This window comes from Muntiacus reevesi, chromosome 14 (genome assembly GCF_963930625.1).
Source record: "Muntiacus reevesi chromosome 14, mMunRee1.1, whole genome shotgun sequence".
Classification (NCBI taxonomy): domain Eukaryota; kingdom Metazoa; phylum Chordata; class Mammalia; order Artiodactyla; family Cervidae; genus Muntiacus; species Muntiacus reevesi.
This window is the reverse complement of record NC_089262.1, coordinates 28,616,983-28,684,305: the sequence shown is the minus strand read 5'-3', so window position 1 is coordinate 28,684,305 and position 67,323 is coordinate 28,616,983. Positions and strand designations below refer to the sequence as shown.

General features: G+C 41.1%; 1 protein-coding gene and 1 pseudogene across 1 annotated transcript; one reads left to right on the top strand and one right to left on the bottom strand.

Moving 5' to 3' along the window:
- The first annotated feature begins 27,140 nt into the window (after positions 1 to 27,140).
- On the top strand, positions 27,141 to 27,708 carry LOC136146594 (stathmin pseudogene; annotated as a pseudogene).
- A 20,662-nt stretch (positions 27,709 to 48,370) lies between these two features.
- SUB1 (SUB1 regulator of transcription) lies at positions 48,371 to 63,501 on the bottom strand. Its single transcript, XM_065905204.1, has 5 exons — positions 63,413 to 63,501; positions 60,735 to 60,807; positions 57,945 to 58,067; positions 50,344 to 50,452; positions 48,371 to 48,703 (listed from the first exon to the last, which is right to left on the bottom strand). Exons 2-5 carry the CDS (start codon positions 60,804 to 60,806, stop codon positions 48,624 to 48,626), a joined length of 384 nt encoding a protein of 127 aa, XP_065761276.1. The 5' UTR covers position 60,807; positions 63,413 to 63,501; the 3' UTR covers positions 48,371 to 48,623.
- Between the last annotated feature and the right edge of the window lie 3,822 nt (positions 63,502 to 67,323).

Genomic DNA, 67,323 nt, shown 5'->3' with positions numbered 1-67,323 from the left:
CTGATAACCTCTTTTAAGTAGGGGAAAGCTCTAATTTCCAAGCTTTTATGTATGTAAATATATTAATATATATTTGTCAAATTGTATGAAAAAGCATACAAATTGAGTTCACGAGCAGAGGTTAGTATTCAGATCACCCTTCTAATTATGATTTGCTAATAATTAGCTATTCTCCTAAGTAAATACACATGTGGGAAATTTTACTATCTAGTGACTGTGAAACATGGTGTTTAATGTTGAAATATTTCTCATCCAGTAAGACTAAATGACATTCCGTTCTATTTAAAAAGATCAACTCAACATAACCAAATTTTGCATGCACTGACATTCTAAAAGTTACTTCAAATTATATGGCTGAGTTACACTAAGAACTACAGCATCTTTTCAAAAAGGACAGAGCACTGATAGTTATGAAGAAATGCTTTTATAGTGAGATAGGAGTGCCCCAAGAATATTGACATTTTGCATTATATTTCTAAAATAATCCCAAAAAACTATATATTAGCATGTTGTGGATTATTTGGTTGACCACCTGTGTTATAATAATGAGAAAGCTTTTGATTTTCACTGGTAAAATCAGACTCTTTAATTTATGATTATGCCTTATTTACAAGTGGATTGGAAACATGAATACTACTGAGAATATTTCAGTGAAGAGTAACTCTCAGATCGTCCATGTAGGAAAAGGCAATCTTGTGTGCACTGGTTCTAAAGGACAGCATGATTCTGATGACAGATTAACAGAACTATCAGTATTCAAAATGCTAGGTTTGTGAAGAAAGTCTACACAGAAACCCCCTCTTAATATTTAGTTTCATTGCACAGAATACAGTTATCATTAACTTCCACAATCAGGTATTTAAAAGGTTTACCTTTAATAGGAGTATGTTCAGGGTAAAATGTTCTGTTGACATTTTATATCTCTGTATGAAAACTTCCTTGATGAAGTTGGTCATACTGAAAAAATGTAGGATTGGTCATGTTTATTTGCACAGTTCAAAATGAATGAAGAGGTAGGTAGTAACTAAAAAAATTTCCAGAGATTTCTATATTATCTATCACTTTTACAGTAGCTTATTTTTTTTCCACTTACTTTTATTAGTTGGGGGCTAATTACTTTACAATATTGTAGTGGTTTTTGCCATACATTGACATGAATCAGTCATGGATTTACATGTGTTCCCCATCCTGACCCCCCCCTCCCACCTCCCTCCCCATCCCATCCCTCTGGGTCTTCTCAGTGCACCAGCCCTGAGCACTTGTCTCATGCATCCAACCTGGGCTGGTGATCTGTTTCACTCTTGATAGTATACTTGTTTCAATGCTGTTCTCTCAGAACATCCCACCCTCGCCTTCTTCCACAGAGTCACAAAGTCTGTTCTATACATCTGTGTCTCTTTTTCTGTTTTGCATATAGGGTTATCGTTACCATCTTTTTAAATTCCATATATATGCGTTAGTATACGTATTGGTCTTTATCTTTCTGGCTTACTTCACTCTGTATAATGGGCTCCAGTTTCATCCATCTCATTAGAACTGATTCAAATGAATTCTTTTTAATGGCTGAGTAATATTCCATGGTGTATATGTACCACAGCTTCCTTATCCATTCATCTGCTGATGGGCATCTAGGTTGCTTCCATGTCCTGGCTATTATAAACAGTGCTGCGATGAACATTGGGGTGCACGTGTCTCTTTCAGATCTGGTTTCCTCAGTGTGTATGCCCAGAAGTGGTATTGCTGGGTCGTATGGCAGTTCGATTTCCAGTTTTTTAAGGAATCTCCACACTGTTCTCCATAGTGGCTGTACTAGTTTGCATTCCCACCAACAGTGTAAGAGGGTTCCCTTTTCTCCACACCCTCACCAGCATTTATTTTCTGAAGGCTGTCTTTTCACCTTGTTTATAGTTTCCTTTGTTGTGAAAAAACTTTTAAGTTTAATTAGGTCCCATTTGTTTATTTTTGCTTTTATTTCCAATATTCTGGGAGGTGGGTCATAGAGGATCTTGCTGTGATTTATGTCGGAGAGTGATTTGCCTATGTTCTCCTCTAGGAGTTTTATAGTTTCTGGCCTTACATTACAATAGCTTATGAGTAAAAATTACAGTAACTTATAAGAGAAAATTAGATAATTTTTGAAATATCAGAAAATCTCTGGATGATCCCCGAGTTAGCTGTGAGTTACAAGTGGAGGAAACATCCTACTGAAAGTGTCAAGCTTGTCAGGGTCTTCATTTCCTATCTGGATACAAATCTGCTTACAAGCATCATGTGATGAAGTACAATGGGTGGGCTTTGAAACCTGCTAGGTCTGGGACTGAACATAGACATTGACATTTATGAACTGTGTGGTGTAAGGCATGTTCTTAACCACTCAACTTGTTTCTTTATCCGGGTAAAAAGAGTGATAAGATTTACCTGTAGGAGTTAGATGACTAGGTTTCCTTTCTGGCTCTCTTATTGGTCTGCAATCTGACATATCATATGAATTCATCAACCCTATTTATCTTCAAGTGAAAATGAAGGTTTTAGTGGTTCTCAACAGAACGTTATTTCCTCCCATCCCGGGGTCATCTGGAAACATGTGGGGTGGTTTTTTTGTTGTTTAGTCATTCTGTTGTGTCTGACTCTTTTATGACCCCATGGGAGCCTGCTAAGCTCCTCTGTCCATGTGATTTCCAAGGCAAAAATACTGGAGTGGGATGCCATTTCCTTCTCCAGGGAATCTTCCCAAACCAGGAATCAAATCTGCATTTCCTGAATTGGCAGGCGGAGTCTTTACCACTGAGCCACCAAGGAAGCCCTGTGGGGTGGTTTTGGTTGTCACAAGAACTAAGGGCATCAAAAATGCTAAATGTCCCTGGAAATAGTTCCTAAAGCAACTCACTGTGCAAGGTAGAGGAACCTCACATTTAATGAGCACGGTTACAGGTTGTTGTTTAGTCGCTCAGTCGTGTCTGACTCTTTTGTGACCTCATGGACAGTAGCCTGCCAAGCTCCTCTGTCCATGGGATTTTCCAAGCAACATTACTGAAGGGGGTTGCCATGCCCTCCTCCAGGGGATCTTCCCAACCCAGGGACCGAACCTGTGTCTCTTATGTAAGTCTCCTGCATTGGAAGTCGGGTTATTTACCACTAGCACTACCTGGGACGTGCCAAACCTCTGTGACGTATCTTATTTTTCTTAATATATAGATGATGAAATCTACCCATAGCTCCAAGGATATTTTTCTTCCAGTCTAGGTGATGTGAATTATGTATGTGTCTGCTTGTTTGTGTGTGTCTCCAAAATCACAGAAAAGGAGTACAACATATAAAGATGAGAATCAAACACCACCTGTTCTGAATCCCTCCCCATCTGCCTTCAGGGCACAGAGCCCCTCACACCCCACCACCACACAAGGTTTCTGAAGCTTCCACCTGTCAGCATCCAGGCCAGACTTATCCAAGGCCTGGAGAAAGAAGGACATTCTTCCCCCTCCTCTTAATGCTCCCACCTCCTTCCCCAGGACTAACCTCTTCTCAAGACAACTGGTGGTCAGACTGCCCATTCCTTTCAGGGGAGACTCCATCCTCTACCGCTGGGACTGGATGTTGTTCCTTAGCCCCCAGAGACATCAGGACACATTCTAGATCAGTACATTTGCCAAGTGGGCTATTCTCTCTTCAACAACACCATGTGGGGTCCTTTGCTCCCAGCAAAGTTCCTTGACCTCGACACAGTATCTCGTGTCTCTTGCTGCACAAGGAAAGGGAAGGTGTGGCCTGTGTCTGCGCCCAGGCTCTTCAGGGTCTCCACTCAGGTATGGTAGTAAGAACACACATCACTCCAATATCTGGAATATTATGTCCTGGGTCCAGACCTAGAAAGCCCTCCCCTCCCTGGAGGGAAGAAAGTGGGGAGGCAGCCTGGTCCAGTAACAGCCCTTGTGTGTGTGCTTCCAAGATGACTTACCCCACAGCCCTCCATCCCAGAGGAGGGTCTTTGCTCCACTTTTTATCACTAACAGCTATTCTGACTGGCTCTCCCCAGTGCACAGGGACAACTTAATACATTATCAGAAGACTGAAAATGACAGTTTTTCTAGTTTCAGCTCAAGTGTTGGAACACTGTAGGCTAGGATATCAAGCAGGATCACTTGTTCTAATCTAACAAATACACGCTGACTGCCCATCATGTACCCAGGTACAATGCCAAGGCTTAAAAGACAAAAATAGTTACTTAAGGAAAGCTTCAGACTCAGGAATAAACAAGTATGGAAATTAGTCAGGAGTTCCTGGTAAACAAATTCTGGCAACAAACCTTGACTGCTCTCCATCTCTTTGGCGAGCCTGAGAGTTTTGATTCCAGTAAACCCAGGTCATTCCTGACGGGCATATTTAGATAAGGATGAGCAGGGGTGGAAGTGGGATTGTTGAGAACAATAAACAAAGGTAAATCACGGGGCATTTCTGCAGGGAGGACTCCAGGAAGATACAGGAAGCTGAGAGAAGCCTACTTCCTTGGGATTTTGCTCTGGCATCATACAGAAGGAAGGAACTAAGACATAAGTAAGAGGGCTTGACAGCCAGGGCTAAGCAGAGGCAGGAGGTGCCCAGGAAGACCAACAACGTAGCACGTCTTCAAATCAATGCTACTTTTTCAAATGGCTCTGTGATTATTGGGTGAGGTTAGGGCTAGGGGCTTTTCATTATTCAAGAGTACATGTAACTCCTCCTCCTCCTCCTCCTCCTCCTCCCCCTCCTTCTCTGCTTCCCTTCCCTTTCCTCCCAAGACTTTTAGGAGAGGCAGAACAAGGAGGCTTGTGCACCAGGAGAGAAAAGAGCTTCAGTGGCCCGGAGCAGGTGTCAGAGTTCAGCAAGAAGAACGCAGCACAAACAGTCTGGGAGGAGCCAGAGCTCTTGCTCAGAGAGCGGAGGGAGGAGGTGCCAGGTGGGGCACTGAGGCAAGGGTGAGAAGGATGTCCATGTAGGAAGGCAGCCCAGCAAAGGATGTCCACACGCGGAGAGCCTCTGGCAAAAGGATGGTAGCTTGTATGCATACAGTAAGGTTGATCAAAGGAGCAAATAAAGTAAAGATAATGGAGCCTGGTTGTTTTGCAGAAGAGAGATGCAAATATGGAAAGGAATAAATGAACTCAATGGATGGATTGGAACTGGTGATATGGATGTGAAGTCACAGTTTTCAATAAATAGGTAGATATATCAATAGATGGGGCTTCCATGGTAGTTCAGCTGGTAAAGAATCCATCTGCAAAGCAGGAGACCCCAGTTTGATTCCTGGGCCAGAAATATCCCCTGTAGAAGGGATAGGCTACCCACTCCTGTATTCTTGGGTTTCCCTGGCGGCTCAGATGGTTAAGAATCTGCCTGTATTGTGGGAGACCTGGGTTCCATCCCTGGGTTGGGAAGATCCCCTGGAGGAGGACATGGCAACCCACTCCTGTATTCTTGCCTGGAGAATCTCCATGGACAGGGGAGCCTGGTGGGCTACAATCCATTAGGTCCCAAAGACTAGGACATGACTGAATGACTAAGCACAGCACTGCATAAAAATAAATGCAGAGAGAAGTGTATATACATATATATATATATATATATGAATAGCATTAAGAAGTGTTTGTGTGTATAGAGAGAGAGACAGACAGACAGAAAACCTATCCGTTAAAAGGGCCTGGAGCAAAAAACACCCCAATATAAACGAGCACACCTAGGATTCTTGGATTCTAAACACCAGCCTCCACTGAAAGAAACCAAGACTCTTTGAGGAAACGGCAGCTCCAGGCTGGAGCAGGGAAAGTGGATGATAAGCCTGGATCATCTTATGCTAGAAAACGCAAGAAGTGTTCAAAGAAATGAGGGGACGCCCAAAGGACACAAAATTCAGCTTGAATGGGGGCAAAACAGGGACAATGTATCAGGATAAATTATGGTAGTAATAGTTTATTACCCAAACATATATGCCAGTGTTCATATTGATAAAACTACCAGCAAATTATAAATTAGCAGGTACAGGTATTTACATAGTTTCAGACTCTCTCCCCACAAAATACTTATTAATTACAAAGGGGAAAAGAGAAGTCTCGGTGGTAAAGATTATCTCTGCTGCACTTGCAACTTTTCTGAGTGATTGTCCAAAATTATGTGTATGTGTGTATATGTGCGTGTGTGCGTGTGTGTGTGTGTGTGTGTGTGTGTAGGCTTCCCAGATGGCGCTAGTGGTAAAGAACCAGCTTGCCAATGCAGGAGACATAAGAGACACCGGTTTGACCCCTGGGTCAAGAAGATTCCCTGGAGGAGGGGATGGTAACCCACTCAGTATTCTTGCCTGGAGAACCCCTTGGACACAGGAGCCTGGTGGGCTACAGTCCATAGGTTTTTCACAGAGTTGGACACAACTGAAGCAACTTAGCATGCATACATATGTGTGTGTGTGTTATATTGATATATGAGGTATGTGTGTATTATATTTCTAAAGTACATGTAGAAACACTAAACCAACTCTATTTGAAACAGAGACAATGGTCTGAACAAATTCAACAAAGACTTGCCCGGGTTTTATTTCCTTTTGGAATTTTCTAACCCTAGCTGATTATTGGGAGGTGTATTAAATAAAAGAAATTCATCATGCATTCCATCCACAGGAAGTTCCGAGTGCCATGCTTTACGAGTTTCAGAATTCCTGTTGCCTAGGACTACTGATGTTCCACTGCCTGGATGAGCTTGCACAGGGACATTGCAAGAATATTTAGGAGACATAGCTTGGCGCTATTTTACTTCTACTCAAAGGTGCCGTCTGTGTGCAGAACCAGTTTACCATTGTATCACTACATTGTCATGCTGCGTGAACCCCGTATGGATCACTGGCCCAAGTACATGTCTGCCCCACCACCCCTCCCCAGTCCCTGCTGGGGACATCATGGTTGGAACCTCTCTGGGTGAGTGGGAGAAATGACTCAACAGTCCTGACTCTAAGACTATTTGAGTGGACCTGCAGAAACAGATGCCCAAAAAATGCCTCTTATTGTACATGCTATCTCAGCAAACCCAAACACATTTGCATACTTACCGTTGCAAATGAAGAGGAAAAAGACACTTACAAAATTCTATCAAGCAAGGGGTTGCACATTTAAATTGTTTACAGCATATTTACTATTTTAAGATGTGTATAAAACACTATAGATAATCCCTCTTAGAGCTGCCATGTATGGTTGGGTAGGTTGCATACTGCACAAGGGCATGTGGCCAATTGCAGTCATGTCTACCCAGAGAAAAAGATGCATTTCAAATTTTTCACAGAGGAACATTATCTTTACTGCTCTAGAGAGCAACAACAAAATGTATAAGAACGGTCGTATGTTCACTTCTGACTACACTCTCTCAACTCTCAAAATCTTGTTCTTCAACTCTAAATTCTCCTTTCCTACAAAGTGCCAAGAATCTCACCCTTGTAATTTGGGAGAATTGGAGAAACAGTACAACATGATACTTTCAGAGTAAAGACTGTACATAGTATCAGATGACTAGAGAACAGGCAGGAAGACTGGATTAAATTTCTAAATAATAGTTGCTTTTATATTTGCTGGTAGCATTTTGTTTGTATTTTTTTTAATATCATATTTTTTTGGCTGTGCCACTCAGCTTGCAAGGATCTTAGTTCTGGTAGCATTTTGTAGAAGACGGAAATGTAGAACTGGTAAGGTTGGATTCTCATCTTAGTATCTGGATAAAGTCATATTCAAATTTGAATATTATCAGGGTGAAGAAATTCTGAATTCAATATAAAAATTTTATCTAGCATATGTCTACATCCAATTCCATGGAGAAAATTATTATCTGTTACATAAGTCCCTGGGGGAAAAATTCTGGAACATTGATCCTGCTAAAGCAAGTCCTTGCAGTAATTACCATACTAGCAAGGGCTTCAGTAAGAATTACTATAGATAGAGAAATTCCCTTTACCCACCTTTTCACGTAGAATTTTGTACAAAAGGAAAACAAGAGAATACATTCTCACTAACCACACTGTTTAGAAAGACAAATAGGCAAATTACTAAATATGTAATAACTGAAGAGTTGACATTTGATTACTCAGATCAATATTTAAACAGGGTAAAGTGTTGAAAAACTGAATCATTCATTGGTTCAATATGTAGTCTGACTCCATGATGAAACTAGTTCAAATTTCTTTTTAACATTTTTTTATAGAAAAAGAAAACTGATTCATTAGAAAAGACCCTGATACTGGGAAAGATTGAAGGAAAGAGGAGAAGAGAATGACAGAGGAGAGATGGTTAGATGGCATCACCAACTCGATGGACATGAATCTGAGCAAGCTCCCTGAGTTGGTGATGGACAGGGAAGCCTGGCATGCTGCAGGCCATGGGGTCGCAAAGAGTCAGACACAACTGAGCAACTGAATTAAACTGGTAGGAAAAAAAAAAGTTGCTTTCAAAAATAACCCAAATAACTATAATATGTCTTATTCTTAAAATTTTAATTACTGCTCTATTATTAAATATTTAAAAATATACAGAGGAGCAAAGAGAATAATAAACCCACAGTCCCAACCACTTAGCTATAACAAATATATTCATTTTGCCATTTTCACTTGGAACCCAGTTCCATTTAGAAGCTGGGGTGCTTCCATACCAAACATAATTTTGCACTTGTACCTCCTATGACCGGAAACAATATAATTCTATAACTTGGGGTTTTTTCACTTTACATCATATTTTAAACATTTTCCCATATCAATATGCATACTTCTAAGCCATTCATACTGATCACTATAGGGTATAGCAATAATTTATATGCCCATTCTGCTGCTGAAGGAAAATTTAGTTATTTTCAGTTTTTCACTGTTACAAACAAGACTTTGGTAAATATTCTCATGCATTTTTCCTGGAGCACAGCCATGAGAGTTTTTCCAGAGAGATTTATCCATCCCATTTGCTTTTCCATAAAGGTTGCTTAAGTATAGCAATTTATATGGCTGTAGCTAGAGACCAGAGGTTGCTGAGAAATTCTCCCCTTCATGCAGGAAAGCGCAATGGTCAGGGAAGGTCGGGGTGCTTAGGGCCTCTCCCACATGCAATGGCTCTTATAGAAGCGCCCCTCACTTGGGAAACAGCACGGCCCTTCTAGCCCCATCCTCCCAAACAAGGAGACCTCATGCCTCCAGGGTGTGCAGCTCTTATCCTGCAAGCACCCAGAAAGGTGCTTCTAAAATCTGGAACAGACCAATGGAAGCACCATGACAATGACAAGTGTACGTGACAAACAGCCAAAGCTGTCTGGAGGTTTACAGGGGACTATGACAGCTGTGGCACTCTCACTAACGCCCCTCCCCAAAGAGGTCCATTTCTAATCCTCAAACACCGTCAATGTGTTTTCTCACGCAGCAGAACAGATTTTGCAGGCATGACTAAGTGAAGAATGTTGAGAAGAGGCGATTATCATGGATTATAAAGGGCTGGGATCCAAGGTAATCACAAAGGTCCTTGTAAGATGGAGGCAGGAGATTCAGAGTTAGACACTGGAAGATGCTGGGCTGCTGGCTTTGAAGATGTAGGAAGGGGCCACAAATCAAAGAATGCAGGCAGCCTCTAGATGCTGAAAAGGACAAAGAAGGGGAGCCTCCCTGAGAACCCAAAGAAGGAACACAGCCCTGCCCAAACCTGGATTTCAGTCCAGTGACTTTAGCCTGTTCTCACTCTGACCTCCAGAACCATGAGATAATAAATTCATGTTTTTTTGTCCCCCCAGGTCTTCTGAGTTTGTGGTAACTGATCAAAGCAGCAGTATGAAACGATCAATTGACAAATGTGGAACAAAGATCACAAACAGGAAGACCCCACTCCCTACTGATCCTGACAGCAAAGCGGCTGACACAAAGACTGCCCTGGAGACTGCCAGGCAGAACCGGAGCCACCGTCACCAAGGGTCCCGTGTGTGTGGGCTCTCTGGTATTTGACAACCCATTCCTGCAAGTGGTCCGTGGTGACCTTTAGATGAGTGGGCATAGACGGCCGAAGCAAATCAGAGTGCGGTTTGTGCTGACTCTCCCTTATAAGAACTGGAGGAAAGTCTCTTTGGTATCGCTTGGCTCCCTGAGTCAGTCCAGATTTTGAAATCTGAGGCATTGTTCTCTGCCTCCTTGTCTACATTTGAGGACTGACCTCAGCCGCCTGGGGTCCAGCCCAAGTGGGCATGTCCAAACCTGGCTTTGGGCAGCCTGTACCTGCTCACCAAGATTAGACCTCTGCATGCTGACTCCTGGCCTATTTTCTCTGGCATGGCTGTGTTTCATGACAAAGCTGGATCTTGCTGCCTCATTCCCTGGACTTCTGGCCTGGTTTCGTCTGTCCTCCAGCTTGGCCTGACCCCCGAGACCCGGACCTTGACCTGAAAGTCTCACCTTATTCTAACTCCATGGCTTTCATATGTAGCACTCTTCCCAGCTAGTTTCTTCTATCTGCCCCGATCAAAGGAGGATATTTCTCTTCTGAAACCCGAAGAGGAGCTGCAACACGCTAACAACCTACTCCGGTGCCTGGAAATACGTGGGCCACTCTACATATATCTCCCCTGTGATCTTAAAAGACCTGGGGTGTGTCAGAGCTCAGAATGTCAGTGCCTCAGGCCTCTTCTGGGAAACACACCTTCTTTTAGAGAACTGCTCCCATCACCCTATAAGGACCCTGTTGACATAGCGGGTGTGGCTAATTGTAGTTCTCCACTCTCCTGGCCACATATGGGCACGTGAGCTGAGCTCATTAGAACACCCCACACTTCTGTCCCCACATCGGGCACCTGACCTCAAGTCAGGGATTAGTCAGAATTCTTCTGCAGAAGGTTCTTTAATAGAACATGAAGGGGGAGGAGCCTTTTGTAGGAAGGAGGTAAGAGGGCAATCTCAGAGGTGGGAGCCGGGTCTCTAATCTCATGGAGAGAGCTGAGGAGAATGAAAGAGACTCAAGGATACAAGAGTCACACAGAGAGAATAAACTTTAACAGCATTTAAGTCCCTGAAGACACACAATGAATAGTGGTTCCAAGTGTGGGCTTGGAGTCAGACTGCCTGGTTACCTCTGGGACGCAACCTCTCTGAACCTGATTTTCCACTTTTGTAAAAAGAAGATAATACTTGTCCTTAACTCATGGGGTTGTGGTGAGATTGAACAAATTATGAACCTGTTGAATGGTGCCTGGCGCATGGTCATTTCTCAATAAATACTACTATAAGCTGCTCCAGTCAGCATGAGGCTACCGCCACCTGTACCCTGCCTTTGATTCGGTTCCCCGAGCTATTGGTTTCTAAGCTGATGTTTGGTCTCTATCATTTGCAACGTGAAGAACACTGAGGAATATAAGTTATTATTTCCCTGAATTCCTGAATTCCATGAGATGCTCTAGGAGAAAAATTTTCCATCAGTTCAGTTCAGTTCAGTCACTCAGTTGTGTCTGACCCCATGAACCGCAGCACGCCAGGCCTCCCTGTCCATCACCAACTCCCGGAGTCCACCCAAACCCATGTCCATCCAGTCGGTGATGCCATCCAACCATCTTATCCTCTGTCGTCACCTTCTCCTCCTGCCCCCAATCCTTCCCAGCATTAGGGTCTCTTCCAATGACTCAACTCTTCACATGAGGTGGCCAAAATTTTCCATAGTTGCCCCAAATTTGGTCAACTCTGGGATATTCATTGTACTTTGTCTATTGCTCTCCCTCTGTGATAGTCTCATTCTACTTTAATATATTAAAGGCTCTGAGTGACCCTATAATTAAAAAGTCAGTTGAACTTTTTTCAACCCAGCACCTCCCAAACTTATTTAACTTTTGCTCCCTTTTCCCTTCCTGTGACATTTTTTCCCTTTTTCTACAAAAGTAGTGGAATACACTTGTATGTAAGGAACAGTACATAATGATGAGAAAACTGAAGAATCTGCTGAGTAGCAAGTTGAACACAGGACTACTTAAATCTAAAATGTATGCTCTTTCTACAGTTCTGTGCAGAACACACACACACACAAGTACCGTTAAATCATATGGAAGTTAAATGTTAGACGTTCTAGCTGTAAGTTGACTTTTCCATTTTAAGTGTTACTTTCCTGGAGAACAGAGTTTTAAGTACTTGTTCTTGCAGATCTGTATATACTATGCAAAATTAAGTAGGATTAAGCCCTTTTAAGACAATTTTGAATAAAGATTATATGAGACACGGAATGACCTCTCTTTTGAAAAATGGCAAGAAAGATGGTTTTCATTTTCTGGTTGGCAGAGCCAATTGTGGAAGAAATAGTCACTTGGGAGATGTTTTCACTATAGCTCATGCTCTCAATACCTTTGTCTTCATTTGTAGGATGGCCAAATTATTACACAAGTACTCACATTTCCCTCTGGGCTGAATCAAGCTTCTGATTACTCAAAGCTGTGTGTCTTGAACTGTAGGTCATATCTGGGCAATGGGTATTATTATCGTTACCATTTTTATTGTTATGGATTCATAGTGTTGGACCCTAAGAATTGCCAGCAGGAACTTTGGGACCAAGGGAGAGACTTGCTTCCCTCTGGAAGCCTTACACTCTAAATTAGACTGAGTTGTATAACAGTTTTAGGCATTTGATATGGGACTTGCCAAATTTCATGGCTTCAGGCACACGGAATGCACATCCCTGTTCCAGGGAGGCTAAATATTTTTCCAAATCAGTAGATAAAACAAACTCCCTGACCTCAACTTACTGCCTGGCGCCTGGAGTCCTGAGTAGCTGATGAGGAGTGCCTGTCTGCTATCAAGTGACAGGACATACTCAGACTGGCTCCTGCCCTCGGGACCTCGTGGTACCTGATCCTGTCTCCATCTTCGGAGTTAACATTTTGGCCACAACTTCAAGATCTAAGTCCAGAGGGCAATGGGCCAGGGTTAGATACCATTAAATGCCATTGAACCAGCCTTGAAGGGCAACTGTGACTTCTTGGGCCATGAGGCAATGTGCTGCCTCTGGGGGCAGGTGAAAGCCAGGGATCGCAGACCCCGGGAAGATCACTTCTTGAACGTCATATCTGAAGGGGAGAGGTAGCCACATCACTGTCTCGAGTAAATACGGTGCACAGGTTTTAGACCTTACAGAAGCCAACCAAGCAGGGAGTAAATCCACCCAAGGGAACCTGAAGCTTCTGACCTGAGACTTGCTGGGGGCGGATTCCGTAACTACTCGACAGTGACATCTGCTGGCTGAGTTAGGCACTGCCACCTCCCGGACAAAACTGAATGGGCTGAGCTCTGAAGACTCAAAGGAATGTTAAATGAGGGGAGTAGGGGAAGTTCCCATGGGAGGTAAAAGAGAGAGAAAGAGGTGTGGGGGCGGGGGGAAGGGGGAAAGACATAGCAGAAGGAAGATGGCGGAGATTTTAAAACATGGCAACCATTCCAGGATTCTTGCCTGGAGAATCTTTATGGACAGAGGAGCCTGACGGGCTACAGTTCGTGGGGTCTCAAAGAGCAGGACACGACTGAGCGACTAAGCACATAGAGTGTTGCAGACAGTAAAAATTCATCTCATAATATCACCAAAGCCTTGGAGTCTTTTCCAAGAGAGATGCTGGCCCTGCTAGGCCCTGTACCAGAACCTTTCTATGTTCACCAGCTCATTCCGGGGCTTCCCTGGTGGTTCAGAGAGTAAAGAATCTGCCTGCCAATGCAGAAGACACTGGTTTGATCCCTGTGTTGGGAAGATCCCCTGGAGAAGGAAATGGCCACCTACTCCAGTATTCTTGCCTGGGAAATCCCAGGGATAGAGGATCCTGACAGGCTACAGCCCATAGGGTCACAGAGAGTCAGACGCGACTTAGCAGCTAAACAACAAGCGCTCATTCTGGTGGTGTTTACTTGGAGGTTTTTCCTCCCAGTCATTTCCATTTGCCTTTCAGATTCTTCTACCTTTACATCAATGTACAGATGCCTGTTTTTCTCCCCACCTTCTCCTCTCCCTACCCCCAGTTCAGTTCAGTTCATTTCAGTCACTCAATCATGTCCAACTCTTTGCGACCCCATGGACTGCAGCACACCAGGCTTCCCTGTCCGCCACCAACTACCGGGGCTTGCTCAAACTCATGTCCATTGAGTCAGTGATGCCATCCAACCATCTCATTCTTTGTCTTCCCCTTCTCTTCCTGCCTTCAATATTTCCCAGCATCTTTTCCAATGAGTCAGTTCTTCGCATCAGGTGGCCAAAGTATTGGAGTTTCAGCTTCAGCATCAGTCCTTCCAATGAATATTCATGACTGATTTCCTTCAAGATTGACTGGTTTGATCTCCTTGCAGTCCAAGGGACTCTCAAGAGTCCTCTCCAACACCACAGTTCAAAAGCATCAATTCATTGGCATTCAGCTTTCTTTATAGTCCAACTCTCACATCCATACACGACTACTGGATAAACCACAGCTTTGACTAGACAGAACTTTGTTGGCAAAGTAATGTCTCTGCTTTTTAATATGCTATCTAGGTTGGGCATAGCTTTTCTTCCAAGGAGTATCCCCATCCTCTGTCAAATAAGCCATGACTGATCAAGAAGTTTGAGTTCCTATCTCTTTTCTGTATTGAATTATCTAAATATCTTTCTTTCTGAAATCCCTTGCTGAATGTAGGGAGCCGCACAGCCACAGTCTCCCCTTTGTTACCAGACCAATCATGGGTCCACTTGCCTGCACGCGTAGTAAAGCCAATTTACTGACATGAGGTTGTGGTGAAGGAAAGTGCAACATTTATTGCAGGTGCCAAGCAAGGAGTCCAGGTAACTAGTGTTTAAAATGTCTGAACTCCCTAAAGACTTTCAGGGAATGGTTTTTAATACATGGTGAGGGAGGCGGGTTTTTGGGTGTGTGATCAGCTCATGGCACTCTTCTGATTGATTGGAGGTGAGGTAATTGGGAGTCAACACCATCAACCTTCTGGTTTCAACTGGACTGGAGTCTACATGCTTGTGTACAGTATGCAGTTAACTTCTACCTCGTGGAGGTTTCTGTATCTGCAAAACAGTTCAAAGGACATGACTCACAATATTACGTATTGTCCTTGAGGAGGAACGAAAGGCCCTTGACTTTGTAAATGGCTAAGCTATTGTTATTTTGTCTTGCTTGTCTGTTTTCCTTTCTTTTTGCCTTTTCTTACATCTCTGATTAAACTTACTCTTTGAAAACTCAAGGAAGGCCTGGGAGGCTGAAGTTTTTCTATAGACAAGAGGCATGCAAAGGACATAGGGGGAGGGGGATTCTGTTCCTAGAAGGCCCCATACGGTTCTGCCCAACCACAACCTCACATCCTACTTCATATCACAGTGGATCAGTTAGTGACTCAGGTTCCAAAGGACACATAACCCCACATCATTCCAAACTGCTCTAAACCACATAGCCACTCTTCTCCTCACCAAGACCACTACACTGGCCCCACTTCTGATGTGGGCTCCTTCAGGGCACTGTTCACCCCACTGCAGGTCCTGACAGTTCACCTCTGATGGCTGGGAGGGCACCCCTTCCCACTCTGCATCCTTTAGGACCTACCTTGTACACCACTACCCGTACAGGTGACTTTGTCGCTAGTTCAATACAGTTCAGTCACTCAGTCATATCTGACTCTTGCAACCCCACGAACCACAGCACGCCAAGCCTCCCTGTCCATCACCAACTCCTGGAGTTCACACAAGCTCATGTCCATTGAGTCAGTGATGCCATCCAACCATCTCATTCTCTGTCATCACCTTCTCCTCCTGCCCTCAATCTTTCCCAGCATCAGGGTCTTTTCAAATGAGTCAGCTCTTTGCATCAGGTGGCCAAAGTATTGGAGTTTCAGCTTCAACATCAGTCCTTCCAATGAACACCCAGGACTGATCTCCTTTAGGATGGACTGGTTGGATCTCCTTGCAGTCCAAGGGACTCTCAAGAGTCTTCTCCAACACCACAGTTCAAAAGCATCAATTCTTCAGCTTTCTTTCTAGTCCAACTCTCACATCCATACATGACTACTGGGAAAACCATAGCCTTGACGAGATGGACCTTTGTTGACAAAGTAATGTCTCTATTTTTTAATATGCTGTCTAGGTGTTGGTCATAACTTTCCTTCCAAGAAGTAAGCGTCTTTTTAGTTGCTGAGTCATGTCCGACTCTTGCAACCCCATGGACTGTAGCCCACTAGGCTCCTCTGTCCGTGGGATTCTCCAGGCAAGAATACTGGAGTGGGTTGCCATTTCCTTCTCCAGGAGTTCTTTCCGACCCAGGGATCGAACCCACGTCTCCTGCACTGCAGGCTGATTCTTTACCAACTGAGCTACCAGGAAAGCCCATACAGGTAGCCCTTGATAATGCTTACTATAGGAATGAATGATTGAGAGGCTTGTTTTAATTCTAGGACATCAAGGCATTGAAAAGGTTTTGCTCATAGCTATTGCAAATACTCAAACACTCAAATACCAAATACTCAAAACTGAAAACATGGAAATTAAACATTTCTGAAGAAAAACTGAATCTCTCTTCCTGGACTTTTCTATCATTGTTTGTTAGAAAACAAAAACAAACAGCAACCATAAAAACTCCTTTTGGAAATTCATCTCGACTAAGCTCACAACACAATGCTCTAAGCTTCTGTAATTTTCTGTTTAAGGAAGTCAGCGAGTTTAAGTCCTTCAAAATGCTCGAAGATGACTCCTGTGCACAAGGGTCAGAAGTTGAATCATAAATTGGCATCATCTCCCAGAACTCAGACCAGGGACCTGCTTTGAAGGATCACTGCAGAACACTAAAAATTATAGCGTCAATTGATTCGGGAAAATATGTGAAATCTTGGTGGCTTGCTGCTAAAATTCTCCTTTTTCTATCAATTTTCATCTGGTAGATAAAAAGCATGTATGAAAAACAGTCTTTTTTGAATGCAGCCACAAAGATTAGATGCACATGATGTCTAGGTATAAATAACGCATTTTCAGCCCCTTCATGTTTGCTGTGCAACTCTTGGGGAGCCTACGGGGATTGGAGGATTTTCATGTTGTCTGAGGCTGTTTAATAATTGTGAAAAATAAACTCTCCAAGCAAGAGCTGATAGAAATATTTGGTCTCCTCCCTCTTGATTCCTGTATTATGCTTATAGGATGTCTATCATTTGCAAGGAAGGGTGATGCAAGGTGGAGTAAAGTCACAACCATCCAGGACCTAGAGAGGAAGACGGCACATGAGCTATGTAGTCCACAGAGGGCTCCCAGCACACCTCAGTGCTTGTTCTGGAGCACTGGGCAGGTGGAAGTGATTCACTGTGGGGTCACATGCATGGAGAGCAATGGGCGATGATTCCCAGCAAAGGGTCATCCTTTTCCAAAATGTTGAGGGGCCTCCTAATGGGGCTTTATGACTTCTTCTGCAGAGGGGTGGTCACTGCTGGTGAGTAAGTGGGGAATAAGCAAACGTAAATAAAAGTTTAGAATTCTCTCTTGGGATAGAACTTGGAAGCTTTAGGTATCTTTCTTACCCAGGAAGTAGACAGCAAGGCAGGTCACTCCAGTGAAACCATTAACGGGGACAATGTGGCCAAAGGACGACATGCTTCCTGCTGTACTCAGTAACTGTCAGCTCATTGTCATGTCCTAGGTCTTAGGAAAGCCTCTTTCCAGCGACACAACCTTGGCTGCGCTGTTGGTGCAAGTGGAAGGGTCTTGCTTCCCAGTTAAGGCCACTTTTGTTAAAGGGGGAACAATACTCCCCATTTGTACCACTACCCACCCCCACAGGTGGTGTTGGGGGTGCATATGAAAGAGCCCCCATAAGACAGTGGGACTTGGGGGACAAATATCAGGGCTATAGGATCTGACTGTTCCTCCTCTCCAGGAAATTCTGTCCTCACCTTGAATGATAGCTTTTTGTTTGTTTTATTTTATAAAATCAAGGGCAGGGAGCAATTACTCAAAGACACCACATTTTCCTAGATGAAATGATCTGATATATAAAATGAAAGAAGTTGTTACAGACTGAACTGTGTCCCCCTAAAACTCAAATGGTAGAACCCTAACCCCACCCCCATGAGGGGAGATGCCTCACTCAGTCGTGTCCAACTCTTTGTGACCCCATGGACTGCAGCCTGCCAGACTCCTCTGTCCATGGAATTTTTCTGGTTAAGAATACTGGAGTGGGTTGCCATTTCCTCATCCAGGGGACCGCCTCCACCCAGGGATCAAACCTGAGTCTCCTATGTCTCCTGCATTATGGCCAGATTCTTTACCACTGAGTCATCAGGGAAACCCATGAGGGGGAGATAGGACTTTTAAGTGAAAGTGAAAGTCATGTCCAACTCTTTGTGACCCCACGGACTGGAGCCTGCCAGGCTCCTCTGTCCATGGAATTCTCCAGGCCAGAATACTAGAATGGATAACCATGCCCTTTTCCAGGGGATCGTCCCAACCCAGGGATTGAACCCAGGCCTCTCTCACTGCAGGCGGATTCTTTACCATCTGAGCCACCAGGGAAGCCCTTTAAACAGGTGATTAAAGTCAAATGAGGTCATTAGGGTGGGGCCCTAATACCACAGGACTGTGTCCTTAAGAAGCTAGGTGAGGACATAGCCCGTGGCACCTTCTACAACCCAGGAAGAGCAGACTCGCCAGAAGCCAACCCCAAAGGCACATTGATCTCAGACTTCCAGGATCCAGAACTATGAAGGAAAATAAATTTATGTGGTTTAAGCCACCCAGTCTGGGCTTCCCTGGTGGCTGAGTGATAAAGAATCCACCTGCCAATGCAGGAGACATGAGTTTTATCCCTGGTCCGGGAAGATCCCACATGCCACAGAACAACTAAGTCCATGTCACACAACTACTGGGCGTGAGCTCTAGAGCCTGGGAACCTCAACTACTGAGCCCACACGCCACAGCTACTAAAGCCCGCGCACCCCAGAGCCCGTGGTCTGCAACAAAAGAAGCCACCGCAAAGAGAAGGCCATGCACCAGTAGAGAAAGCCAGCACAGCAACGAAGGCCATTACAGTCAAAAAGAAATAAATGCATATTAATTTATTCACCTGAGCCATACAGCAAATTCCCATTGGCTATCTATTTTACAAATGGTAACATAAGTTTCCATTTATTCACCTGGTCTGTGGTGTTTTGCCATGGCAGTCCATACAGACTAATCCAGAAGGCAGGATTGATCCAGAAAGCAAAACTTGATTCAGAAAGCAGACTAATCCAGGAGGTTCTGGAACATGTCTTGCCCTTTGCTGAGGTACCTGTTAAAACTTGGACTTCCCTCATAGCTCAATCGGTAAAGAATCTGCCTGCAATGCAGGAGACCCAGGTTCAATTTGTGGGTCGGGAAATCCCCTGAAAAAGGAAATGGCAACCCACTCCAGTATTCTTTCCTGGAGAATCCCATGGACAGAGTAGCCTGGCGGGCTACGGTCCAAGGGGTCTGGACAGTAGAATACGACTTACTGACTAAACCACCACCACCTGTTAAAACTTGACATCTTTACCGGATAGTGTAAATTCTCGAAGGACTGACCCCCTGAAGAAAGAGGCATCTAACAAACTTGCTGTTGGTTTGAACAAAGACTCCTGTAGGAAACGCACTCCCTGATTGAAAGACAAGAGCAGCTGTGTGGTTTAGCAGCATTTCCTTTTCCAGAAAACATCCACATTTTGAGTGAGAATCAACTCTTGTATCTGTAAACACCTCGATGACTTTTTGCAGATTTCTCAGTAAGCTCTGTATTCTTACCTGCATCCTGGAGGGACTTTCAAATGCTTAGTTTGTTGCCCAGAAAACACTAACCCTTCGGTTATTATTTGTCAACTTCAGCTGAACTTCAGAAAAAAATATCAATGACTGCATTTCTGAATTCTGAACTTGCTGAGGGTGGGAATGAGAGTGTTGGATTTATTCCCCTGTCACATCCCCAGGGCACTTAATAGAGGGCATGCATTTGTCATTCAGCAAGTGTTTGTTTAGACATTGACCTTTAACAAAACAAACACCCAGCCATTTGAAATATCTAGTGAAGACTGCTAGTTAGTTCTTTTCACATTTGAATGAGCTTTGCTCATGTGTGCCTCAGTTTGACTCAAGTTTCTCAATCTGTTTGTTTTTCTTTTTTTTTTTTTTTTGAAACATTCCTGGTGTTATGTCAATAAAACACTATAAAACTGCAGTCTTAAGACAATCAGCAGAACATCTGAGTCATAACTAAAACCCAACCCAGGAATTTGAAATGCAAATAAACCATTTTTTTCTTGAATTTTCTAAACCAGAAGTACATAGTAAATACAATCCAGTAATACAAATGGTTAAAGAGCCTGGAACTTTAACTTAAGCTTTATTTTCTTTTACAGTGCTGAGTTCATAAAACATTTTCTGCATGATGCTGTTTACTTTCAATAATTTGAAAGCTATCTCTAAACCTTGTGAGTCAGAAGAACGGACTGAATCAGAAATGCAATAACTTTGATCACATAACAGCATGATGATCATAAGGTAAGTGATGTCTCTAAACTGTCTTCTCTACATCCATTGGTGGAGGTTGGTGGTTTAGTCACTAAGTTGTATCAACTCTTGAGACCCCATGGACTGTAGCCCTCCAGGCTCCTCTGTCAAGAATACTGGAGTGGGTTGCCATTTTCTTCTCCCGGGGACCCTCCCAACCCAGAGATCAAACCTGCATCTCCTGCATTCAGGTGGATTCTTTACCACTGAGCCATCAAGGAAGCCCCTTCATCCGCTGCTTTTGTTGAAATGCTTGTATTCTTACTTTGAGACGTTTCCCTGGACCATGATTTTGAAGTCATACGACAAGGATTTGTGGGGTCCACACTGGGGCCTGGAAACACTTCTGCTCTTCCTTACCTGTGAATGAAATGCTGACACGTACAACTCAATGATCACTGGGGAAAATCATTGCTTCTGATTCAAGCTCCTTCATGTTTGGAGGCTGATTCCTATTGTTCTCTGTCAGCCAGTGCCTACACTGGAAACCTCTCTGACTTTTGACCCTTTAAAAAAAAAAAAGAGCAGCTTGTATTTTTGTTCTGGGGTTTGTTTTTCTCTCCTGCCACCATCTCCTTTATTTAGTCTGCCCATTTCTGGACACGCATGCCCGAGTTCTGGTCTCTTCCAGTCCACATTACTACAATCTCCTCTCTCCACTCAGAAGTTGACTACATGGAAGTTGTTTCAAGTGCAGTGGTTTGATTCATCTGCAGAATTTGACCACTAGGGGCTTGTGGGCTCATCTAACAATGAAATTTTTAAAATTCAGGAACTTCCCTGGTGGTGCAGTGGTTAAAACTCTGCGTTCCCAATTCAAGGGGCTTGGAGTTCAATTCCTGGTCAGGGAACTAGACCCCACATGCTGTAACTAAAACCCAATGCAGCCAAATAAATAAATATTAAAATAATAATAGTACAAATAAAAAATAAAATAAAAATTCATTATCCATGTCAAAAAAAAAAAAAAGATCTGGCACCCCTGGGCCAACCTCTGGCCAAAGCAGAGTAGCAGCTGCTCTTTAGACCAGATGTCCACTGCTCAGTCTAACCCAGGCCCCACCACTCCCCCAGCACAGTTGGCCCCCAACTCATTTTGCTTCCCTCTCTGGTTTCTGAAGGGCTTTGAGTCCGAGGCCTCTTATCTGCAACCAGGGTCACTCTGTGGATCAGGCGAGGACAGTAACACCCGCCCACATTCCAGGTCACTAATCCAAACCTGCACAGTCCGACACGCCAGTCACTGGCCTCACTGAGTACTTAAAACATGGCTAAGGTGGCACAGACAGATTTTAGTTTAATTTTTCATAATTGTTTAAAATAATAGCATATCGGTCAGTGCGGGTCTAGACCAAGAGAGATCATAAGATTGAAAGATTTTGTTACTCATACATGAGTGTTGGTCTATTATTAAGCTACTTAACTTCTCCAAGCCTCAATTTTCTCATCTGTGGAAAGGGAAGATATCAATAACAGCATTGTGGAAGTGAAATGAATGTCTCCTATAAGAGCACATACGGTAAACAATGTATAAGAGATTTTTCCTGCTTTTCTCCTTTTGGGAGCCTAGGCAAGGAGTCGGGCAAGCAGCTGATCAAACCAGCTGGTTCTGTGCTGCAACCAGCCTTATCCCCTCAGGCATTTCCTTTCCACAGATGAGAAAATTGAGGCTCTGAGAGGTTAAGTAGCTTGATAAATGCCCCTGTGCTCATAAGTGGCAGATCTAAGACTGAAATCCAGGTCTCCTGACACAAAATTCTATGTTGATGTCACAGCGAGGACATTATAAGAAGAGAACACTATACAAGCAGAAAAAGCTATTCTCTTGCGAAACATGGAGCCATCTCTTTTTTAAAACATTTTTTTATTTGGCTGCCCCAGGTGCTAGTTGCAGCATGCGGGATCTTTAGTTGCAACATGTGGGATCTAGTTCCCTGACCAGGGATCGAACCTGGGGCCTCCTGCATTGGGAGCGCAGAGTCTTAGCCACTAAACCACCAGGAAAGTCCCTGGAGCCATTGCTGAAAGCAAACACCAGTACAGCTCTTTGGATGAGTTCTGTAAGGTGTTCACCGTGCTAGCATGTGAGACAGGCTTCGTCCACATGATGCACTGATGCAATGTTGGGCTTCTGTGCTCACCAAGGGGCCCAGGTACCAAGTCCTCAGTCCCTGGAAATAAGTCTCCTGTTTGCAGACTTCGGGGAGGCCTGCAACTCTAACGCGAAGCGTGTGAGTCTCCCTGAGTTTCATTTTTCATATTTTCAGAGTTATATTTTCCTCCTTCCCTTACAACATTCCAACCCCTGGGCTCAGAATTCACACTGAATGAGCTCCTAGATGCAGAGAAACATCCTTTCATTCTTGGTTCTCCTCACAGCCCACATCCCCACACCCTGAAGAAACCTCACCCTGCACACATGCCCGGAAATGCGCCATGGACTCTAAGTCACTGAGGATTTCCATGAAGTTTACTGACTCTGAGACTTGTGAGACATTGGGAACTGAAGCCCTGTTGCCAGAAGCATGTGTTCAATTCTGTCCAGTGGAAATAGAATGACAGAATGTTAAGTTGAGAAGAAGCCTTCCGAGTCCACTCCCACCCAAGGCAATGGAGGGAAGGGTGTGCACACGTGCTCAGCCGTGTCCCACTCTGTGATCCCATTGACTGTGGCCCGCCAGACTCCTCTGTCCATGGGATTCTCCAGGCAAGAATACTGGAGTGGGCTGCCATTTCCTTCTCCTGGGGAATCTTCTCAGCCCAGGGATAGAACCGGCACCTCCTGCGACTCTGGCATTGGCAGGTGGATTCATTACCACTGAGCCACCTGGGAAGCCCTCGCCCAAGGCAGAGCCGAATTTAAACCCCCACTGACAGCCCCAACATGCTGCCCTTTTTGGATCTTTCACTCCCCAGACAGACACATGTAGGGAGAAAATACATGTTTTCTTTATTCTCTTCTTCAGCTTTTCGATTTGTTATTTCTTTTCTGTTTGGAATCAACAACTAAGCAGTGATAGGATACGTAGATGTCATCTTGTCCTTGACAAAGCAAGAGCAGGTGTAAAGGACAAAGCAAGTAGGATGTGACTGAGAAGAGTGGGGAGCAGGAAGGCTGGAGGACCTGGCCGAGGAACTGCTGTTGGCTCCACACCTCCCACTGCGTCTCCTCGAACCCAAGTACTTGGAGCTCCTGAGGCCTGAGGGGACCTGTGGTCTGGGTCGACCTCACTACCCTTACCTTTGAATGGATGGCTCACCCTGGGCCTTGGCCAGAAACTTCGAGAGGAGGTGGGAGCAAGACGGAATTTGGAAGAAATGGTATAACATGAATGAACCTTGAAAACTTTGTTAAGTAAAAAAAGCCAAACCCGAAAGTTTATACTTTGTGTAATTTCATTTATATAATATGTACAAGATATGCAAACCCAAAAAGACAACCAACAAACATGGAAGCTGCCAATGACTGTGGGGAAAGAAGAGGAGTGACTCCTCTTGGGTACAAGATTATCCCTCCATTCAGCATGTCACACCAACTAGAATACTTTTTCTCTCCATTTACCCTATGACTGGCTTCTCCATGAGGTCTCACCAGGTTTCCATCCCATTATTCAGTTGAATTTTTATACCTCTTCTCATTTTCCAAAATTCTCCAGTGTATTTGTTCATTAGCTTGCTGTCGATCTCACCCACTAGAACTTCTCTGTCCGACACAGTGGCCACATGTGACCAGGAGCTGTTGCCCGTTATACAGAAAACATTGTCTGCACTTCAGGAAGCTCTCTTAGGGAGTGCTGCACTAGACTGTAAGCACCATCAGAGCAGGGTCCTAATTTTCTTGGTCACTACAAGATCTCTAGTATCTAGAACAGTACCTGACATACGGTAGACTCACTGAGGAATAAGCGATGACAATGAACTGAATGAATGAGTGAACTGGAAGGTTTGTCAGATGGGCAGTAGTGGAAAAGAGATAAGGGAATGCTGAAAACAGTCTGAACAGGACAGAAAATAGGAGTAAGAAAACAAGACATTTGTTCATATTCTTCTCATCATTCTCTACTCCAATATTTCATGTGAAGACTATCAACTATGATAGTCTCCATAAAGAAGATTTTTATCTTAATTTCTTTCCTACATTTTCCTGTTGCAGAATGTGTTCAGTATTATAATTTGACACAAAATAGCTTACCATCGTGAAATACACAGAATGCAGTGAACTTTATGGATTTACTATTAACTTCATTTTCATATCCAACCTATTAATTCAGTGGAGAGTACAAGGTAAAAATTTAGTTTGATAAAGAAACTTTGATGGGATTTTCCTGGTGGTCCAGTAGTTAAAACTCTACATTCTCAATGTAGGGGTTCTGGGTTTGATCCCTGGTCAGAGAACTTGATCCCACATGCTACAGCTAAGACCCAGTGCCGCCAAATAAATTAAAAAACAACACTAAATTTTAAAAGAACCTTTGACTCTTGAAGAATTTTTAAATAATCCTTTGTTTCATCAAACTTACAACATAAGAACTGCATTTATTTTATAGCTTTTTTCTTTTACTAATATTGAATGCAAACTCCGAGAGATGGCGAAGGACAGGGAAGCCTGGCATGCTATAACCCATAGGGTCTCGAAGAGTCAGACACGACTTAGTAACTGAACAACAACAATAACAGGACTATAAGATAAAAATAAAATATTAAATAAGTAGGTGACATTCCATTGTTTTCCCAATTTGCTATTGTTTTTTGTTTTCATTTGGTTTGGTTTGTATTTTGTTGAGTTTTTTTTTTTTTTTTTGCAAATTTTTACCCAAGATCTGATTGTGACTTTGCTACCACCTTCTGGCAAAATAATGAATATATTATGATCCTTAATTAGAATGAATTTCCACAATTTTGTTTATGTGGTGTTTTATGTTTATTTCATCTACATCTATCATAGTTAAAACCAAAAACTTAAAAGAGAGGCTTCCCTGGTGGCTCAATGGTAACTAAGAAATACCACCTTAACCAAGCTGTTATACTTAGCACCACTTAATGGGACAAATAAATATCATGTACCCCCTGATAAAATGTACCAAGATAGTTACTTCCCTACCTCAGTATCCTTGCCAAAAATGCAGAACTTAAATGTATCAGCATACATCAGACAACTCATATTGAGAGACATTCTACAAAATAACCAGCCAGTATGTTTCAAAATGTCAAGGTTGAGAATGATTGAGTAGGTGTTTCAAATTAGAAGAGACCCAGAAGGCAAAATGAAAAAATGCAAAAATGTGTGATCTGGATTGAATCCTGAGCCAAAAATAAGAACATTGATGGGATGATAACACAATTTGATTGTCTGTAAGATTACATAACTGTACTATATCAGTGTTAGTTTCCTGATGTTTATAATTATATGGTCATTATATTAGATACTGACATTTTAAGGGCTTCCCTGGGTCTAGTGGTTGAGAATCAGCCTGCCAATGCAGGAAACACGGGGTTGGATTCCTGGTCCAAGAAGATCCCACATGCCACAGAGCAACTAAGACATGCGCCATAACTACCGAGCCAGCACTCAAGAGCCCGGGAACTGCAACCCACTGGGTTCACGAGCCGCAACCACTGAAGCCCAAGGGCCTAGAGCCCATGCTCCCAACAGTGAGAAGCCCCTGCAATGGTAGCCAGGGCACTGCAAGAAAGAGGAGCCCCATTTGCCACAACTAGAGAAAGCCTGTAGCAATGAAGACCCATAAATCTTTAAAAACAAAATTAAGAATCTGAGTGGAGTGCTTATAGAAATCTTTAGCGTTGCTACTGTATCTTTTTAAAGTCTGAAATTATTTCAAAAAGAATTTAAAGGTCTTTAAACTACAGACTGAGCTCTGGAGGGCCCTCACCAAGCCTCTGAGGTACTGTCACTTATGGAATTCCTGGTCACTTTCTCCTTATGTATCAAAGATGACTTCACCCACTCAATACCCTAGTCTTTCTTTTCCCCGACCTATTCATCTAAAGCAAATTTTCTGCCTCTTCTCAGCCGCCTCTGAAATCTTGAATTCAAGTACCCAAATTATAGCTTGTTTACCCAAAGTCCCAGTCCAAAAATTCTTTGAGTTCACTGAGACATCCAATCCACTAATAATACCGTTTTTCCAGTATCCATCACCTACCCCCTTCCCCACATCGTTTAATACCCTCCTCCTTTACCCAACTTCCAGGTCCAATTCTTAGATATTCTCTTGCAAACAACTCCCTTGGCCATCTCACCCTCTGTTCCACTCACCTGCAAGACTCAATATTCCTTAAACTACACAAACAGCTAACTGTTGCTAGGGGGAAAAAATCTTACAAACATGCTGACTGGCCCATTTAAAACCATAAATACAGGGGCGGCGCCCCCAGGGAGCGACCTGAGGGCCAGACTGCGGGGCGGGAAAGGGCAGCGCCCCCGGCCAGGGTTCCTGAGGCTGCCCACGGAAGGCTAATACCCCCACGAGAGCTGTTCGGCCCGGGGGCGCGGGCGGCTTTGGGTGGCGGAAGATTGGGAGCGAAGGAAAGAGAAGGAAAGAGGGTTTTCCTTGCCAGTGAATCGTATACAGTACACTGTCAGTCTCTTGTCTTCTCTTCACCATGGCTTCTTCTCATATCCAGGTGAAGGAACTGGAGAAGCGTGCCTCAGGCCAGTCAAAACAATCTGTCCCAGAATTTCCCCTTTCCCCTCCTAAGAAGAAGGATCGTTCCCTGGAGGAAATTCAGAAGAAATTAGAAGCTGCAGAAGAAAGATGCAAGTCCCATGAAGCGGAGGTCTGGAAGCAACTTGCTGAGAAACGGGAGCACGAGAAAGAAGTGCTTCAGAAAGCGATAGAGGAGAACAACAGCTTCAGTAAAATGGCGGAAGAGAAGCCGACCCACAAGATGGAAGCCAACAAAGAGAACCGGAAGGCACAAATGGCTGCCACACTGGAGCGTTTGCGAGAGAAGGACAAGCACGTTGAAGAAGTGCGGGAGAACAAAGGATCCAGAGATCCTGCTGAGGAGACTGAAGCCGACTAATCTGACCTGAGAACTGACTTCCTCCCCGTCCCCTTCCTAAATATCCAAAGACTGTACTGGTCAGTGTCCTTTTACTTTTGCCCTCCTGACAAATATTCTAGAAGCTGATGTAGGACAGTATGGGTAGATCCAGACGGCATGATGTTGTTCTAGAGGCTAAAGGGGAGAAACGAAAAGTGTTTTACTCTTTATTTCTAAAGTGTTGAAGTCTTTCTAATGTAGCTATTTTTCTTGTTGCATCTTTTCTACTTCAGTACGCGTGGTGCGCTGGGTTAATGGCTAGTACTGTATTGGCTCCGTGAAAACATGTCTGTGAAAAGAGTATGTAGTGGCTTCTTTCAAATTGTGAGATGCTGAATATCTGTTCACTTTTAAATCCCGATTCCGTCCCGATCTTACAGACGCTGCTGTACTTGAATGGTTAATAAAGCTACACAGTGCTGGTGGCAGTGAAAAAAACAAACCATAAATACAAATGGACATTAATTCTCAAGTGGAAACTAATACTACCAGACACCCTTTTTTCAAAGTCTCAGTCCCAGTGTTGGAATCAAGATCTTTGGTCATGGCATTCCAATAATCATTGGGAAAGGAAGACAATAAAAGTGTGATACAGAATGTCCCTGTGACTTATTTTTTTTTTCATCCGTATTGTATTGTCATGATGCAAACAGGAAAAAAATTTTTTTTTCATTTGGAATTTGTAAAACGAATTCTAATCCTTTCACATCTTTTTTAAAAAATTATTATTATTCATAGGCATCACCCAGATCACCCAGCCTTCTTAGTGATTCTTTCTGACGTTGCTCCAAGATCAAGTCCCAAATTCAGAAAGCACACTTGGAAATGGTATGTGTCTGTCATATAAGAGATACGTATTTGGTCTCTACCCTGTTTCCTGGTACCTGGAATCTCTGAAGTGGTCCATGTCTTGCTGTTTGCTAATGAGATGACTGGGAGCTCCTGGACAGCCTCAGGGTGGGGGCTGGTTGCCAAGGGAACCAAGCTTGTGATTAGAGAGTTGGAACTTTCAGTTCTACACCTTAATCTCTGGGGAAGGAAGAGGAGCTGGAGATCAAGTTAATCACTATAGACCAGTGATTTAATCAGTTGTGCCTACAGTAATGAGGTCTTCATAAAAAAAATAAAAATAAACCCTAAGTGAAGGGGTGTGGCGAGCTTCTGGGTTGTTGAACATGTGGAGGTGCCAGAAGGCCCTGTTCTCCACCTTGGGCAGCTCCTCCATCTGGCTGTTCCTGAGTTGTATCCTTGTACAATGCGCTGTAATCTAGTGAGTCAACTGTTAATCTGATTTCTGTGAGCTGTTCTAGCAAATTATTGGGCCTGTAATTTATAGCTGGTCCATCAGAATCACAGGTGACAATCTGGACATGTCAGCCTCTGAAGTGGAGGAGGGAAGTCTTGCAGGCCTGAGCTCTTAAACCTGTAAGATCTGACTCTAATTCCAGGCAGTGTCAAAACTGATTTAAAGGACCCATAATTGGTGTCCCTAAATAACTGGAGAATTGCTTGTTGTAAGCAGGGGATAAAAATTCATATTAGGAGACCAGACGAGTTTTTCCACACAGCGTCCCTAACACCAGTGCCAATCAAAACATGGTACTGGTCATGGTACTGGTCCAAAATGAATTAAGTACAGAAACTGAGAGTAGGTGCCCAGAAACACTACAGGAACTTGACATTGGTGCAACATCCAAGCTTGGGGTCAGCAGCAAAGGGCAGAGACCACTCAGGTTTTGTCTCCCTCTCAAGGGGAGCTGCAGGCCTGAGCCGAGTAGGAGTCACAAACAGCAGGACCATGTGCTATTTTAACCTTGAGCATATGCAAAAATCTAAAAACCGTAAGCATTTCCTTTTATAACTTGTAGTTTTTACAATGATGTTGATTTTTAATCAGGTTATTTTTTTGAGTTTATAGTTTTATACTGTCACCTAAACTGGGAAAGTAATTTATATTGTTTATTAGCTTGCTTATTTATTTTTACCATTTAAAAAGATCTAATGTTTACAATCATGATAGTAGATAAATTTTGGCAGTTTGGTTACTTACCAATCAGTCATTTTTTTTTTTTTTTTAGTTTAAAATACTTTGCAACTTTCAAAAGAGTTGCAAGAATAGTACAAAGAATCCCCATAAAACCTTTAACCAGTTTTTAATATTTCACCAATTTGTTTCATAATTTTGTGTGTACTTATTAATATAAAATCAGATGTTCTAGTATACTTATTGATGGAACAAAAAACGTAAATGACATAAAAGCTAACACTTTGAGTTTATTTTTGTGTATGGTGTTAGGAAGTGTTCTAGTTTCATTCTTTTACAAGTGGTTAACCAGTTTTCCCAGCACCACTTGTTAAAGAGATTGTCTTTTTTCCATTGTATATCCTTGCCTCCTTTGTCAAAAATAAGCTGTCCATAGGTTCGTGGATTTATCTCTGGGCTTTCTATTCTGTTCCATTGATCTATATTTCTGTCTTTGTGCCAGTACCATACTGTCTTGATGACTGTGGCTTTGTAGTAGAGTCTGAAGTCAGGCAGGTTGATTCCTCCAGTTCCATTCTTCTTTCTCAAGATTACTTTGGCTATTCGAGGTTTTTTGTATTTCCATACAAATTGTGAAATTATTTGTTCTAATTCTGTGAAAAATACCGTTGGTAGCTTGATAGGGATTGCATTGAATCTATAGATTGCTTTGGGTAGAATAGCCATTTTGACAATATTGATTCTTCCAATCCATGAACACGGTATGTTTCTCCAACTGTTTGTGTCCTCTTTGATTTCTTTCATCAGTGTTTTATAGTTTTCTATGTATAGGTCTTTTGTTTCTTTAGGTAGATATACTCCTAAGTATTTTATTCTTTTTGTTGCAATGGTGAATGGTATTGTTTCCTTAATTTCTCTTTCTGTTTTTTCATTGTTAGTGTATAGGAATGCAAGGGATTTCTGTGTGTTAATTTTATATCCTGCAACTTTACTATATTCATTAATTAGCTCTAGTAATTTTCTGGTAGAGTCTTTAGGGTTTTCTATGTAGAGGATCATGTCATCTGCAAACAGCGAGAGTTTCACTTCTTCTTTTCCTATCTGGATTCCTTTTATGTCTTTTTCTGCTCTGATTGCTGTGGCCAAAACTTCCAACACTATGTTGAATAGTAGTGGTGAGAGTGGGCATCCTTGTCTTGTTCCTGATTTCAGAGGAAATGCTTTCAATTTTTCACCATTGAGGGTGATGCTTGCTGTGGGTTTGTCATATATAGCTTTTATTATGTTGAGGTATGTTCCTTCTATTCCTGCTTTCTGGAGAGTTTTAATCATAAATGAGTGTTGAATTTTGTCAAAGGCTTTCTCTGCATCTATTGAGATAATCATATGTTTTTTATCTTTCAATTTGTTAATGTGGTGTATTACGTTGATCGATTTGCGGATATTAAAGAATCCTTGCATTCCTGGGATAAAGCCCACTTGGTCATGGTGTATGATTTTTTTAATATGTTGTTGGATTCTGTTTGCTAGAATTTTGTTAAGGATTTTTGCATCTATGTTCATCAGTGATATTGGCCTGTAGTTTTCTTTTTTTGTGGCATCTTTGTCTGGTTTTGGAATTAGGGTGATGGTGGCCTCATAGAATGAGTTTGGAAGTTTACCTTCTTCTGCAATTTTCTGGAAGAGTTTGAGTAAGATAGGTGTTAGCTCTTCTCTAAATTTTTGGTAGAATTCAGCTGTGAAGCCATCTGGTCCTGGGCTTTTGTTTGCTGGAAGATTTCTGATTACAGTTTCGATTTCCTTGCTTGTGATGGCTCTGTTAAGATCTTCTATTTCTTCCTGGTTCAGTTTTGGAAAGTTATACTTTTCTAAGAATTTGTCCATTTCATCCAAGTTGTCCATTTTATTGGCATAGAGCTGCTGGTAGTAGTCTCTTATGATCCTTTGTATTTCAGTGTTGTCTGTTGTGATCTCACCCTTTTCATTTCTTATTTTGTTAATTTGGTTCTTCTCTCTTTGTTTCTTAATGAGTCTTGCTAATGGTTTGTCAATTTTGTTTATTTTTTCAAAAAACCAGCTTTTAGCTTTGTTGATTTTTGCTATGGTCTCTTTAGTTTCTTTTGCATTTATTTCTGCCCTAATTTTTAAGATTTCTTTCCTTCTGCTAACCCTGGGGTTCTTCATTTCTTCCTTCTCTAATTGTTTTAGGTGTAGGGTTAGGTTATTTATTTGGCTTTTTTCTTGTTTCTTGATGTGTGCCTGTAATGATTAAAGATCTAAATGTAAGACCAGAAACTATAAAACTCCTAGAGGAGAACATAGGCAAAACACTCTCCGACATAAATCACAGCAAGATCTTCTATGACCCACCTCCCAGAATATTGGAAATAAAAGCAAAAATAAACAAATGGGACTTAATGAAAATTAAAAGCTTTTGCACAACAAAGGAAACTATAAGTAAGGTGAAAAGACAGCCCTCAGATTGGGAGAAAATAATAACAAATGAGGAAACAGACAAAGGATTAATCTCAAAAATATACAAGCAACTCCTGAAGCTCAATTCCAGAAAAATAAACGACCCAATCAAAAAATGGGCCAAAGAACTAAACAGACATTTCTCCAAAGAAGACATACAGATGGCTAACAAACACATGAAAAGATGCTCAACATCACTCATCATCAGAGAAATGCAAATCAAAACCACAATGAGGTACCATTACACGCCAGTCAGGATGGCTGCTATCCAAAAGTCTACAAGCAATAAATGCTGGAGAGGGTGTGGAGAAAAGGGAACCCTCTTACACTGTTGGTGGGAATGCAAACTAGTACAGCCACTATGGAAAACAGTGTGGAGATTTCTTAAAAAACTGGAAATAGAACTGCCATATGACCCAGCAATACCACTTCTGGGCATACACACTGAGGAATCCAGATCTGAAAGAGACACGTGCACCCCAATGTTCATCGCAGCACTGTTTATAATAGCCAGGACATGGAAGCAACCTAGATGCCCATCAGCAGATGAATGGATAAGGAAGCTGTGGTACATATACACCATGGAATATTACTCAGCCGTTAAAAAGAATTCATTTGAATCAGTTCTAATGAGATGGATGAAACTGGAGCCCATTATACAGAGTGAAGTAAGTCAGAAAGATAAAGAACATTACAGTATACTAACACATATATACGGAATTTAGATAGATGGTGGCGATAACCCTATATGCAAAACAGAAAAAGAGACACAGAAATACAGAACAGACTTTTGAACTCTGGGGGAGAACGTGAGGGTGGGATGTTTTGAAAGAACAGCATGTATATTATCTATGGTGAAACGGACCACCAGCCCAGGTGGGATACATGAGTCAGGTGCTCGGGCCTGGTGCACTGGGAGGACCCTGAGGAGTCGGGTGGGGAGGGAGGTGGGAGGGGGGATCGGGATGGGGAATACATGTAACTATATGGCTGATTCGTGTCAATGTATGACAAAACCCACTGAAATGTTGTAAAGTGATTGGCCTCCAACTAATAAAATAATATTAAAAAAAAAAAAAAAAAAAAAAAAAAAAAAAAAGCTAACACTTTGACATCAAGAATATAATCTTTACTATATGATAATACAGAAGCTGATCATAAACAACTATTATCATTTGCTGAAGTACAGTGGTTACTGAAATGGGAAGTTTTGTTGAGAAGGTTTGAACTCAGGAACAAACTCTTAATTTTAAAAGTTGGCTTCTTAAGTGGGAAAAGAATTTGAAAAGGAATAGATACATGTATATGTATAACTGAATCACTTTGCTGTAGACCTGAAACAAACACAACACTGTTAATCAACTATGCACCAATATAAAATAAGAAGTTTAAAAACATAAAAATAAAAGTTTTTCTTTTTTAAAGATATAGTTTAAACAGCTGTGTTTATTATTTGCCTGATAGCTTCAGTATTTAAATGATTTTAATGCATTCGTGCAACTTTTTCAATGTCAAATAAGATCTAACGGTTATAACTTGGAAAAATAAAATTTATAAAGACTGTAATAACATTTATCAATGAATACTTTAGATAATGGATGGAATGTTTTTTATTATTTTTCATCAAAAGATGAAAATGTATCTTGATTTCATTTCTTTCATCAATATATAATTTACTTTTAACTATAACGATACAGAATGAATTTTTAGAATTGACTACTTATGAAGAATTGAAGCTCAATTATGGAAATATAGCTTCCCTTGCTTCACTATACATTAAGGTAAAATGTAATATCTTGAACCTGCCCCTGTGAACTGACTTCTCTACTGTATATGTTATGAAAACAGAACATAGGAACAATTAATATATACATTAACCCCTGTCACTAATACTGTCATCAATTCAATTTAGATTAGATAAATTTTAAGAAGTGAGAAACAAGTTCACTTAACACATTAAAAGCCTATTATTTCTACATAGCAAGCATTGATACACATTTATATCAAATACTTGGTACAAATCTTAAACATTGATACATATAGTGTTTGTTCAAAACTTCATTCAGGCATTTAACATGAGGAACTAGCAATTTCACTCTGTTTAGTTTTGTTTACACTTGCAATGAATTATATGTACAGTTATTTTCTTTTCCCTCTGTTCTGTTTGTTCTGATTATATTTGTAAAATGCTATGTGTTGACTCACTTAAAAATCACAAATTTTGTTTTGTGTGTACTTTTATAACCTTTCTAATAATTTTTTGTTGTATTTTACAAAAGTATTGGCCACAACCAATTGGAAATGACAAATGTTTCACTACAGATAATTTGTTCAGCATGGTTATGCCTTGGACATTCCCTAGATGACCGCTAGATGGTGACCAAGGATCTTCTCCCTGATGGCTTCTGTGATCTTTGGAACGGCTCCTCGATTGAGAAAGAAGTCATTTCATATGCTAAAGCTTCTCCAGTGTAGTCTGGCAGAATTGTCAGATCTTTCCTATTTCTGAAGCCCATAGAGAAGGCAATTCAGTCTCCCTTATATGGGACGTGCTGCGTGCTAAGTCGCTTCAGTCATGTTCAACGCTGTGCGACCCCATGGACTGTAGCCCGCCAGGCTCCTCTATCCATGGGATTCTCTAGGCAAGAATACTGGAGTGGGTTGCCATGCCCTCCTCCAGGGGATCTTCCCAACCCAGGGATCAAACCTGCGTTGGCAGGCAGGTTCTTTACTACCAGGGCCACCATATGTAACTGTTGAGATTGACTGATACAAATGAAGATATGGATGTTCATATTGATATGTTTTGCCAAATGTTGATAGGCTTCCCACATGCACAGGAGCTTATCCATACACCAAAACTGTTGAAACAATTGCCATCACATCTCCCCATGACACTTACTGCCACTCGCTCAGGAGCCACTCACAGAATGTTCCTGTATTTAAAAATAAGCTGTAGGAGTTCCCTGGTGGCCTGGTGGTCAGGATTCTGGACTGTCACTGACTGCCCTGGCCCGGGTTCAATCCCTGGTTGGGGAATGGGGATCCTGCAAGCCATGTGGTACAGCCAAAATAAACAAATTAAAATAAAAATAAACTTGATGCTATTATAAAAGCACAAATGAAATATGCTAAAACTTCCCATTCACAGGTATGAGAACCCAACCCGGATAAGCCTCCATAACCAGAGCAATTCATTCCTTCAGCCACTGGAAGGGTGATAAAGATCTGCTTATCAACATTTTTATAAACCGCCAAGGCCTTTAGCTTTCAGAACATTCCTCCCCTGTAAAAAGACCTGTACCAATGGGGCAGAGGGGGCTTCCTTGGTGGCTCAGCGGTAAAGAATCTGCCTGCAATGCAGGTGAGCTGAATTGAATCCCTGGGTCAGGAAACCCCCTGAAGAAAGAAATGGCAACTCACTGCAGTATTCTTGCCTGGGAAATTTTATGGACAGAGGAGCCTGGTGAGCTACAATCCATGGGGTCGCAAAGAGTTGGACAAGACTCAGCAACTAAACAACAATCATGGGGCAGACAAGAAGAATGAAAACCTGTCTGTGACCAAAAGTTTATATCATCCCCTGTAATAAATTATTCAGGCTTCCAGGTCAGCTACTAGTGGCTGGAATCCTGATGTCCAGCTTGGTTTTCCTGCCTTGGGGACTTACGCTGTCCACTCTTCAAGGTGGCCAACGTCTCCTATCACCTTTCAAGTGAACAGAAACTTCCTCGTCGCCTTATCTAACTCTGACCATGTCTGTTTAAGCCATCTGGCAACCAGCTTTGGGAGCTGAACATGCTGGAAACCTCTTCTCTGTCAAGGGCAGTGTGTGGCAGACTGGCAGCCCCTGGTAATTACCCCTGCACAGCAGAAGGCGGTCACCCACTGATGGCAGTAGTCTCACGGTCCCCTGACAGCCATGAGTCTCTCTGGTATTGAGATGGGACAAAGAGAATATGTAGCTGTGGACTAGAGAGGAGTTTGCCTGATTAAATTCAGGGGACCAAACTTTGAAAAACTCTTCCTTCTTGGATTGATGATTTCTAGTTGATGATTTTAGGAAATGTTTACTTTTTTAAAGCTTTTTAATATTAATTACCATTTATTTATTTGGCCGTGTTGGGTCTTCATTGCTGGGCAGGCTTTTCCCTAGTTGTAGTGTGCGGGCTTCTCTTATTGGGAAGCACAGGCTCTAGGGCGTTCAGGCTTCAGTAGTTGTGGAGCATGGGCCTAGTTGTCCCGCGGCACGTGGGATCCTCCAAGACCAAGGATCAAACCTGTGCCTCCTAAATTGGCAGATGGATTCCTATCCACTGTGCCAACAGGGATACTCAGGAAATGTTTACTTATGGCCATTGATATGATTGTCTTTACAAGCCACATAATGTAAGAGGAACAAACACTCTAAGTGAATCAAGTCTTTTGCAAGGTCAAAGACCAAGGTTTAAAGACATACTTCCTTTGATTCTAATCTAGAGGTCTGGGCATCAGAGACTCATCATCCTCAAAGCAGTTCTCTCTGCTAATTGTATTCGCCAATTACCAGTCAGCTTCTCATTTTGAAAAGATATACTCATATTAAGCTAATTCAAGGAGTATGTTTATTAAAATTAGATTATTCAAAAAAGTGTGGGTAAAGGTCAGGAAAACCAGAGGGTAACCATGCTTTAATCCTGGGCTACTAATAATGGAGGAGCTGTCACATCCCACCATCAAAATGTGAAGGACAAGAACAGTTACGGGAAACCCAACAGAAGAAACTCACAGGCAAGCAGCAGTGATGAGAAACACTGCCAGCCTGATGTGATCCCGACTCTCCTCACTTTCATCAGGGACCAGATCCAACCAGAAGCAAGAGAGCACAGCCTACTGATGTAATCTATCTGTGTCAGCCTCCCAGGATAGAGAACAAGGTGCAATGGGTCTGGAGAAATAGAACATATTTCTATGTACTTATATGTATATAGCTATATGTGTGTGCGTCTGTGTCTGAGTCTCTGTGTGTATGTACATATGCACTCCAGAAGACAGGTAGGTGGTTGGGCAGATAGAGATAGATACACAGACAGGGATGAGATAGAGACAAAGCTAGAGCTACCAGCCAAGACTTTTTGCCTGCAGCATCCTTTCTGGTCCTTCATCTAATGGAAAGGTCGAGCCCCTGTCACAGAGTGGGCATGAAGTTCTATCAACTATCATGTCAGTACTAGTTGCTATCCATTTTCTTATACTCCTATCTAGAGAAAGGGGAGGGAGAAAAGAAACGATTTACACAAAACAGTGCTATGATACTCCTGACATCCAAAGGCCTCCGTTGGTCGTTGTAGCTACCTTTTCCCACGGCCCATTCTATGTGTGCCCCTTAACCTTTCCCAGCATCTTGGCTGGATCAGGATTACTTACCAGATGGCGAGTCCAAACTCTTCATTGCTACAGTGTTTGAGTCCTTTTCTCTAAAGGTCATTGCAGTTTTTCACTCACCAGGGCAACTGATCAAGGGAGTTTAAAATATCAATAAATGCCCAGGACAATTCATCAAGGGAGTATAATAAATGATCAGTAAATCCCCTGGTTTTCAAACATAGTTCTCCACAGTCATCAATCAACTCAATCTTACAAAACCTCCCTTCTCTGCCTCTGATTGGTCAGTGGCATGAGAAGCCCAAGAGGGCACACTAGGTCCCCAAAATTTAAGTGCTTTTCAAAGAACTGCATAAAAAGGATGAGGGAAGAATGTATTCTAATTTAAAATGGAGAGACCTGGCAATCCCCACCTTAACTAACCTAGCGATCAAACAGAGTAAAACAACCTGGCCTGAGGTGTCTTCCAGTGTGAGACATGAAGTGCAGATCCTTGAGACACAGATGTACAGAACAGACTTTTGGACTCTGTGGGAGAAGGCAAGGGTGGGATGTTCTGAGAGAATAGCATTGAAACAAGTATACTATCAAGGGTGAAACAGATCACCAACCCAAGTTGGATGCTTGAGACAAGTGCTCAGGGCTGGTGCACTGGGAAGACCCAGAGGGATGGGGTGGGGAGGGAGGCAGGAGGGGGGATCAAGATGGGGAACACATGTAAATCCATGGCTGATTCATGTCAATGTATGGCAAAAACCACTACAATATTGTAAAGTTATTAGCCTTCAACTAATAAAAATAAATGAAAAAAAAAAAGTGCAGATCCTCACCCATGTATCAGTATTGTTCCTCACCCAGGTATCAGTAGTGTTCCTCACCCATGTATCAATAATGTTCCTCACCCATGTATCAACAGTGTTCCTCACCCATGTATCAGTAGTATTTCTCACCCATGTATCAGTAGTGTTCCTCACCCATGTATCAGTAGTGTTCCTCACCCATTTATCAAGTGTTCCTCACCCATGTATCAGTAGTATTCCTCACCCATGTATCAATAATATTCCTCACCCATGTATCAATAATGTTCCTTACCCATGTATCAATAGTATTCTTCATCCATTTATCAATAGCATTCATCACCCATGTATCAATAGCGTTCCTCACCCATGTATCAATTGCGTTCCTCACCCATGTATCAGTAGTGTTCCTCACGGATTTATCAAGTGTTCCTCACCCATGTATCAGTAGTATTCCTCACCCATGTATCAATAATATTCCTCACCCATGTATCAATAATGTTCCTTACCCATGTATCAATAGTATTCTTCACCCATTTATCAATAGCATTCCTCACCCATGTATCAGTAGTATTCCTCATCCATTTATCAATAGTGTTCCTCACCCATGTATCAGTAGTGTTCCTTACCCATGTATCAATAGAGTTCCTCACCCATGTATCAGTAGTGTTCCTCACCCATGTATCAGTAGTGTTCCTTACCCATGTATCAACAGTGTTCCTCACCCATGTATCAGTAGTGTTCCTCACCCATTTATCAACAGTGTTCCTCACCCACGTATGAGTAATATTCAGTAGTGTTCCTTAACCATGTATTAATAGCATTCTTGCAAAAGACATTTCACCTGAATTGAGCCATGAAGAAACTGACAAATCCAGAATGTGGGATATCCTACAAGACACTTGGCTTGGACTCTCTTAAAAAAAATCAGTGTTATTGAAAACATAAATAGAAGGTAATTATTCTAGATTAAAAAGACTAATAACCAAATGAGAGGCATGAACCTTGATTAGATACTGCATCAGGGGAAGAAACAACATTTAGGGGAACAATTGGGGATATTTAAACTGGTTTTTAGGTAAAATTACTGAATTTTTCTAAGTTCTGATAATAGTGAGATTCGGTAGAAGAAAGTCTTTATTCTTGTGAAAGACACTGAAGTTCAACTGCTCTCTTCAGAAAGAGCGTAAACAACTGTCTGGACCATGAACTGAACTACTGTTTCTTTCCATGGAGCACTGCTTTTATTTGCAAGAACAGCTGACAAATTATGATTACTCTGACTTGTAGAGTTGGCAATTTCTCAAAAATGAACAAACTGAACCCAACACTTCAAGGAAAACAACAGATAGCATTTGTTGCCAATGGTGTAATTCAAGCTTTTAAGCAAAAATTACATAGTGCAACTGACCTTTAAGAATCTACCATTTGTCAAGTTTTGTGGTTGTTATCAAAGAGTATCCAAAATGATCTGAAAACTCTATTAAAATACGGCTCCCTTTTGCAACAACACATTTCTGGGTGGCTGAATTTTTTTTTCACATACTTTGACCCAAACAACATATCATGAATAGTTCAGCAAAAAAGAGAGAATGTTCAGCAAAAGAATCGAATTAAATAGGTGAAGGATATAAGGGTGTTTGTTCCTTTTACCATTTGTTCAACTTTTCTGTAGGTTTGAAAAGTTGCAAAATAAAATGTGTGGAGTGAGAAATTCAAGTCCCAGGTCATGGGGAGGGAACATAAACATTTTTAAGTGGTCACTAGAGAGATCACTTCCACCTATGACCCCTCTGGTCTAACACACTTAGCGGCTACTCCCCCACTCTCTAGGCTCCTCCAGTAGACTGGAGAAATCATCAGATGTCTTCCTGTTTCTATAGGCTTTCTCCAGGAGAAGCCCTAGAATTCTAGCAGAAATGTTAGGAGCTAATGCTGGTTTTAGAACTGGAGGCAGTAGCAGGTGGTGTGGCCTGCTTCTGCAGGCAACAGAGGTCCAGGGAAATCTGGGGCCCAAATGCCATCTCCTTTCCCAACCAGTGCCCTTCGCGGTTTCCCAGGACTGGGCATTAATCGGTGCTACAACTCTGCGCTCCTTACAACCATCCTGGGCTTGTTCTGGAACCACTGTGACCACAGATGACAGACCCTTTCAAAGCTGTCATCGAGGCTCTCTAGCTCCTCATGTGTCTTAATGTTTGTGTTCACAGCTTTTTCCTTTCCCTAGGTGCTAGAGACCTGGGTTGGAGACCTGGCTTCAGCCCCTGGGTTGGGAAGATCCCCTGGAGGAGGACATGGCAACCCACTCTAGTAGTCTTGCCTGGAGGAGCCTGGCGGGCTACCGTCCACGGGGTCGCAAAGAATTGGACATGACTGAGTGACTAAGCACAGCCCAGGTGCTTTCCCAAGAGTGTCAAAAGTGAGGTGCCTGCAAAATCTTTACAGTTACAGCTAGCCAGATTCATTCAGGTGCCACAGCCATTATCAAAGTCATGCTCTCTGACTGGAAGCTTCCATGCTACCACACTGATAAGTTTAAGTGGTTGTGGCCTCGCCATATACCACAGTTGACTCCTGTCCCATCACCCCCATCCCTGTCCTCTCCACATCTCAGAATACAATTCTGAGCATCAGTTTCCTGGGGTCATTTCTGGAGCCTATTACTGTAGCAGTCACAGTGCCAACAGGAAGCAGGTGGTACACTCAAATCACAACTTGAGCAGAGTTTGAGACCATTTACAAACATGAGTAGACCACAGGAAAAAGCAGAAGCAGCAACAGACTTTATTTCCTTGGGCTCCAAAATCACTGCGGACAGTGACCGTAGACATGAAATTAAAAGACGCTTGCTCCCTGGAAGTAAAGTAGGGAGCTTTACAGCGTATTAAAACCTAGACAGCATATTTAAAAAGCAGAGATATGACTTTGCCAACAAACCCATACAGTCAAAGCTGTTTTTTTCAGGCCCTCCCAGGGGCTTCCCTGATAGCTCAGCTGGTAAAGAATCCGCCTGCTATGTGGGAGACCTGGGTTCAATCCCTGGGTTGGGAAGATCCCCTGGAGAAGGGAAAGGCTACCCACTCCAGTATCCTGGCCTGGAGAATTCCATGGACTATATGCTCTATGGGGGTCACAAAGAGTCGGACACAACTGAGCGACTTACACTTTCACTCCCAGGTGGCACAGTGGTAAAGAATCCACCTGCCAAAAAGGAGATACAGGTTCGATCCCTGGGTCAGGAAGACCCCTGGAGAAGGAAATGACAACCCACTCCAGTCTTTTTGCTTGGAAAATCCCATGGACAGAGAAGCCTGGTGTGCTACAGTTCACAGGGTCACAAAAATCAGACTCGACTTAGTGACTAAACCACCAATCCATGATTTTTTCAGTAGTCATGCACGAATGTGACAGCTGGATCATAAAGAAGACTGAGCGCTGAAGAACTGAAGTTTTTGAACTGTGCTGGAGAAGACTCTTGAGTCACTTGGACTGCAAGGAGATTGAACCAGGCAATCCTGAAGGAAATCAACCCTGAATATTCATTGGATGGGCTGATGCTGAAGCTCCAATACCTTGGTCATCTAATGCAAAGAGTTGACTCCCTGGAAAAGACCCTGATGCTGGCAAAGATTAAAGGCAAAAGGATAAAGGGGCAGCAGAGGATGAGATGGTCAGATGGCATCCCCAACGCAATGGAGATGAATTTGAGCAAACCCTGGGAAGTAGTGGAGGGCAGAGGAGCCTGGAGGGGTATAGTCCATGAGGTTGCAATTTCCTGGTGGGGTTCTGCACTGGCCAAAGTCAGCCAGGAGCCAGAAAGCAGGGGAGCCTGATGCCATGTCCGTCCAGGCTAGCCAACCAGGGCCAGAGTGGAGAGTGGATCTGAAGGTGCTCAGGAGACAGCGCATGTGTAGTGTAAAGAGCCTCTAGGTTCCAATTTCATGCCCACTAAAAAGGTGGGAGGAAGAAAATCAAGTCTGAATTTACATAATTCTCTCCTCTTGCCCAGTATCTTTTTTTAATTGGTTTACAAAGTTGTTAGTTCCAGGTGTGCAGCAAAGTTACACATGTATGTATATCCACTTTTTTAGATTATTTCTCCATAAAGGTCTACAGAGTCTTGAGTAGTTTCCCAGTATCTCCATGACAAATTATCAGTTTTTCCTATATGATCGCACAGCCTATGGTACCTCAAGTTGGTGGCCAACAGGAAATCCTAGTCAATATACTCAAGAATAATTCAACCTACCTGTTTGAGGAGCTGTGGCTAGGGGCGCAACATCTAATTGAAGCAAACCAACACCAACTTTCTCTAAGAGTTTAACCTTGACTAAAGGGTTCAGCAAAGTCATCCACCCTGAGGCACCACCAGGTGCTAAGGATGCAAGGATGGACAACAGCCCCTTCTACTGCTGCTGGGAATGTGGGGAAGTGATTTTTCTGCCTGTGCTGGGTCTTCATTACTATGCTCAGGCTTTTCTCCAGTTGCGGCAAAAGAAGGCTTCGGCGGACTCTTAACCAGACCTACGAGGGAGTCGGAAATGATTTTAAGAAACTCTGAAGATGTGCTGGGTTAGACGCTAATTCTACCTTATGAAGACAGTGAAAATCAGGGTGAGGGTTACTTTGAGAGGGTCCATTGCTAAATCAATGACCCACAAGTCAATTCTGCCATTGTCCAAGGTCTATACTACAGGAACACAGGTAAACACAACCTCAGGTTTTGGAATCAGCCAGATGTGGATTCCAATCCTGCTTCCTCCACTTACTGTGTTGCTGTGACCAAACCAACTATTTTCTGGAAACCTCAATTTCCACCTAGAAAATATGAGTATTAAGAGTATCTCCTCATGGAATGATAACTATTAAATAGAAAAATTAGATTTTCAGTATCTGTCACTGTCCATACTCCTCCATCTTGGCACTCAGCAAAATGGGACTTATTATGCCACTGATAGTTTACAGTAAGAGATGTTTTAAAGGAGATAAACTACCAATACTTACAGGAAAGTTGTAAGCACGCTGTAGTTTGTTGCTGCTTGGAGATTCCTACAGCAATTGAAAAGGTTGCAAAAACCCAGACTATAATGTGTTTTTTAATTTCTTTTAAAGTTATCACACCCATTAACCTTCTGGAGGCAGTTTTCTAAGTAGAAGTGGCTTGCTGACAACACTACTTTGAATACTTCTTTTACAGCAAGTATCAGCTTTCCTTCTACTTAGAAATTCAAGAGCCATTGTTACGGGACTCCAATGTATTGAAAATGTTCTCAACTGTTTCTAAGAGCCTTCTCTGCCTATCAGTTAATGACTCTATGGTGAGCAAGAAGCATTTCTCCATATTCGGGGGGGGGGAAAAGTGTCATAGATCAAAAAAGAATCTACTTATTAGTGCTTAGATACCAAAAGACCTTTGCTTCTGAACCAAGAATTTTAAGGAAAACCATATGGCTCCTAAAATTATTTTTCAGTTAATAGTCTTCAAACCTCACCATCAAAAGGTACTTTCAAGCCTAGATCAAGGGCCGAAATTCTTAAATTCCTCGAAATCCTCAGATATCTATTGTATTTCTGCACTACCCTTTCATCTTTTTGGATCACTCAAGGTGTGAATAAATGAAAATGCTTTCTATATTCCAACACCAAGTGGACAGAGGCAGCAGACCTCATGACTGGCTCGTGCACCGAGTTTGACCACACTGCCCAACAGTGCTGGACAAGTCCATGGTCTAAACCTGAGAAGCTCAAATGTGTGTGTGTGTGTGTGTGTGTGGTGTGTGTGTTGGGGAGTAGCAGGGAGTGGTGTGTGTGTGTGTGGGTGTGGTGTGGTGTGGTGTGTGTGTTGGGGAGTAGCAGGGAGTGGTGTGATAGCCAAAATGATCAGATTTCTGATGTTAAAACAGGGTGAAGTACATCATAAATTTTTTCTTTAAAATTATTAAAAGTACTCAGTTAAGGTTGCACTGAGGAGTAAGTCCGCAGAAAACAAAAGTGGAAAGTGATTGAAATTGTAGCTGAGGTCACTTCAAACACGCACTGAAATCAGCCAACGCTGCACGTCAGTGCTGCTCACTTTCAGTCACACATCTGCCCCTGATCCACATGCTTCCACAGCCGCCCATTCCATCTTTCATTCACAACCAAGCTGCCTCCAACTCCTCAGTCATCCGGCTTCTAGGCCTTGTCCACCCTTGAGAACATCACTCAGCACCTACGAACTACCAGATCACCAGAGATGTCAATGGTGTAAAAGCAAAGGAAGAGAAGAACTGTGTCAAAGTGGAAACTAACCACCAAATGGGTTGTAAGCTTTTCCCATAAAGACATTATTGGAACAACTGGCAAAATTTGAAAGGAATCTCTAGGTGAAGGGATATATGAGAATTCTCTATCTTTCTTGCAGTAACTTATTTGGGAATTAGAAGGGGGCCAAACTGGAACTTCACATCACTTCTGAGACACAGGAGCTACAATACGCACTATTTTAGCTAAGTTCTGGCTTAGATGGTAGAAGCCCCTCGCATACAGCATTCTGTTATCAAGGTAGGATATAGTATCCAACTGCTGCGATTCAGGGAAAGTGCTTCTTTTCTACCAGAGTTTTAAAAAGTAAGTGGCCTAAATCATTTCCAAGCTAAAATAAGTTACCAAACAAAAAAACTATTCAAACTATCAAGAGCCAGAGAGCGAAATAAGGAGAGAGAGGAATGCTTCATTTGAGGCAGAAACAGTAGGTCCTTGTTAGTCCAGGACTAAATGGCTGTAAAAGGAGGTCTGGGAAGATTTGAACTCTGTGATAAACTGACATGAGGTCAGGGAGTGTCCTGTGTAGCAAGGGCTTTAAGACAAGCCCTTTGACACAGAGGGCTGTTAAGTCTTGAATAAACTGCTATATAGTAAATAATTCTGCATAATATTTTAACATTTCATGCTTCTCAAACTCCTTGTATATACCATAACTGCTTTCAGCCATACCACAAAACTGCAAGGTCAGTGATTAACTGTGTAGATTCCAAGTACTATTTTCTTCTTGACTGGATTTTTGAGTCAATGTTTTGTTAAAATTCACAGTTGATCAAGTGGAACACGAGTTATAAGTAATCTTCCATGGATCTCTCTATTCCAGTGTTAAGTTTCCCTAAATGAAAATTTAAACAATGAGAGATCTCAACTAAGCAAAACTACTAATCAAGAAGGGAAAAACAGTCTTTATAAATTAAGGAATAATCAGACCGCAAAGCACTCATACAGGTAAAAGAGGCCATGTACACCTTAGTATTTTTCATTTTTCCATTTGGATCAAGAAAATGGAAACAGACAGGACCATACCACGCAGCCCCAGAGGTCCTTAGAAGATTTAACACTCAAAGGCTAATCCACATTCCAAAGCACTCACACAGAAAAGGTGTCCTAGTTGTTAACAAAACCTATTCAACAGATAACTTAGCCATTCACCTTCGGGTCTGTGAAACTGGGATGACACAGAGGGCACATTTCTTGTTTTTATTTCAACATTTAAAATATTTTCACAGATGCAGTATTATATTCATCGACATCTCCATGGAAGATGTACCAAACAAAGCAGACAGGTATTCCACAAGTACAGAATTACATATTTGTTAACCATGTGAATGTTTACCACTAGAGTTTACCTAGAAAAACACCACTTTAAAAAAGAAAAAAGTGTTTTGAGTGTTTCTCTGAATTTTCATAAAAAGTGAGTTGCAAATAATTTCAGGAGACATCCTAAGTATTAGCACTTTTAAATTTCAGAATTTTATACTACTCTTCTAATATACCCCCATCAGGAACGCATAATAATTAATACTCAGTTCTTTCATTTATCCCCTCAATAGCCAAGCCAGGATGTACACTTTTTCCTTTCTTCCTAAACACATCATGTAGAATAGGCTGATCATCACAGCATTTTGACTGGCTAATGAGGTAGGAGCATTCTTCTTTCAAAAGAAGTTCTTAGGCATTTATGAAGCAAAACAAGAAGAAAATTATTAAGAGTTTTTTTCTAGTGGTTGTTCTTTAAATAAAATGCCAAGAGCCCTGAAAATTGGTCAGATGCTACCTGTAGTTTAAAAAGACATAGAAGAAAAACTAATTAGAGAGGCCCTGCTACTGCACACGTTCAAGGGCTGGCATGAATTCAATTAATTTTGGCCTTACCAGGTAAGAAACCATTGCCTCAAAATGCCATACTTTCTTCCTGGAAGAAATCTTACCAAGAAGCTAAAGTTGAAACAAAAAACATTACCCTCTCTTTTCTTTCCAGCACAAGTTATTTTCTCTTCTTTTAACCTAGTTCTCATCCCTTTCTAAACACACAAGAGATTGATAATTTCTGTATATTATATATTCAGTAATATATCGAAATGAATTTACCAAGAACCTTACCAAAAATCTGCCAGAGAAACACTCCTTAGGTGAAAGTCTTAATGACAATGTTAAACAGCTAGAAAATGCCTAGGTAACAGATTTCAGCACCATCTCTGTACTAGCAGATTGTTTCAAAATGCATGTACCTCCTAATTTCACATAAACCTAGGAAAGTTACCCATTATTCCCTTTTCATTTATACCAAAATCAGAGTTATGTGTTCTAACTACTCTTTCTGTATATATAATAAGGAATCTTTATAAATCTACCCAATTCAGTTACTATGTTCCCAAATGAAGGGGAAGTTTTCAAACAAGTATGATTTGTCTAAAATATGTATTCTGAACACTTTGGTACCTATTATGTGATATCAGCTAAAATATCAGAAAGGAGGATTTATTTCCTCAATTAATGCACATATTAGGGTTACTGCTTAAAAACATTTCTAAAAAAATCTTAAAAATGTCAAAGAAACATAGCTGCCAGAAAAAACAACTAGTAACTCCACGTGGCCTGGCAGATGGTTTTGAAATAAGTCCTTGACAATTCTACTATAAAATGTTTTAGACGTAATAATCAAACTTGGTATTATAGTGCAACTCTCTGATATGGCAGTAACCATTTGTGATTTGCTACCAAATGTCAGAAATAATTTTTCACGTCTTTAAATCTTTCTTTTTACTGTTCTATCTAGAACTATGTCCTGTCAATGTGATTAAAATATCAGTATGTCATCATCTAGAGTGAAGAGAATTCCTTCCTCTTCACTGTTGCCTTAATCTGTTACAGTTCCTTTACATTCTAAGGCACACCATGCCCTACTTATTGCTACAAAACCCCTGAAATCTGTGCCTCAGCCTATTTCTGCTTCATCATTATGGCTCAATGAAAATCAATTCAGAGTGCCTGCTAAAACTTAGTAACATTAAGTCTAGAACGCCATTGTCCAGTAGATGAACTGCATAAGAACCAAGTCTACTGAAGCAAAGGCCAAAAATCACAAATATGTGCTCAATATGCTCTTTCCCCTAAAAACTGACATTTACTATGACAGTTAAGCTCAGTGATATCTCTGGCTGTCCATAATCCATACTCAATGCTATAAAATAAAATGTTAGGCCAGTAAGCTTTCATAATTTTTATTAAATCCTAGTCTAATGTAACAATATCTGATTTTATAGACATCATCCCATGGTGAGTATGTATAATAAGTGAAAGCAAATCAGACACCTAAGTTATTATTTTCTGCAGACTAAGCAATAAGATAACAACTACACAGAATACTACAGATAATGACATACATTTACTTGCTCGGAGTTTTCAAACAAGCCATGTTGTTTATCAAACTATATCTCCTAATACTTAATACAGTAGAATTAGTGATTGTAGTTCTCATATATTTTACTTACAAGTACCTTATTGAGATAACTAACATTTTGACAGTTTCAGACTTTCCAAATTAGCACAACATATTCGAGAGAAAGAGCAAAGGCAAAATGAAAATTGAATATGACAAGATAGTTCTTAGAAGGAAACAGAAGGGAAGAAAAAGGGGGAAAGTGAAATATCACTGAGATCGGGGGAAAAAAAAAATCAAACAAGTCCAGACATCTGATTAGAACAGATCAACTATGAATTTCACAAATCAAAAGTTTATAAATTCAATGCAAAGCAAACCGTTTTGAATGGAAAGGCTGAGCTGAAACTAAAAGGTAGATAAACTGTTATTTTTGGCCTTAAACAGTATCAACTCTTCTGATCAAAGAAGGCCACAACAGTTAAGATTGTATTACTTGATTTTATTTTACACTAGGTGGTGGACACAAAAGCAATCCTCCTTAATAAAACTGACAATTAGCTTCACTCAGAACATTTTTAATAATGCACATTTAAAAAAAAGTATTCATCTTACAAATTGTTCTGCAATCCAAATATACAACAGCTTGGAAAACAATGTTTAGAAAACAAAAGCCAATGTAAAAAGACAGATTAAAACAACTAGAACAGTACAGGTTTTATATGGCTCTGATTTTACAGTTTTCTTACTGCATCATCAATGTCAGAAATCTGTTCCTTCAGCTGGCTCCATTGTTCAGGATTTAAAGATATACCTAAAAAAATGTTTAAAAATCAAAAGTTGAAAAATCTACTTAAGCTCTCTTGAGGATTTTCTACTTCCAACTAAAACACTGTTTTATCAAAATTGCCACTTCAAATGACACACTAAGAATCAAATCTCTTACATTTATTTGTCATATTCATCACAATTACCTTTGTAGGTCATCCTTCTATCCAGTTTTACTTTCAACACCACATCCTGCATAATGCCTATTATACCCAGTGAGAACAAATAATGATTTGAAGATTTAGCTCACAAATGCTTACAAACTAGCAGGCTAAGTGGCCAAGCTTAGATTTGGTTTGTGACACCCCATTTCTACAACCAGCTGTCTCCAACATTTGCTCAAAATTTCCACAGGAATTCGGCATGAATGACTTTGTGCTTTCTTCCAGAAGCACTCATTTCACTCTGGAAAAATCCCTGAGACATAGCCCGAACAGAACTTCTTAGACCATGCATACTGGTTAAGAGTGCACTCTGGAGTCATGCTGCCAAGGTTCAAATACCAGCCTCACTGTCACTAACTCCATTAAACCTCAGTTTCCTCACCTGTAAAAAGGTGCTTATAACACAAATGGCTGTTGTGAAAAATTAGCCAATGTGAATAAAGTCTTAGCATATCACCTGACAAACATTTAAAAATTAGCTAATGACATGTTCCTATTTAAGATGAAAAAGTATGAACAGAAAGTACTTTGTACTTTAAACTTCTAGTGTTCTAATCCTTGACACATATAAAGAGAGAAACCAGAAGTGGAAGAATTAATAAATTTCTCAGAAAACTGCTATGAGGCCATGGAATTGAGAAGAGGGAGGAGAATGTATTGGGACAACACTGAGGAAGGATTAATCAATCACTTTAGTAAATGTTTACAGTAACAAGAAATTTGCCATTGGCTACATTGGGACAACTTGAATGATCAATCCAAAAGTGACCTGAAGAAGAAGAGAGTGAAAACATATAAGGGTTTTAAGTTTAATAAAGTCAAAATTAAATGAGGCAAACATGGTGCTTTTCAAAATGGCATGCAGGTAAAATAGAAAAAAATAAGGAGGCATTTTTCATTAGCTAAGGATCAACCTAAAGCAGCTAACTAGCCAAATACAAAGATTTCTATTGGTACACAAATGTTCTCTTGCTATTTTGTGAAAGAAAGTATGCTTTTGTGATGATGCCATGCGTGGGACTGGATGAGGCACAAATGGAAGACAAAGTGGTTAAAGGATATCACCCTAAAGAATATTCTTTGGAGATGAATCAAAAGTCAACACTGTAAATCAGGATTTTCCATTCCTAGTGTTATACTTTCCCAGTGCCCCCCCAACTCTAGTTTGGAATTGAGGTAATCTTAAAGATACATTCAAATTAACAATAAAGTGGCAGCCAACTGGAGTGATACAGGGGTATTACTGGGGAGGAGGAGGTATTTCAACAGCTGTACTTAGGACATCTCATAAAATAAGTTAACTGTCACGTCCAAAAAGGCTATAGAAGACGAAGAGAAGCAACATGAGAATCTTTCAGGACCTATTCACTGCCAACATTATTTAAATTTCATATAAAGTCCAAACAATTTCAAGCTTACATAATCCCAATATTAGGACCAAACTTAGGAAATTAAACCTTACCTTTTCTTCCTGGTTTCATTTCACCTTCTGGATCCATCCAATATTCTCTAATATCAATTAAGACTTTCCCTTTAAAGTCCCGAACACTAACATACCTCATTTTCCCAATCTACAAAAGAAAAAAGAAAACATAAAATAGCTGCCCACAAAGATATCCATGTTTATATTCCCACTCGCTGCACACTGACTCTACTTCTAATCACAAAAATAACTGCAGTTCTCCATAGCAACACTACATCAAGGGAGCTTTCATTGTTAAAAAAGAAATCTTTCTAAGAAAACGAAACAAAGTACATCTCACATTTCCAATCATTTTTGAGTTAAATGTGGGACATACATTAATGAAATATTACTTGGCTTCAAAAGAGAAGGAAATACTGTCCCACGGTACAACATGCATGAACCTTGAGATCATACGCTAAGTGAAATAAATAAGCTCTTCACAAAAAGCTTCATACTGGATGATTCCACTTCATATGAGCTACCTGGAGTAGTCAGGTCGTATAGAAAGCAGAATGGTGGTTACCAGGGGCTATGGATAAGGAGAAAGGGGGAGTTGTTATATAATAGTTTTACAAGATGAAAAAGCTCTGGAAATCTGTTTCACAACAAATGTGAAAATATTTAACATTACTATATGCTCAAAAATGGGGAAGATGGTTAAGTTTTATGTTAAGTATTTTTTTTTTACAATAAAAATCATGAGAAAGCAAAATCTAGTACAAACTACAACCGTAGGCATCCACAGACTCGGCCAGCTACACGGGTTTAGCAACCAATCTGAATGTAAGAATCCAAAGCTCCAGTCAACAGGAACAAAAGAGAGCTTTCTCTTTTAGACATTCATTTAAAATGACATCTTTAATACACTCCACTTACCGTTTTAAACTGAGAACTTAGAACTTTTCATAGGAAACTATTTTTCAGAAATCTTCTATTGCTGCTTAACTACAGACGGCACAGGGAAGGAAAAGGTTTACTCAACAGTGTCTACAAGCACTTTCCAACATCTTATGCTGCTGTAATGTACTGTCTAGCACTTAAGCTAAGAAATTACACTTTCTAATCAAAACCTCTACTATCTCTACCTACCTCTTACTCATTTTAAACCTCTTCAATCTTACTAACTTAAATAAAATACTAGGTATGATTTTGTGCCTAAGACACATCAAAAAGTTCCTTTCCTTACAAACCTGGGTCCCTTCATTATTAATCCCTTTTATCGGGATTGTGCTAACACAAGTACACACTTGGCTTTCATCCAGCCTATGACATCTCAAGCCGCTTTTTCTTATCTCAGATCTTATTCATTTTCCTTTAGTTTTTCATTCACAAATAAGTTTCTTGTCCTGTTGGTGTGACCCCTACTTTCGGGGTATGTCTCATGCTTTATGGAGAAAATACAGCCCATTAAGTATGGTTAAATGCCTTAAATCTCTTACCCACATCATCATGAATTCATAAGTTTTATACCTTTTGTATCCAATTTTTAGCATATACAGTTGACCCTTGGAACAACTCAGGGGCGTAATTCAAGCATAAATTATAGCCAGGCCCTCCACATCTGAAGATTAAACCAACCACAAATCATAAAGTATGTGGTACTGAAAACTGTCCATGTACAACTGGACCCCGGCAGTTCAAATCTGCACTGAAGTGCACATTCTTTCCCTTCCCACTGGTTTCGTATCTACCATTTCCAAACACGCTCTGTCCTCCGTTTCTAAAGTCACCAGTGATCCTACTGTCAGTATTAATGGCTTACTTTTTACAGTCCTCTTCATATCCCTAGTGCCTGTCATACTGGGTTCCCAGTAAACTGTTTTAATGGATGAATTAAATAAGACCATAATAATTATCACAGTGAAACTCCCAATAGTGATTTATAATATTGACTTAAATGAATTAATAAGTAAAGTTATCTTAGGCACCTACAGCACTGAAGTGAACAACATTTCCTTCTGGTTTTCTGGTAAGCCCACGCGAGAGATGAATAGATAAAATTAAAATACACTAAAAACCTCCAAAATTAATACTGATTAGGTAAGTCAACTCTGCATTCAGTGTGGGCTTGAGCAGTGGAAGATACTGCAAGTGGTGGAATCTTATAGTGAAAAACTACAAGCCATAAATTAAGGAAAAAGTGATGAGGAAATAGACAAAGGAAAGGAGAAAGATACAATACTGATGAGATTCAAGGAAAGGCTGAATAGATGGAGCTAATACTGAAAAGGACTTGAAAAGCCAGTAAGAGAATTCTGAAGCCTTTATACAGGTCTTTGGAATAAGAACCAAAAACAGAAAGAAAAACAAAGGAGAACACCATCTTTACTACAAATCTTCCTTATATTCCTGAGAAATCTGATGTAGAAAACGGTTACAACTTTAAAATCTCACTAGGAAAAAAAGTTAAAGATTAAGACTGAAAGCAATCTATTTTTAAAAAGGGACAATGTAAGTATATGAATGGCATTTTGCCAGTCTTAATAATAACAATACTCAGTTATTTTATGTAAACAGCATGGTACAATACAGTTAACACTACACACTGTTGGCTAGCTATGTGAACTTCTACCTCGATCCCTAGAAACTTCTCACAAGCTTCCTCATCCACAATTTCAATGACATGCATAATCGTTTTTGCTTGCCAAAGACCAACTTAAAGAGGCATTTTCTTCCTCCCAAACATGGCTGACCATCACATATTTAAACCTTTGCGATTTTACAATTTGAAGTCCCTAAACATTTTTCAAATAACTTGTGATTATAATAAATTATTTAAAATAGGGAAAAAGTATAGATCAATAAACTGATAATAAAATTTGGCAAAAATGCTTCAGAGAACACTGGCACCAAAGAACTGTGTGGGTGAAAAGGAAGAGAAGGCCTGATGACACAGAATGACGCTGCTCCACCAAAATCTAAAACTTACTGTGACCAAAACTTACTGCGCATTTTGTATGCTCTCCCTTAATACATACAGCGTCCACTTTAACACAAATCTCCAAATAAAGATGGACCCTACAGAAGACTGCACTGTGTTTATTCCATAACTTTTCATTCCCCCAGTCTAAAGCAGAAAATCCACAGTACACAGATTCATTCCAGAGCTTAAGTGATACACCTTAGAGGGAAAAGAGAGAATGCCTTGCCCCTGACATCAGGAATAAAACAAGGTGTCTGCTCTCACCACTTCTTTTCAATACTGTTCTGGAAACAATAGCAATAAAGCAAGAAAAAGAAAAGGATGATATAAAAGCAGACAAAATCATCAACAGAGAAAATTCTAACACATCGTTAAAAATATATTTTTAACATTTATAAAATATAGAATGTTGTAATTTACATATATTATGTAATATTATATGTATTTTTAGCAACGAATGACTAAAAAATGATGTTAGGAAACAATACATTTGAGATAGAATCAAAACACACAAAATGCTTTGGAATAAATTTGACAGAAGATATACCAGAAAAATTACAAAACAGAAATTCAAAAAGATCTAAATTAATGGAAAAAGATACCAATATGATCAAGTTGTAAATTTTTTCCAAACTGTTCTTCAGCTTCCCCAATCCCAATCAAAATCCCAGTAGACTTGTGGATAAAAACTGACAAACTGATTATAAAATGTGTATGTAAATACAAAATACATAGAATAGCAAAAATAATTCTGAAGGTGAAAAACAAGAACAATGTTAAAGGACTTACACTACCTGACTGCAAAGCTCACCATAAAAGTACAGTAATTAAAAAAAAAAAAAAAAAAGTACAGTGATTAAGACAGTGTGGTACTGAAGTAAAGACAGATATATAGACCAATGGAATACAACAGAGTTTAGAAATAGATACTTTATATATTTACTGATTTTCTTTATAAATATCCAAGGTGAGTCAACAGGAAAAGAATAGTCTTCAAAAAACGGTACTACAACACCTAGATTATCTGCACAGGGGTGAAAAATGAGTCTCAACAACTACCTCACACTACACACAGAGAAAACTAATTCTACTAGTTAGTTTTCTAATTAGTAGACCTATTCTATTAGTGACCTATTTCTAATTAGTGACCTATTCTCAAAAAGTGGGTATTTAGTTTTTGGTTTTTTTTTTAATCTTGTCTTATGGCTACTCCAAACAATTTTAATGTAGATTTTAGATTTGTCTTTGGTAAAGTGTACCTGATAACCCAGATCCTTAAAGATTCTAGCAATCTCTAAGAAAGTTCCACTCTGGAAATGGAAGCTATCTTCTAGGCATTTTCTTGGTAAATGAAAAACATAGAAAACATACAGCACTATTTTTAAAATTAAATAAAACTTATTACAAATTTACAAAATACAATGAAAGCAACTGATTTTCCTTTTAAAAACCCCATCCTGCACCTTTCTAATAAATTATCAAACCATTATTACTAATAAAGCCCTCATTTTATATAACCAACGTACTCACTCTAACGTGCTTTGGATTCAAATTAAAAGTATTACCACCAAAATATTTTTCTACGGCCAAAATACCATTTCAAGGAAAAAGCTCTAATGGCAATGAAATTAAATGCTGTGTTAGCTCTTCAATCAATCAATCCTAAAGGAAATCAACCCTGAATATTCACTGGAAGGATTGATGCTGAAGCTCCAATACTTTGCCACCTGATGCAAAGAATGAACTCATTGGAAAAGACCCTGATGCTGGGAAAGATTGAGGGCAGGAGGAGAAGGTGACAACAGAGGATGAGATGGTTAGATGGCATCATCAACTCATTTGGTGAGATAATAAAGTGTCTGAACAAGCTCCAGATGATGACAGGACAGGGAAACGTGGTGTGCTGCATTCCATGGGGTCGCAAAGAATCAGACTCGATCTAGCAACTGAACAGTAACAATTCTCTTAGAATGCCTACACAGACCACTTTCACAGGCTAGATCTTGAAAAGTCACTCTGAAAATAAGGCCTATGTTCCTCCCAGAGGCCCTTTCAAAAGAATGAGGAGTCTATAAATAGCCTTTCAGGCTTGGGATCCTTTCAAATGAAGGTTTAAGAACTGAACTCGCTTTTTTTTGGTGAGATAATAACTTCCCCATAATAAAAGAACTAGTTTCCCCAGCCTGCTCTAATAGAATAAAATCTCTAAACGTGGTTCCTGGTTTATCTGTACAAACAAGGGTAAGGTAGAAAAGATAAAATCCACTAAGAGGCTACAGTGGCTCTATTATTATCCAAGTACAAGTAGGCATATGGCAAACAGAACTGATCAGAGAAAAGCCCAAGACAGCTGCCAAGTAAATACTTGAAAGAAGTCTGTATCTTTAGTATAAACATTAAGTTGAAATATTCCAAAGTAGCCCTTCATTCTACACAGGAGGAAAGGCTATGAAAGGAAGGGATACTCTCTTGCAGATTTTACATTTCATTCTGCCCCTTAAAATAGCCTTCCAGTGCACTTAGAAGGTTCAGCTCCTAAAAATGGCCTCCCAATAGGAAAGCCCTGCAAGAGCTGACCCTTCACCTTCCTTACCAACTTGACCTACCTACACTCTCAGCCAACCTTCCTGCACAATCCAAGCTCCCTCCCACTTCAAGGCATCTGCACAATGCCCTCTCCTTTGAAAATGCTTTCCTCTCCCCCACACTTGGTACAGCTGGCTGCTCCTTTATGTCATAAGCTTCAAATGTCACTTCCTTCAGGAAAGATTCTCAGAGCATTTCTCACTCCTAATCATCTGCACTGTAACTTCTCAGCCCTTATCATAGTTTTAATCGTATTATCTACTCACATAAAGGAGGGCCCTTTCATAATTCTTCCTTACAAACATCGATTTATGTTCTCTATCAAATTAGTCTACTCCTAGTACCTCTAAAATATACAAAAGTCAGAAGACTAAAGCCCATAAGTAAATCATAAAATTAAAAATAATTTTAAAATGTATGTATTTAAAATGAACAACTTGATTCAATATTCACACACTCAGAGTGAAAAAACTACTAGTATATTCAAGCTAACACATTACCATTTTTTGCATGACTGGTACATCTGAAAATCCACTTAGTACAGTTCAAATGTTCAATACAGTGTTAAGTACAGTTATCATGTGTCTTATTTCTTAATCCAGACATATAACAAGGCAAAATTGAATAAAAATATCCAATTTCTAGTTTCCCATTCTCACCTTAACCCTGGTACTCTGTCTTTCAAGGACATCACTAACTTTTCAAAAGAGTGCACACACACACAAGCCTCACTTTCTTTTTTTTTTTTACAGCAATAAAATGATTTATCCTGGTATATTCTAAGACAGAGAAACAGATGGTAAATAACATATACTGGGGCTACTTGGGTAAAGTTTTACTCCTATATATATATATAGTTTTTTTTTCCCCATTTCTTTTTATTAGTTGGAGGCTAATTACTTTACAATATTATAGTGGTTTTTGCCATACATTGACATGAATCAGCCATGGATTTACATGTATTCCCCATGCCTCACTTTCTAATAAAAAAATGTTTGCAGTCTCATCTTGTCCAACCTTCTGGCTTCAACTAATGTCTCCTTATCTTTTTTATGTTCCCACAAGCACTTACTTTTTTCCTGCTCCCATTAGCACACTCTTCTTACTTTCCTTCACCTTCTCTTACCTATATCCTCTTTTTCCTTCCACCCTAAGTTATCACAAGACATGTACTCAATCACCTCTCTTCCCCCTCTGGTTTATGCTTACTTCAGCAGAAGGCTTCAGTCAATCGTACCATATGTTCCCACATGAACATTTCCCAACTAAACCCTCCAGGTGCTAAAGGAAAGACACTTTACCATACTTATAATCAGGTCTCAAATGCCAAACTTAACCACCTTTGCCGTTTATCAGTGAAACCATCTCTATTGTCTCAAATTTGAAACCAGTCTTCACTGATTGCTTCATTCCTCCAGTCCACTCTTCCTCACTAGCTCTCTTAATCACTATTCCATCTTCTGGGAAAACCATCTAAGCCCTTATCACCTCACATCAATCTATCCCCACTGCCTCTCCCATAAATCCTTCTTGTACCATGATGCCAATAACAAGTCTCCCTAAAACAAGATAAGAAACCCAAGGGAAAAAGTTGTATCGGTAATTTCATCAAAGCCCTCTAAGGCACTTCCCTCACTACTCAACCTTATTTCTACCCCCCCACCCCACCCAATATATAAACAGAAGATTCATTTTCTTTTACCTTTTCTGTTATCAAGTCAAAATTAGGCAGGTCATATTGCAGTCTCCCCTCTAGTAATATCCTATCCACACTTCACAGCCCAGTGCTAGACCTACCTCCTCCAATCTGCTCCATAAATGCGCAGTTCTCAATCTTTCTTTTTCTGATTCCGCTAAACTCCCTTTGTTTTAAATACAGCAAAATCACAGAACTCTAGATCTTAACAAAAATCTAGCATCATATAAATTGCTTTCATTTCTACCAACTTCTTCTTATATTTCAAGGACTATCCTTAGTCAAGAGGATAGTATACAGAAAAGATTAGCAAGCATTAACAGATGAGGTACTTTTCATATTCTTCAGATCAAGCCGGGTAACACTTCTAGATTAAGGAAATACCAGTTTTACCTGAAACATGTTATCATCTCTGCTGCTGCTGCTCTGCTTGGAGGATGACAGTGCTCTGGAGGTCTCACCAGTTTTTTGCTTCTTTACAGGTTTTTCTGGAGCAACTTGCTTTTTCCTCTTTAGCTTGAAAGAAAAACAAGAATATGGTTAAAATTTGCATAAGAACAAAACACATCTCAGGTTCAAAAAATCGCATTACTTTTTAAGACTTAGAGGATCAAAAGATTATATTTATTAATAAAAAATCATAAATATATACATAGGCAAGTTTTAAGTTTTCCCTGACAACAGAACTATGAAACTAACATACCACTGTTATCTAGTATAATGTTTTCAAACTTTTGCGTTTCTTGGGAAACCAAGATACTTCAGGCATTAGAGTGGTATTCACCAGACCAACAGTTGTATTATAGATCGGGATCCCACATAAAATTTCTCTGTGAGAAAAAAAGACTGAGCGGGACTACTGTTGCTTTTAAATACGCTTAAAACTTTTGGAAACCACAAATCTACTAGTCAGTTGTTTTTTACAAAGAAAAACATACTAATTAGAAAGACAACAACCAATTTAAGATTATTTATGCCTGCCTATTCCAAAAGGGACTTGGGACTTCCCTGGTGGTTTAGTGGTTAAGACTCTGTGATCTCAGTGCAGGGGACTGGGGTTCAATCCCTGGTCAGAGAACTAGATCCCACATGCCACAACTAGAAAAAAGAAAAAAAACCCTGCACGTCACAGGAAGACAGAAAATCCCAAGTGCCACAACTAAGACCCAGCGCAGCCAAACATATAAAATACTTTAAAAAAAAAGAAAAAAGGGATGAGAAAACCAAAAGGGACTTAAATTGGTTCAGGGAATTTATGAGTAGGGAAAGCTAAGAAAACTATTTTGTACTGGAGACCAGAGGTCAACAACTCATCACAAAACTTCCTCATCACAAAAAAATCACTTTAGACAGCAATGTGTTAGACTAGTATTCAAAATCAAAACAATGTTTTAAAAGCAGCATTGCTGTAAAAGCTTTTTATATAGACTCATTCTCAAAAAGAGCTAAGTCCATGAAATTCAGTAGAGTTCCCAATCCAAGCAGTAGAGGGCAGTATGTTCCTTGAAGTGAAGTGAAGTCAAAGTGGCTCGGACGTGTCCAACTCTTTGGGACCCCCATGGACTATACAGTTCGTGGAATTCTCCAGGCCAGAATACTGGATTGGGTAGCTCTTCCCTTCTCCAGGGAATATTCCCAGCCAAGGGATCCAACCCAGGTCTCCCACATTGCAGGAGGATTGCCACCCCCTGGTTCCCTAAGCCCAACAACACTGGAGTGGGTAGCCTATCCCTTGCCCAGTGGATGGATCTTCCCAACTCAAGTGGATATTCCCGACGCAGGGAATGCAGGGGTCTCCTGCATTGCAGGCACATTCTTTACCAACTGAGCTATCAGGGAAGCTCCTTAGTTCCTTAGTGGAAGGTATAAATTATTACTTTTACCAAATTATATGATACTAGGCAAAATAAAATGTATATATTTATGTACACAAACTTAAAGAGTGGATTCATCTAATGAAGTACTTACAGGATTAATAGTACTATTTGGGATAAATAGCAAAAATCAGCTCGCTAAGCAATTACTCTTTTATCAGTTCTGTATAGTCCCTGTAGACTGTGCATTCCCTGCACGTAAAAGCTCAATAAAGAATCTGGTAAATGAATGTATTCAAATGATATACTGTGTACAAATTAAAAACTAAAAGACATTTCCTTCTCAAATATAGCTATGCATGTTCTTTGAAGCTTTTTTCAATCTTCCAAGCGAAATTATGATATGTATTTCAAGATTTTCATAGAAGCTCTCTTTTAACTAACACTATCAACTGAGCTCAGAGACAACTATGTAGGCTACAGGAGGTAAAGGACAGTTCTGTGTGGGAGAAGCCCTCACCAGAGTGAGATGCTCAGGTAAGCAGAATGCACAGTTAAGCTTACAGCACAATTATTATCTAATGCAGAAAAAGTCTTTTCTAATCAAAATGGGTAATTTCATGCTAGCTTTGCTGAGTGCTGATTTAACTAAAAGGAAGGATCAGAGTAAATAACATTCTAATTTAAAATATAAAAAGCCAAATTTTATGTAACCTTCAGAGGCTGGATAAACAACAAGGCTAAGAAGACTGTCAAACCAATATCTGTTTTCATAAAGTTCATATAATAAGGCTCAACTAGTATGCAGAATGGGCTTCCCAGGTAGCTCAATGGAAGAAAATCTGCCTGCTAATGCAGGAGACTCGAGCTTGGTTCCAGGGTAGAAAAGATCCCCTGGAAGAGGAAATGGCAACCCACTCCAGAATTTTTGCTTAGAAATCCCACGGAGAGAGGAACCTGGTGGGCGACAGTCCACGGGGCTGCAAAGAGTCAGACATGACCTAAGAGCACACAAGCACCATAAAGAACACCTCCAGTCTAAGAAGTCTACTGAGCAACAGCTAATAGTGGCTTTGGCCTAAACTTGGTGCTATTCCCCTGGGGTCTAAGGCAGTGGCTGTAGGGCTCCTAAAAAGCCTCAACAGGAAACTTGCTGAAGTCAGAAAACTTGCTCAAGTCTGACTTCAGGGCGTGGCCTACATGTCTACCACAAGCATCTAGGCATTTCAGTCAAGTGGGTCAGGGGCCATCTGCACTTTCAGAAATGTCCATCCAGGCTCTCATTTTAAGGTTCTGATATGTTTTGCTGTCCTTCAGAACCAATACTGCTGAATTAAGTATCACAAAAATGACCTGGTGTAATAGTCACCTTTTTGTCGACTTCACTGTCAGAATCGCTACCAGAAGAGCTTGAAGAAACAAGTTCCTTTGACTTAGGCATTCTGAAAGAAAAATACATTATGTAAATAATTCATAAACTTTTTCATTACCTTCAACTTAACTCTCCCCCAAAGATTCAAGAAGTTCCACAGTTCATTCTACCACTGTGTGGCACTGGAGCTGTTACACTGAGCACAATGCTATAGAAGTTATGCTCTTATTATAAAGCTCGTCCATGTTGAAAATAACATGCAAAGGAAAGAGTTCTAAACCCAGCAAAGAGCTAAATGTCATACACATCTCATACTCCTACATCTCGCTCTTTCTCAAAGTCAATGGGTCTTTTTATACTTCATTTTAGCAGGGTTAGATGCTTATGGATAGGAGTTAGATGTTTACAGATAGAGTAAATTGCAAAGAGACAGCTGACAGCAATCACTGTCAAACCAGGAAGAAATATGAACAATTCTCAGTATTTATATTTCCCACCAATGAGACTTACATACAATTATTCATTGCAGGAATTAATCCCAATGTACACACAGCATGGTGGACAACTGTACTATACAGCTGTCTGTATCTAATTAGTTTTGCCATTATAATCATACTTTTCATGTTCTGTATAGGTTCTTAATTTTTTCATTTTGACCATTCCAATCAAAAGAGCAAGTACTGATTCAAAGTTATACATAAATTAACGTTCATTTACATTTCACACTGATTTTCTACTCTGAAATATATAACTAAAATTTGAAGACGCTGCTTATGGGAGGGTTTTAGCTTCCCTAAGGATTTATGGGAAAGGATTTACCCTTTCCTCCAATTCCTACTATGACCCTAGTTCCCTAGATTTTGGAGATCCCCCAGAGGTACACAGGCTAGTGTCTTTCCTGTGGAGTTTACAGAGTGCCTGGACCTAAAGCAGAGTCTTGTGCCTCTATGTTTCCCAAATTTCAAGGAATTTCATGCTCTACTTTTCAAAGCACTTGTAATACCAAGTGGTAAAACTCCATATATCTTCATAGCAAGTATCTTTTGCTCCCTACATCTCCAATTCAGAAGAGACTGAGCCCTATTAATTTCTATATGCCCCCAAGAGCCCAATATACACAACGTACACTGTAAATGTTTGCTGAATAAAAGAGAAAAAAAAAAAAAAAAGACCTCAAACCAACATAAATAATCCAGCTTTGGGCTAAATTTGCATAGCAATGGCATTCAACGTGTCCCACAAGAGGAGGTCAAGGTAAAAGAAATGGGCCATCCCTACTCTAGCCACTAAATTCAAAAAGCTCAAACCATGCTCCACCCAGCCATGTTGATTTTAACTGGCAATTTCTTGGTAACAAGAAGAGTAAACTCAGAGGGGAGCCAGCAACGTTTACAACCACATTTTTATACATTAATCCAGTTACTGCTCCACTTTACAGCCTAATCTCCAAAATCAATGTAGTTGTTTCTGTATGCTAGCTGCTAATGCCAAGCCTTTTTTTTTAAAGGTAATTAAATTGAACATAACCTATTTTTCACTTTGAAACGGTCAAGCATAACTACACCATCTGCTCATTAAAGGTGCCCGAGGGGGCTAAGATCATTTCAAAGCACCACCTCGTGTTTAACCCAAATAAGTCCCTCCGACACGAAAACCAGGTAATGGTAACTAAACCACTCTTTGAACTACCAACAAAATATATTTTCACTTTTACTTAATGAGCCTTTACTGTTCTGGAGCGGGGAGTGGGGACGGCGTGGCTTGTAATTCAGGCAAAGTAATACTGAACGTGCTGGTGCGGAATACACACACACACACACACACACACACAAAGCTTTAAAAAAAGGAAATCTTCGATCTTTGATAAAGGCATGAGGGAAGGAGGATTCGAAAATAAACGATGAAGATAAACTAGAACTAAAAGGCACGAGAATTCGGTACAACACGAGGGTGGTAAGCATCCAAACGGGGGAAGCGGGTCCCGGGATGCCAGCAAGCCGCCCGAACCCCGGGACAGGCGATGGCTGGGGCGGTGGGAGACAGGTTGGTCGGAGGGGGCGTAGGAGGCGGCGAAATGCAGAGGAGACGGAGTGGGAAGAGGAGGGACTTGCACCAAGCGCCATTTTCTTCCCTCGAAGAGCTCACCCCCCCCGCCCCAACACACCAGCCGTTCACTCCTCCACCCCCGGACTCCCCCGCCGCACCCCCGGCCTCCTCCGACCCGGTCCGCTCCCTCCCGCCCCTAGAGCGTCCCCACTCCGGGGAGCAGAGATGAGGACCCCGGAGACGCAGGCCCCGCACGCGCACCCGCCCGGGACCGGGCCGCTGCTGCATTGTCCCGGGGGCGCCCCAGGCCCCTTCCCGCGGCTCCTCGGCCCCGCCCGGCCGCACCCGCCGCCCGAGATCGCCTCACCCGCTACCCCGGGGCCGTTCCCGGGAGCCAGCTTCAAGCGCCAAGGGGCCTGAAACGCGTGGGGCTCGCAGCCGGGGACGGAGGAGGGGGTCCGGGGAGGCCGAGGAAGGGAAGGGGGAGATCAGGCAGCGCCGCCATTTCCCGCGGCCGTGGCCGACAAGGAACCTGGGCCTCAGGTGGATAGCGGCCGAGCTGGGAAGGTAGGGGTCGGCCTAGCGGTGCTTCGACGGGTAGGGGTGGGGGCGGGGTCCCGTGCACTCACGCTCCGCTCCAGTAGCCGAACTGCCTCCAGCTCGCTCAGTAGCGACTGACAGAGAAACGGAAGTGACGACAGCAGAGAGACGCCGGCCCCGCCCCACTGAGACTACGCACACGCGATGGGGCGTGGCTTCCTCGCCAAAAACCGACACCGAAACCCTTTCCAGGGCCTTAAAGGGCCCTCCCCTCATCCTGAACTGATACCGGGAAGGATGCAGCGAAGATTGGATTTGACTTGTGAGTGAAAGAGGGAACGAATTAAACATGAATGATGAGCACCGATGGTCTTTCCAGTAGTCATGTATGGATGTGAGAGTTGGATTATAAAGAAAGCTGAGCGCCGAAGAATTGATGCTTTTGAACTGTGGTGTTGGAGAAAACTCTTGAGACTCCATTGGACTGCAAGGAGATTCAACCAGTCCATCCTAAAGGAAATCTGTCCTGGGTGTTCATTGGAAGGACTGATGCTGAAACTGAAACTCCAATACTTTGGCCACCTTATGCGAAGAATTGACTCTCTTGAAAAAACCCTGATGCTGGGAAAGATTAAAGGCGGGAGAAGAAGGGGACAACAGAGGATGAGATGGTTGGATGGCATCACCGACTCAATGGACATGAGTTTGAGTACACTCAGGAGTTGGTGAGGGACAGGGAGGCCTGGCGTTGCTGCAGTCTATGGGGACTGAGCGACTAAACTGACAAGCACCGAGCTTTGCACTTGTTCCGGAAATGTTTCTTGTGTTAAAGCGAAATGTCTGAAAAAGAACAACACTTCTGACCCATTTTCCAAGAAATGATCCTTGCCCGCTACCCCCTACTCTGGTATTTGATCCTGGCTGGTAGAATTCAAAGGAAGGAAGCCACAGTCATAACGTTTAGTTCCAGAAAGTGCAAAAAAGTCTTCGCAGAAGTCCTTACCACACACCCACACACTTATTCCTAAACTGAAGTTCTGGGAACTCCCTGGAAGTCCAGTGGTTAGGACTTGGCACTTCCGCTGCCAGATGCCTGAAGTTCAATCACTGGTCAGGGAACAAAGATCCTGCAAGTTGTGGGGCCAAAAAAAAAAAGATACCTAAACTGAAGTTCTGGAAATGTAAGTGAGTTCACAGAAGGCAAGAGATATCCATGCTATAAGCAGGAATATGGTTCATGGAGTCTTTGAATCTATATTTAATGAATGCCTACTATAGCCAAGAATACATATTCAACACACATTTATCAAGCATCCACTGTGTTCCAGGCACTGTAGTGAGGCACTTCACATATAACACTTGTCCTAATAAGCACTTTCCAATGTAGAAATGATTGTTCTCTCCATTTTATAGATAAAGAAACCAAGGGCCTACAAGGTTAAATAAGTTCTGCTGTAGGTGATTCAGAGAGTGAGTCATGATTCAAACCCTGGATGCTGCAGACTGAGAGAGACCTCAAACGCTCTAGCCCACTTCTATGCATGCAGCATCAGGCTACATGACTGCTTCTCAAAAATTAAATACTTGCTGTATAGTTCCTTTTATGCAAGGCACAAAAAAAGCAAAAATAATCCATAGCGATCTAGGTCAGGTTAGCCTTGGGGGACTATCACTTGGAGTGAGTATGAAGGAATCTGCTGGGATGCTGAATATATCTTGGTCTGGGTGGTAGTTAGATAGGCATTGTTCAGTTGCTAAGCCATGTCCATCTCTGTCACCCCATGGACTACAGCACTCCGGGCTTTGTTGTCTTTCACTGTCTCCTGAAGTTTGTTCAAACTCATGTCCATTGAGTCACTGATGCTATCCATTTCATCCTCTGCTGCCCTCTTCTCCTCTTACCTTCAGTCATTCCGAGCATCAGGGTCTTTTCCAATGAGTCGGCTCTTTGCATCAGGTGGCCAAAGTATTGGAGCTTCAACTTCAGCATCAGTGCTTCCAGTGAACTTTCAGGGTTGATTTCCTTTAGGATTGACTGGTTTGATCTACTTGCTGTCCAAAGGAATCTCAAGTCTTCTCCAGCACCACAGTTCAAAAGCTTCAATTATTCAGCTCTCAGCCTTCTTTATGGTCCAACTCTCACATCTGTACGTGATTACTAGAAAAACCATAGCTTTGATTACACAGACCTTTGTTGGCAAAGTGAGGTATCTGCTGTTTAATATGCTGTCTAGGTTTATCATAGCTTTTCTTCCTGGGAGCAAGCATCTTTTAATTTCATGGCTGCAGTCACCATCCACAGTGATTTGGGAGTCCAAGAAAATAAAGCCTGCCTCTGTTTCCACTTTTTTCCCATTTATTTGCCATGAAGTGATGGGACCCGATGCCATGCTGTTCATTTTTCTGAATATTGATTTTTTTTTTTTAGAAATTCATTGAACACATTTTTATTGAGCACCTTCTATGTACACCAGACACTGACCCAGATGCTGGTGGTACAAATACAGCAGAAGAGAAAACAGACAAAAACCTCAGCCCTTACAGAGCTCCTGAAGCTTACATTCCTGTGAAATTAAGGCAAGAAAATTAATCCATGGAGAAAGGGACCAGTTATGAGCCAAAGAACAGTTCCTCTGAGGAGTTACAAAATGGATCCCTATTCTTGAAGTCAGAAAGAAATAATGAAGTCCCTACGGGGTCACCCAAAATGACAGGGCCCTGCTGAGCTCCCTAACCCAAGCCTGAGAAAGTGAGGGCTCACAGTGTCCCCTTTGCTACAATCTAAGGGTGGAAGTCAATGCACCGTGCTCCCTAAGAGGTCCACAAGGCCATGTAAGAGTCTATCTCCAAGCCAGAGGAAAGCAATGGTCATGCAGATTTGTTTCAATCAAGACAAGAGTCTCAAATATGAAATTCAATGAAGATGAACATAACTGCAAGTAATAAAAAAAAAAAAAACCATGAAACAAAAATTGTTTATAGCATAATAATTAATGAGAGCATAGAAAAGATTTTTGCCTAAGAAAATATTTAATCCTTAGCCCAAAAGTAATAAAATAGAAAATTACTATGAACTAGGGTGGCAATTTTAAACACACTCAGATAATTTTGATTTTAAATGTTCTGCTTTTCTAAAGGAAGACAAACTTGAAAGTATTTAGTCAAACTTGGTTTTCTGAAATGGTTTAACATACAAGCCATTTCTTGATTGTCTTCTAATGATTTATTTAGTACTGTCTGGGCTCCTTCATCCTCATTGTTTAATCAGGCCCCAGCCTCTTAATATTTCACCAGGCCTAGACTGGTTTGGACCCAGATGTGGAACAGAGTGATTCCTTTGATGTTTACATGTATCTGTGTGTCTCCATTCCAAAGTTAAATGTACATGGTTTAGAATAACTTATTTTATAAGCTCTCCACTTGGGAGACACATTGAGATTTAATGAAAGCCATATTCTCCTAGATAATGATGGTCTGTGTTAGTGTCTCACCTGAAAGGGGAATGTGGAAGCTCAGGGTTTATGTGTTGGTTATTTTCATTTTTATTTGCTCGATTGTGGCTGTAATCATGTCATTCAGAAACCTAAAGTGCAGACACATCTTGCTCCTAATGTGTTGTGTTGAATCCTAACCCCACTTCCGCAGCTCCCCACTGTTACTGCGTTCAAAAATACTCCTCTGTCTCCCTGCTGAGATGCTTACAATTTACTGCCTCTTAATAAGCAGTGGTTCTACTGCTTGATTATAAATTGCAGTTGCATTTCTAATGATTAAAGGAACCAGTGGTACAACACTGTGAGGATTTCCTCCTCCTTACCTGGTTTTGCTTCCAGCTGTGTGAACATTTGGTTCTTTCTATATTGTACAGTAATAGTTTTCCAAACTGAAGATTCGTGACTAATTGTTTTGGTATGGGTGATGCTAGACTCTTATCATTTGAAATGTTATTCTACTTTTACAGTAAAACCTCATTGATTCCTCCTGGAATTGCAGATAATGA

Bases quoted from the DNA above. Each gene is read 5' to 3' on its own strand.
- SUB1 (XM_065905204.1), bottom strand. From the start codon at position 60,806: ATGCCTAAGTCAAAGGAACTTGTTTCTTCAAGCTCTTCTGGTAGCGAT. The intron at 58,068-60,734 runs GTGACTATTACA...TTTTCTTTCAAG, and splicing joins ACAGTGAAGTCGACAAAAAG to CTAAAGAGGAAAAAGCAAGT. The intron at 50,453-57,944 runs GTAAAACTGGTA...TTTCTTTTGTAG, and splicing joins GAGATGATAACATGTTTCAG to ATTGGGAAAATGAGGTATGT.